Genomic DNA, 72089 nt, shown 5'->3' with positions numbered 1-72089 from the left:
TTTCTTTCTTATTGCTTCTTAAGAAACAAAATTTGAAAAAGGGAAGATAAGGACAGAGAATTGACTATTGAAGATCCTTGGTAAAGCAGCATTAAACAATGTCAGTGACATGTCAGGAAAAAATATGAGCTGTGGTCGAATTGGAAATTCTGAACTCTTACAGCAATCACTATTGCAAACCCAAGTATTACTGAAACACACCCCTGTTGGTTTTACTTCCAGAACTCAACTCCTTTCAAATTGTCTTACCAGATGTTTCTGAAACTGCCCAGATGGCTAATGGGCATGTTCCCAGAAGCGATTTCCCAAGCGGTTGTCCACCCAGGCTTCCTCACTGTTCTCTGCTGACTAAGTTAAAAATACTAGTTTTTATAAAAATGAACTGAAATGCAATCTTCATAGCATTTTTAAAATTGATTTTAATTAAACATTAGATGTATAAGAGTTTAATTTTATACAATTTGGTTTAGTTTTTATTTTTCTTTCTCTCTTTTGTCTTCCTGTTTCTCATCATTTTTTTTGCAAGATGACCTCATTACTGGTGTTCAGTACGTCCTTTAGACTGTGTGTTATTTTATCATTTCTCTTTATGATAGTAGCATAAATGTAGTGGATTTAAATCATCATTAAGCTTCAATTCTGTGATGTGAACACAGATACAAATACATGTAACAGTTTTGCGTTTATTCCAACCTTCACATACCTTCCTGCAAAATGTCGTATTGTTACTTTTGATTTGTCACTCTGCTTAAAGCTTTGGACACATCAATAAGCCACATTTCTCTATGTTGTCCTAAATTCTTAGATGAATTCTTTAATATTTTGATAAATCAACAGAAGGCATTTCAAAAATTCCCCATAATGTATACTGTCGTCATAGTGATGCATGGTGGTGTTCACTGATCAAATCTGTACAAAAAGTTTTAGAAATAGTTAATTCCATTTTTAGTTCAAGAGTCCTGTTGGAGGTCAGATTAACGTGCTCTCCAAAGCTTCACAAAACCTCTTTTCATCCTTTTGGGAACATTGGACTCATTTTCTGCAACTTCACTTATCTTTGTAAAAATTTAAATAATGTTTTGTGATTTGTAATCACTTCTGAAAATCTTCTCACTGATCTGAATTATGATTCAGGGACAAACCACTTCATGTTTTCTAAGCCACGTTCCTCTTTAGAATGTGTTCTCTAGCTTTCCTGAATTTCTGCCATGTCGAAGAAAGAAAAAGGTAATAACTGAAGCATCATCGTCCTTATCCATTTACCCACACTCTGGCGGAGGGAATTATCTCAGTCCAATCTGTTCACCCACACCCTTCCTCCCTGTGCATTCAACAGAAGCATCGCATTGGCTGTGTAAGGTTTAGAAGCACTTTTTCAAAGTATTACATAATCAGAAGTAAACAAATACTTTTGTGTAGCCTCTTCAGTTATCATAGCAAAACATAGCCTGGCCCTACCCTGATAACTACAGCCCTCCCGGAGTGAACCAGAAGACAGAAGACCTCTGTCTGCTCCTGGTTTCTTTCTGTGACTTTCAAATAAATGAATCTTTAAACCATATCTATATCATTAAGACATACATTTATATATAAGTTATATATGCTGTAGGATTATATGTATAAGATATAATCTACATAGACACAGGTAGATATATCCCGGGATGTAGAGTCTAAGGATTTGGTCCAGACAAGACTATCTTGTACATAAAGCACCTGTGCATTCACCCAGGGTTGAAAAATTTCTCTGCACATTCAGACAAGAGGTAGACTTCTGTGTCCCCACCAACTGTCCTACATCTCCGTTCTGTCTAGTCTGGTCATCCTTAGCATGGCTTTACTTTTATGCCAACTGACTGAATCAAACTTCTGGACTGTGTCACCATTGACATTTGGGACCAAGTAATTCCTGTTTGTTCTATGGATTGTAGAAAGTCTCCTAACCTTCTGGACCTCCAACCAATTAACTCCAGTAGTAGCTGCCAATTGTGACATCAGAAACATCTTCAGTGGCCAGTGCAGTGGCTCAACAGGCTAATCCTCCCATTGCAGTGCCAACATCCCATATGAGCACTGGTTCTAGTTCCAGCTGCTCCACTTCCTATCCAGCTTCCTGCTTATGGGCTAGGAAAGCAGCAAAAGATGGCTCAGATCCTTGGGCCCCTGCAGCCACATGGGAGACCCAGAGGAAGCTCCTGGCTCCTGGCTTTGGATCAGCTCAGTTCTGTCTCTGTCTCTCCTTATTTCTGTAAATCTTCTTTTCAAATAAAAATAAGCCTTTTTTAAAAATCTGCTGACATTGCTTCATGTCCCTTGAGAAGCTAAATCTCCCTCTTTTGAGAACCCTTTATCTAGTCTCGTTTCATCAAATTCCATATTGCATTGGTTATTCTTTTTACTTGTTGCTAATCGGCTATGTCCACCCAAAGACTTCTTTTTTTTGTTTTTGTTTTTATTTATTTATTTTATTATTAGCATTTTATGATACGGTTCCATAGGCCTTGTGATTTCTCCTACCCCCACTCCAAGTCCCCTCCCCACCATACTATAGTATAGTCCTTCATAAGCAGTCATATGTCCATTTTGATGGCATAGACAATGGCAGAGAGTCCACCATCCCATTGTCAAGATATAGCTAACTGAATATTAAAATTGATTAAAAAAAAAAAACCCTAAGCCAGATCCTTTACCCCAGGTTCCACCAATTTTCCTTCTTATATAACGTGGTAACCTCTCTAATGATTTCCTTCCATTTGCAAATAAATATTAGTCAAACCGCAAAACTATAGCTCTCTTACCCTGCATTTTATCGCCTCATTTTTTTCTGTACCTTCTTTCTTTTCTCAATAAAAATCACTTTTGTTTGGCCTCTGCATGGCAACTTTGGTGAAATGGTCTACCAGTAATCACTTAAAGAATGCTTTTACACAGGGAGGGAACTTGGAGCTTAAACATTTCCAGGAACTTAGGAAGGGGACTTTACTCCTCTACTGTGGCTGACACTTGTCACCACTAATGCAGCTTCTCATGCTTAGACCGTCTGAGAAATACCTGATACCAGACAGGTATTTCTACTTCAATTTTCATATTTGATTAGTGAGAGTCCATCTCAAAACCTGCCTACTAAGTTTTCTATGCCTGCTGCTGCTTTCTTAATTTAGCCGTCTATAACCTCTTACTAAAACTATTCCAAACTTCCTTTTCTAGTGGGGTTATAACTATTCTCCAAGACCTTCTCTTGACAGTGTTATTCTTTAAAAGTAAACATTCGAACCTGTCCTCACCATCAAATAATTAATTAGTAAGGTAGTTCCTCCATCTCTTGCTTCATGTTTCAAGCATCATATGCTGTTTTGGGTCTTTTCATGGATCTCATCTGTGTTGTGTGATAGTGTCAGGAATCTGGCCTGCTGCTTCTGGAAGCAGTAGATGCCATGATAACCCAGACACCTGCTCTCTTTCCAAAAGTTCTAGCCAGCAAAGAAGGTATCTAACACCTCTAAAATACAGCAGTTTATGAAGACGCTAATGGGAGATTTATTTTGATTTTTATGTGGACAGATTTTGGTGTCTTTTTTCGGACAGGGCTGCATTTAGAGTGGGCTAATTGTTTAAGTAATAGCACCAGGGCGACTAAGACAGATGAGAAAGAGGAACGATTTGCTATCAACCACCACCCTCTCAAAAGACTTAGAGGCTGCTGGACTTGCATACTCTTAACGTGTATATAAAATGAAACACTGCACAAGAGCGTGTCCTCCAGGTAGTGTTGTCCCTGTGTGTGGGAGGTCGCTCCTGGATCTCTGCCTGCTCGGCCTATGTGAGAGATCATAAGCATGTGGTACACCATAACCTCAGGGAACCCCCTGACAATGGTTTCCGCTAACCAAGACCTCAACCTGACCTGACAAATGGTCATACAGGCAAGAACGGTGGGCTGCACCCCAGTCTCTCTTCTCTGTCCTTGGACAAGCTGTGCTGGGACTTCCTTGATAAGCAACTCTGAGAAGTCAGGTACAACCCACAGCCTACCCACTAGCCACATGTGATGAACATGACCTGTGATTTGATTGGAGGGTTCAGGAGATAGACATGCCTTTTAGCCAAGTACAGAGTCATTGTTGAGTGGGAGGACTATCGGGAGACACCCTTCTGCTCCCCCTTTCTTAGTCTGTCTAAGTTTGTGTTTGCTTTACAATAAATGGACATGCTCCAGTGGTCTGTCTCCAGTGGTGGTTGCTGCTGAGGAACACCACTGTGGCCTCACCCCCTCGGTCGTTGCAGGACCTGCTGGTAAGGAAACCCCTGGGACCTGTGCTCCTGAAGGAAGGTGGATGCAGTTACGATGTGGTCCACCAAGATTTGTGTGCTGGTCACGGTACAGAGGTCCCCACAGGAGCCTTGTTGAGGTTCATTACATACCTTAAGAGAATAAGATGGCCTTCTGTTAAGAGCTTAACAGGCTATGTTAGCAAATTACAATAACAAAATATTTAATTGTTGCAGATTAGGTAAGGCTAGTAGGTTTTAAAATACTGCCTGTTGGAGCTGGGGCTTTAATGAACTGGGTCCATAGCATTAAGACCATACTCATCTACCACTAGGGATGTTTAAGAACTTGCAGCACCAGACATTGAAATGAAAGCCACAGGAAATAATCACTCTTTCATCAGTTAGTTATAATAAGATCATTGAAATCTGTTTTAATTTGTTTTACATTGTATCAGCTATTAGGCTGTATTGACTATTTAAGTGGAAGGCTGTGGAGTCCCATTTTTAAAGCAATTTGAACAAGTGCCAAAGACAATGTGATTTCCGACTTATTGTGACAGAGCATTCATACCTACTGTACAATGTTTTAAAGCAATGGATATTATAGTTACAGGAAATTTAGACAAGGTATAGGATATAACAATTTTTGAAATTTATTTTATACTTGTTTTTCTAAGACTCTGGGAGATATTCTAATTTACTGGGGTCCCCAGACATCATTGTAATTTGGTCCCACATTGTGGATTAAGTCTACAAAAATGTATTCAATTGGTACATTTAGCAAATATTATAGAGGCACAAATGCCATTAAGTATCCTTTTTGTGATATGATTTAGGGGAATAAATGTTGGAAGTTTTAAAGATTTTCTTTTATTTGAAGGAGAGACAGAGAAGGAACTATCTTCTATCTGCTGGTTCATTCCCGAGTGACTGAAGCGGCTGGAGCTGAGCCAATCTGAAAGCAGTAACCAGAAGCTTCTGGGATTTCCACATGGGTGCAGGATGCCAAGGACTTGAGCCATTCTCCACTGCCCTCCAGGTCATAAGCAGGGAACTGGACAGGAAGTGGAACATCTGGGACACAAACCAGCGCTCATGTGGAATGCTGCAGGATTATCCCATTGAGCCACTATTCCAACCCCCTAAATTTTGGATTTTAGTTGGGTCAAATTATCAACCTTTAAAAATAATTTTAGACACTGATGTACAAGGGCAGACATAGATACATGTCCATGTATAAAACTTTGAGTTTTCCTATCTTTCTGGCAACTCAGATAGCAGACCTTGTAGCAGGGAACAGATACAGTAAAGAAGGGAGGGGGGAAGGAGACTTAGGGTATCTGCTCTGTAGGCAGCCCTTTCTCATCCCAGGGCGTTTCAGTGAGGAGAAGGTAGTATTTAAGAGCCATAGTAGGTTCTCTTTGTGGCAATACAATCAGTCAGTCCTGTTTTCTGAATTATCAGTTCCTTTGCATGTTGATATGGGGCAGTCCTCATTAAGCACTAAGCACACATGGTAGGTAGGGTCTGTGTGTTACACAAGCAGCTGGGTGTACTGGGGGAACGTGTGCAGAACTACCATCTTCTGTACTTGGCCTTCTCCCCTCCACCACCCCACGTATGCTGCTCTTGGACTTGATATTGGGGTGCTTGTCTCCACAAGTATAGCCCATGGTGCCTGAGAGTGTGGGGAGCCTGGAGTTTGCTGGGGAAGGCCCCCAAAGCATGCAGTAGCACACAGGTAGGCAGTAACCTTCCCCTAAACAATAGGGAATCTAGGTGCCATTTCTCTAGTATGAGGCGCTCAACCAACACCTGCCACCTGAAACATATCCAGACCCAGGTTCTACCCCGAATGTTAATAAATTCTAGCTGCAGACCCTGGGCTCCTTGCTTCCACTCCTTCAGTTCCAGTTTCCCACTGTGACACTGGGAAGAGTACCAATATCCCAAGGTTATATAGAGCATTGCCCCAGAACAAGGAGTGTAAAGCACTTACCAAAGCACTTGCCACTTCTAAGTGCCTATGCTAACCCTAAAGAACCAGAAATTTAAAATATTTTTTGGAAAAAAATCATACAAATTTCATGGGTTTTTTTTCATAATTGTAGTTTTGTATGTATTTCTATTTACTTCTATGTTTAACTGACACAGCAAAAACTACGTATGTATGGCCATGTGGTGCTTCAATTCCATACATATTGTCTTAATCAGGATAAACATACTTATCTCTTCAAATATGCATCATTTCTTGATGATAAAACATTAAAAACTCTTCTTTTTCTGAATATTTACACAAAATAATTGCATTTACACAAAATAATTGCATTTCATTTCATGGAATGCTAGCATGATTCTATGAAGCACAGTTTTCAATAGTTGAATTTTAAGAGTCACTGACCCTGGTAGGTGCAAGAAAACCCTCTTTGGCCGTTCGAGTCCATCTTGAACTGAAGTGAATTGTGGTTAATATTTTGGAGCGCTCATTGTCCTGCACTTTCAAACACTGTGTTGGTCAGGTGTGTTGTACAGCAAGACAGAAGAAAGCAACCTCCCTAAAAGCCTTGACTTGGCATTCCATCAGCAGAGAGCTGGTTGCTGTGCCCATGCATGCAGACAAGTCCTCCCTGGCATTCCCAAGCTCCGCTTTGCTCCTCGCCTCTTTGTCAGAGTGAAAGCAAAATTGCCCAGTCCTCTGTCCATGGTCTACGAGAAAATCTGAAATGCTTTTTCCATTTATAGGAAAGTTATATTTTGTTTCTTCTCAAAGAGTAGCACCTTCCCAAAGAAACCTTTTTGAAATTAATTTTTTTTAAATCTTTTTCAAACTTTATTGAGTAGAAGAGTGACAAGTGAAACTGCATCTAAGAACTGCAAGGTAAGGTTTTGATACATGTCATAGATACATATGACAAATTGATTGCCACAAACGGATTAAGATATTCATCACCTTAGGTAGTAATCTTTTTTTTTTTTTTTTATCTTCAGTCATTTCTGTGAAAGTCAAAATCACATACAGAAAGAGAGAGACCTTTCATCTGCTGGTCAGATGCCATGGTGCTAGTTCCAGAAACTGTCTTTTGAAAGTTTATGGTGAGAATATTAAAATAAACTCTCCTAAAAATTCTACTTTTAAAATGATGATAAAATTTTTGATTTTGTTCTTTTAAAGCATTTAACAAACCGCCGTCTGTCTTATTGATATGTAGTTACAGCTTTGACTTACTAGCATTTAATTTTAAAATGATTTTATGCATTTTTATAAGAGCGGACACCAAATGTTTCACAAGCTACTGTTCTTTCTACCTTATAGGTTAAATTGCAATTTTTTTCGAAGTGAAAATTCTTTTATGCCTGCTATTGTAAACAGAGAAGTGCTTGGGCAGTTGCTCTAGTTATTGAAATTACAGAAATGGGTAACATTGGGTTGTTACGTCTTCCATAAGTGTTGATCAAGTTAAAAAGAAACTGTTTTAACAGCTTTTAATAAAATGCTATTTTCTTATTGGTTATGATCCATCATTTTAAGCTTTTATGGAGTACGTGTTTTTTTTTTAAAGCCACTTTTTTTCCTTTTTTTTCCCAAAGTTTTTACTTTTTAGTTGAGATACAGTTCTAACAATAGAATGAGACTCTCCATCCTTGTCCTTCCCCTCCCCATCTTTATTTTCTCAGTTTTTAAAATGTATTTATTTTTATTAGAAAGGCATATTTACAGATATAAGGAGAGAAAGATCTTCCATCTGATGATTCGTTTGCCAAGTGGCCCCAACAGCCAGAGCTAAGCCGATCCAAAGCCAGGAGCCAGGAGCCTCCTCCAGGTCTCTACATGGGTGCAGGGGCCCAAGGCATCGTGCAGTTCTCTACTGTTTTCCCAGGCGACAAGCAGGGAGCTGCACAACATTATTTCATTTTATACAGCACTTTATACAGCATTATTTTATACAGCATTTCGCCAATTTTTTTAAGTTATAGCTGCATTTTTTTAAAAGGGGGAAAATATATACATGTATTCTATCCAATAAATGTAGTGGAGCTCTATGAAGAGATTAATTGTGCTGGCCTGTGTAGCTTCTCTGGGTGTTTAAATCTATCATCTCTATAGCAAATTCTGGAACCAATAGAAAATTAATATCAGGTGTTGTTTTGATCCCCAGGGATGTTAGTTGAGAGTAAATCATATATGTGTTCAATTTGATGACATAGAGTGTGAATTCTCTGCACAATGTCGTTTTTGACAGGCCTGTGTTAGAATGATGGTTCGGCATGACAATAGTGGCTCAACATTCAAGTTGGTTGGAAAGCATTTGCGTCCCTAATCAAATCTCCCAGTGTTTGGCAGTGTTAGTTTATTACTAAAAAATCCATGCTAACCTACAAGGCAAATAATAGCCTACCGTATGTAACAGGCCCCGCACATCCCTATAATTCTCCAAATTAATGGTTTCATGTATTGAGAGAACCCCTGCCATGGTCAAGAGACGCAAATTAGTTGTTTCTGCCTGCCTTTCTGAAACTGAGATGATGGCACAGAGATGCATGATGCTAAACTACTAGGAGTACTTATCCCACTGACAACCCTCCAATTTTAAAAGTAATTAGGTACTTTTGATTTGGTTTGCCATGTGGCCGTAGAAGTTCACAGCTCCTTAAATAGCTGGGTGATGCCATTCTTGGGGAGACCTTAAAGAGTTCCTCTCCCTTCTCCCTAAACCCCAGAACCAAACCACAAAGGAAACGGTACAAGAAGGAAGATCTTAGGGATTTTCAGAGTGGCTTCCTTGGGACTGAGGTTAGGAAATGTCCTCATTCATTTTGCTGAGCGGCTATGTTTTTTCATATAATTCACAATTTCCATCTGCTTGGTAATCTCTGTTTTCACCAGAAAATACAGCAGGTCCCAAAATGAGCCCTCACCCCAAGTGGCCAGTTGTTCTCTCATTGTCATTCATTTACTAAACAACTCCCACTTTGGATCAGTTTGCTCAGCTGAGTCAGCATGCTTTTCGCACCATGTTTGAAGGGCCTAAACCCCAACTACACACACACACACTTCTCTCTTGGAGATCTGGTGGTTCCTTATGGCTTTGTGTAAGGCAGCATCTTTGATTACTATAACAAATATTGACAGGAACGTGTGGGGGGTCGGTACACTTTGTGTTGCCCTTACAAAATTCCCGAGGTTGGGCGCATGCAGAAGGGGGATCCAGGGGAGGTGTCTAAACACTCATTCATCCAGTCCTGTGAGACCTGACCAACTTCCTCCCGACAGCTTTACTCCTCCACAGGGGTGAGTTTATCATGATCTGTGCACTACCCATTGTGCCTCACTTCTCAAACTTCCTACTATTTTAACCTCACCATTCTAGGACCAAGCTGCCAGCTCACAAATCCTCAGAACACAAGCCCCATCTGCATCACAGCCTGAGCATATTGACTGTTTGCCCCATTAGATCCATTTGGGCCTTCTGTCAAGCTAGCTTATAATAAATGAGCAACTGCCTGAGGAAACAGCACATATTTTACTGAATCTGTGTAGTGACTCAGGTGCTATCATTCAAATGCTCTAAACGTGAGTTAATGAAAATCATGTTTTTTCACAAATGTTTCCAAACATACTACCTTTTCATTAAAAAAAAAAAGAAAAAATAAGTTATTAGGCAGAATTAAATACTGGATACTTCTGTATTGCAGGAGTGGACTGTGCACAGTATTTTAGTTAGCTGTTACTGTATGACTTGCCACCCCAAAATGCAGTGGCTCAAAACATTTCATTCCTGTCTGGTTACTTTGTGTTTATCTAGGAAGGTTATACTTGCAGTTCTTCCTGTAGTTGCAGGGAGAGAGAGAGTGAGCTGGAGTCATCTGAAAATGCAGGTGAACTGGAATTCAAAGTGCTGTGTTCTCTCAAGTCTGGAGTTTTCTCAGGGTTGGCGAGGACAGTGTGTGACTGGGAAAATATATGGAATCTGGAGATAGAGTTTAATCCATCTTTGGGGTATGTCTTCTTGCCCTTCTGTGATTTTAACCCCTACCCCTTACTCCTAGCTCTCTCCATTTGCCAAAACCTGCTTTACAAGGACTGGAATGCCTGTTAAACAAGCTGGAATACAGGCACTGTGTAAAAGTAACGTGCCAGGTCTTTCCTGGTTGTTTGCAGTGGTTATGTTTGCACAAATTTTGACTAACACCACAAACACAAGTCTTTGGCATAATATTCTCCAGTGTTCAGAAGCTCACATTTCTATCTCCTAAAGAATTAACAAAATGTCCTTGTGGGTTCCAGATGGGCCTCCCCTTTAAGAGGAGCCTAAAAATAAAAATCATGTCCTAAGTTTTCCTTTGCTATATTGTTGGAAAGTAGATTGTAGCTGTGTAGAATTTTTTTCCTTTTCGATTTGTCCCCAGTTGTCTCAGGTTTTGCTTGCAAAAGGGGCCATATGTGTATCAAAACGCTTGTTTTCTCCAGATCTTAAATGCAGGTTATTTGTATTCTTTGAGAATCATCTAATTTTAAAGTATTACTGAAAAGCACCGTGTAGCTTTCTCTGTAATGTTTTCTTCATGACACAAGACAGTTGCTACCCGAAGGAACTTCTCAAAAATAGATTTATATCTACTGCAGTAGGATACAGTGTAGGCTTAATGCTATGACTTGTTTGGATCATCTGGAAGGGAGAATTTGTGTATGAATTAAGCTACAGGTTTTATCTCTGTGCTGATCCTATCACCTTTGCTGCCATTTGTTTGGATGTAATTTCCAGCATGTTTAATTATAACACCTGGACATTTATAGCTCCTCACCAGAAAGAAAAGTAATACTCCATCTGCGAGTATAGGCTTTGTCAGCTGAGGGAGGGAATGTGATAACAAATGTCTACCAAACAGTGAAAAATTACAAGGACACAAATTAGGCTCTAATGACCACTTTTGCTTTCCAGTTCCTCTGTGAGATTTTCCCCCCAATTCAAGCACATGAGTTAAAAATCATTTTTTAAAAAGCCCGTGTTACTCTGAAAACTTCTTGACTATTTCATTCTGCAGCCAGCCTTTTGTTGGTGCCTCTGTCAACGTGAGCATGAGTTAGCAGGCGAAAGAGCACCGTCGTCAGCCTTCTATGTGCGTGGGTTTTGCATCTGAGGATTCAACCAACTTGCCAACCTTAAATATTTGGAAAAATATCAGCTGGCCTCTGTTGAACATGTGCCACATCTTTTCTTCTTTTCATTATTCCCTAAACAACATAGCATAACAAAGATTTATATAGCCTCTATATTATGATCAGCTATTGAAAGTAGTCTAGCAATGGTTTAAGGTATCTGGGAAGAAGTACGTGGGTTTTCTGCAAATACTATGCCATTTTGTAAAAGTGAAGAAGCACTCGGGGATTTGGACATTCTTGGGCCCTGGAATCAATCCTGCACAGATTCTAAGCAACAACTTGTTTGATAGCAAGACATGAGCAGCTCACCCTATGGTTTGGAACATAGACTTTGAACACAATTGGATGCTAGTCTTGTCTCCTTCACCTGAGCTTCTGACCTTGATCTAGTTCCTTAATTATTGTAGACATCAAATTCCTCATCTGCAAAATGTGAAAAATAAGAGCTCTTGTACAAATTTTATGAGACATGCATGTGTGCCAGTATATTACCCTGTACCAATACCCCATCCCTCTGATCCCTGGTCTTCCTCCCGGGAGGCCACTGGATGATGGACTGTAAAGGACTATGTCTTACTTTTTTGTCCAAAGTGACCCTAGCAGGATATAAGAGGCAGGACTAGGAGTGAAGTTGTGAATTTATTCCGAACCTGTACCACTGTCTTCGTCACCTCTATTCCTCCTTCTGAAGCTTTCTACAAGATTGTCTCTCTAAGTTTGTGTGTTCTGGTAAACTGTTCCCTGTCCCATCCCTTTTAGGTCTGACAGGTACCAGGCCTACCACTTCTAGAGGGGATTCATCATTGTCCCTATACTCTGGTATACTTTTCCAAAGAGCCTCTTTCTCTTTAGCCTTCTGTAGAAAAACGCTGACATTACTGTGTTTCCTGTTCTCCTGTGGATGCTGATTGGTGTCATGTACTCAATATAGTGCCTTACAGTGATATTTATCATTTGAAGAGATTTAAATCATGTCATCAATATGACGATATATACACAGTGAGTGAAGCTGTGATTAAAAACACAACTTTAATGAAATAATTGCCACCATGTGTTTTTTTTTTTTTAAAGATTTTTATTATTATTGGAAAGCCGGATATACAGAAAGGAGGAGAGACAGAGGGGAAGATCTTCCATCCGATGTTTTCACTCCCCAAGTGAGCCGCAACGGGCCGGTGCGTGCCAATCCGATGCCGGGAACCAGGAACCTCTTCCAGGTCTCCCACGACGCGGGTGCAGGGTCCCAATGCATTGGGCCGTCCTCAACTGCTTTCCCAGGCCACAAGCAGGGAGCTGGATGGGAAGTGGAGCTGCCGGGATTAGAACCGGCGCCCATATGGGATCCCGGGGCATTCAAGGAGAGGACTTTAGCCGCTAGGCCATGCCGCCCGGCCTGCCATCATGTGTTTAAACTTGGTTTAATGGAGATAACTTCCTTTATTTTCAGAGGACAGCTCCAGCCCTCCCACCATTTCTTCACCCCCATCACTTTGGGGCACACACACACACTCACAATTTAGTACTCAGAGTGTCCTGAGGAATCCCCAGGTAGCACCACTAAGCCGTTGTCTGCTGTTGGAATCTGGCAAGCTCCTGTCTCTTTTCTGCCCCCACCTTCTCCCTTTCTTACTGACTGCTGTTGGGAACTGCTTGGCGAGGAGCCTTCATCGACCCTGCATGATGGGGCTGGAGAGAAACGAAGCTACTACATCCCTCAAGGTTTTTCCTGGAGCTTCTTGGAGTCATCATCCCAGGCCTTCTCTCCTGCAGTTTCCTTGAGTCAGGTGGGTTGCTTCCTAGGATGCAGCAAACACTTCTGTGTCTTCCTGCTGCTGCCTGCCCCAGGTAGCCTTTTAACTGATTTTTAGTTCCTTTTAAAAAACATTTAGCTTTTAAATTTTTACTTAATTTTGTTTGTAGATGCAATTAGTTTGTAGATGTAATTCTTTCCTTAACTTTCTTTTTCTTCCTTCCTTGCTTTCTCCCTCTCTCCCTCCCTTCTTCTTTTTCAAATGTAGCTCCCACATGTAAGAGAGAGGACCCCTCACTAGCCTCCCTCCATCTTGACACACATCTGCTGTGAAACACAGCCACAAAGCTGCAGTCCTCTCTTGATTTCTCCATTCAAGCAGTTGGTGGGCTTCTGGACTTCCAGACCGGAGGCAAACCTGGTCCCCTGATCCTCTGCTGGCAGGAGAGCTTTCTCAGGCCAGGGCCGGTACCAGCCTTCTGAGTGCACAGCAATGTCAGGGGCCACATTTCCAAGCTCTGCTAGAGGTTAGAGACAGCTTGCCCAGCTAGACTCAAAAGCAGCACATCCTACCTGTCTTCCAAAGTTTTGGGGGTGAGGCCAGGTGAATCCTTGCATCCAACCCTTGGTGCTCCCAGCTTCTCTGTTCCCTTTCACACTTTGGCTGGCGGGAGGACACAAGAGTCAGGAGCAGGCTGTCAAAAAGCTCTTCCCTGGTGACTGCACTAGGTGGATCACATCAGTTTCATCATAGAATCACATATTTTAAAATACAGACCAAAGTTAGTGTTCCTTATTTTTCTCTTTTAAAATGAAACAATAATGACTGGCGCTCAGCTAGCAGGTAGTTTCTGATTGAGAGTTTGATGGAGATATTTACATGATTTTTCTTCTGCCTATCTCTAGATATTTGTCTGATGCAAAATGGGTAGCTGGAATAAGGGTGGATGTCAGGATGGAAAATGCTGTATATATGTAGAGAGATGGGTGCTGATCAATGGCACTGGATGCTGTAGGAGAGCAAGACACAGGGAGAAGTTCTGCACTTTGGAATTGATAATGCAGAGGATGAGGTGAGACTCTTACAAGTAGAAAGAATCAGTGACACGAAAATGAAGACCAAGTGGGAATCAGAGGAAGGACATGGTCCATTTAGTCTGGGGAGTCTGGGACTATAGCACACCTCTGCTGGGTGAGTCTTTAGGTCGCTGAAGATAAAAAGACATTTGACAGATTTTTGGTGTAAAACTTGACTCTTGTCATAGGGTCAGTGTTTAGCTGAAGTGATAAAAGAGCCTCCCCTCAAGCTCCTTGAAGCCAGGGAGCACCACCTCTGCATTTTTTTTTTCTCTCGTAGCCCCATCATAATAGGGAACGGCTTGCTTTTCCACATATCTGGGTGTAACAAGCATCCATTTCACGTTTTGGGCCAGGAAGTGCTGATCTTAGAGTGCAGTCCTAATGAGAGTGGAGCCTGCATGCAGTTCTGGTCTGCAAGCAGGATTGTTGCAGGGAAAGACATAGGGAGAAAAGCTCCTCCAAGAGTTTGCTGTTCTTTGAAGGGGATGCTCAAGTATTGCAGAAACGTGAATGCTGCATCCGTTAGGGACTGGAAGTGCAGAGACCTGACTCATCCCTTGCTTGCAAGAGGGAGACTGCTTGAAAATCCCAATTACGTAAATCTTCACATATGCACAAGCTAGAGCAATGCATCCCTGAATGTAGCCGTCTCTCTGAGAAGAGCTCCAAAGCAGCTGAAATAGCTACATTTCATCTTTTTTTTCTTTTTACTTCACAAAATATACCTGTTCTCAGTGCAAAACGTCAAGACACTGGAACAGAAATGTCTTATTGAGTATTCTAAAAGAGGTGCCGTCTTAATTTTAAAGATGATGGTATAATTGCTTGTATAAAATTTCTTTTCCTATTCAACATGAAGGCCTGTCTTTAATACGTTTGATGAACTTTATTCTCTTTTATGTATTAAAAATTTTTAAGCCCTTGGAATTCAATGTATCATTGAACAACGTATCTCAGTTTTTATACCACTTTGGCTGATCTGTCATTAGAGCACAGTTTAATTTTTCAAAAGGCAAAGAATTATATGCTCAAACTTCTCATTTTCTCGGAGTGTAATATTGCTGTTACATGATTTAGCAGCGGGTCACCCAGATTCTTTCATTCTTTTCTCTTGCTTCCTCTTTTAGCTTGAGTTCATTCCTTCACCAAGGAAGAACTTTAGTCAGGATGGGAGTATTTCATTCAAAGTAACCTATGCTGCCACTTTTGGCCCCTGGTAAAGTACTGAAAGAGGTTTGCATTAAACCTCCAAAGGCATTCATCTATAGCTATATTGTCCCTTGCCTACGGTGGGAATTTGGAATTGTCCTTGAAATTTCCTCCCTGTAAGCATGGGCGTTCCGCTCAGTGACAGAGGCAATGCCAGGGTTCTGGAGGGCAAAGGCAGTGGAATTCCTGGGTTTCTCCTTTTGACAGCAGAACTCAGGAGGACGACAGGGGAGGGGGCACAGCTCTTCATCCACTCTGCCAGGTCAGAAACGGGGGTCACGTGGCAAAGTCGAGCCTGAATTGTGTGAAGTCTGGTACAACCTCACAATGAGAGACCTCGATAGCAGACTCAGGCCTTCACCTGGAAACAGCTAATGATTTTGAAATGTCATGGATGGAAACACTTCTGATTCCTGGGTGGGCAAGACAAGTCTGATTTTATGCTTCCCAGCATACAGAGCCCAAAGTAGGCGGGGCTATCTAGCTCCTTTGAAAACATGTAGGCAGCATTAAATGTGATGGAACCTATTTTAGGCAGGTTAGGAAACCATGTATCAGTTTCTCTGATGAAGTGAAGAAATATCTATGTGTGAAAACACTGTAAGTAAAATTTCTAGTTGACCTAACTATAATAGAGCAGACAGCACCCTTGCTGTTTGGGAAATTTTACAGCTGTCTGAAAAGCAGTATGTTACTCATAGTCATTACTCAACCCCATAGTCTTTTGTAATGAGATTGTGTTTGCAAGTGGATACCTATTGGGCAATGCCACTCAAGCCCTTATTACAAGGTATAAACAAAAGCGGGAGAAACTAGAGCTGCCAAGTACCCATGATAGGTTCCACAGAATGCCAGGACTTTTTTCATTTTTCTTCCTTTTAACACAAAGACACACACAGAGAGAGAGTGCAAAGAGATTTCTTCAAAAATAATAGATCCATCAAATGTAGATAGGGTCTCCTGAGAGTACAGAGAGATCCCATTCTTTTTTTTTTTATTTTTATTGGAATGTCAGATTTACAGAAAGGAGAGAACACAAAGAAAGATCTTCCATCTGCTAGTTCACTCCCCAAGTGGCCGCAATGGCTGGAGATGAGCTGATCTGAAGCCAGGATCCAGGAACTTCTTTTGGCTCTTCCTTGCAGATGCAGGGTCCCAAGATTTGGGGCTGTCCTCAACTAGTTTCCCAGGCCATGAGCAGGGAGCTGGAAGGGAAGTGGAGCAGCCGAGATACAAATCTGGACCCATACAGGATTCAAGCACATGAAAGCCAAGAAATTTTAGCCACTAGGCTTCTACTCTGGGCCCGAAATCCTATTCTTTATAGAGGTGGAACAAGAGCCATCATCACGTAACTCCCATGAAACTGCCCGTGTTCTCCTTATGTAGAAATAAAATGGGACACGTAGTTGGGGGGCATCCTGGAAAAGGGTTTTGTTTTTTTTTTTTTGGTGCTGAAAATGAATATGAGAATCATTCTGCAGTGCAGGTTTGCTCAACAGGAGTCCAATTTTCTTGAAAATACTACTTTGCCTGTAGTTTGTCAAAAATGGCATAATTTGGAGACTCCATCATGAAACCTTTCCCACTGCTGAAGAAAGGGAAAGAGTCATTGTTGGCTGGCCCTTGAAATGGTTATGTGCTGCTACGTGTAATTTCCTTCCCAGGAGACTTCAGGTTTACAGATAGGTCAGGATATCTTTTTCCCTTTCCAGGATCATTTCCTTAATGCATAATATTTTTAGAATCAGAAAAAAAGAAATTACAGAGTCTTCTCTTTCCTGTGATTATAGTGGATGACATTTTTTTTCTTTCCTATCATATCTTATTGTTAAATTAAAAAAATTTTTGAGAGGAATGGAGGTAGAGAGGGAAGAATGGAATGGAGGGAATCGTGGAGGGGAGAGGGTTGCAGAGAGAGAGATACAGGCAAGTTGACTGTGTTGCTTAAGGGATAGGCCATTCTGAAGGTGGGTACCTGAAACTCAGCCCTGGTCTCCCATGTGGATGACAGGAACCCAGCTTCTTGAGCCATCACACTATATCCCATGGTTCACAACAGCAGGAAATGGCATCAAGAGTCAGTTTAGGGGCTTGATTTTTGACACTCTAGGTGGTTGGTATGACAACTAGTAGGTAAACCGTTAGACCTTAATTCACTCCCTCTACCCTCTATGATGTTTTAAAGGTATGGGACTTAAAAAGAGAAAATGAAGGGATAGAAAGAGTTCAAAATGTATCATTCATTGTTATTTCAAATACAAGCCCTGTCCTTGGGGTCATTGTTTTAATTCACTGATTCCTAGAAATCTATGAAAAAGACACACATGCCTTCTTGTGCAGTGTCACACGGAGTTTCTTATTACAGTTATCAAGTCTTGTTAGAACCATACACAGCCTTTCTGGAATTTTGCAGCATATTACAGGTGCATGACATGCTGCTCTGATAGTGTTGGACATGCAGTGAGTCTCACGCACAAACTCAACGCATCGCACTACTCCCCGTTCAATCCATAACACATTAGATCTTTTCTAGAGTCGTTTGGTATTGCAGCTGGGAAATTTTTGAAATAAAATGCGAGAAGGAACTGAACTGGAGAGGAGGAAAGAGATATGTTCGGATCCTCATGGCTGATTAGCATAATGACAAGAACCACTGGAACCCCAACCTGATTTTCTGACAGTTCATTTAGCACTAGTTCCCACTGTGTAGCCACAAGTTGCTTCTGCTGGCGTGTTTTTAATTGCTCTCTCTGCCTGGGACTCGGCTGGGCTGTCTCCTGTGACCTTGGTAGGTCGATTGCCCAGCCAAGGCCCCTCCTTAATCCCCAGGGTGACAGGAAATGATTCTGGAAAACACCTTTCTAGTCTCCCCACCAACTGAAAGCTGTGGGGTTTCTTATAACTCATTTCAATCTACCTAATTCTCAGAGCATTGCATTGATTGACACTGGGAGGGTAAGAAAGGACTCCTTAACCTCTCCACCTTACGCTACTAGCAACCTTGTGCTTATCTGTTCCTCAGGGCTCTTTGCTACCCAGGAGAAGGGGTAGAAGAATGTGCTTATCAGGAAATTTCACTGGTGAGTGTGAGCCATATCCCTTGCGATTGGAAAACTAGAGGCTCTGTCCCAACTCTGGGACCTCAGACACTAAGGGCCCTCTTATATTCTGACTTCTTAGTTTTACTCTTCTAATTGCTGTGTTCCCCAAGGGTCACCCAAGTGACAGATTTATCTTTCTGGAAGCTGTCTCAGTAAAATTGGTGTGTGCTACACACTGCTTTGCCCACTGAATGGCTCACGCTCTGGGTAGGGTCATTGTGCACTGAGGTGCAGCTCTGCACTCCATGGCTGGCAGGTGACCTGCTCGGGACAAGTTTTTTATGCTAGTTTGGATGTGACTGTAATTGACGCCACAGTTCCTGCTTGGGTGCCAGGTTCTTTGTGGAATGTGCATTCCTGAAAACTTGAGCTTTCCTGGGGAGATGAGGACACTTTAGACTCCCAAGGGTAAGATATTTGCATGTTAGAGCCCTTACCCCAGGATTATCTCAGTCCTCAGAGAGGAACTGCCTGATTCCTGTGCAGTTTTTGGTCCGTTTTTACCTTTAGTTTCTCTATTGAAGTTTCATGAACTGGCATATTATTTTGAAAATATTAACATGACAGCACGGAAGTATTATTTTCTTGTTGCTTTTGTGTGCTTATTTTCATACTAGCTGCTGTGAGTATATTTTGTCTGTTGCCCATAACAACAAAGTGATGGAGAGAGGGAAGTTCATAAACGGTCATTCAGAGCCATTGAAGATCATTTGTTTGGAGCCTATTAAGTGCCTGGTGTATGGAAGTAGGCACTTTACAGATATTTAATATCCATCCTAGTCATCCTGGCCGAAAAAGAAGAATCTAAGTGGAGACAGCTTTCCAGTGTGAAAATTACAACTCTTTCTAATATTTCATGCTGCTTTCCTTTTAGAAATGCTCATTTTAAAGCAGATATGTGTACCATTAAAAGGACAATTTTTATTATTCCAAGCACACAGAATTGATAGAGACCCTTAGACATTGGTTTCTTTCTCTGCCTTTTTCATCACTCCTGTCTTATTTCTGGAGCTGGTAAGATAGGATTTAGAATATCTATAGGTACAGAATGCAATATTTTTTTTTTGGAAAACCATTAAGAAGATTGAAAGCTTCTTATAGGAACACTCACTCCACGTCCCTAATTTCTGCCTAGTAACAAGATCTCGGGCTACACGTGTGCTCTCACATGGAGGGAGTGCAGGCTCTCTCAGCCCCAAGTTGGGACTTCCTGGTGTCTGGTACCATTGGCTAGATCCTTTGTCACGTCCAGTCCAATGTTAAAAGACAAGGCCACCTCCGAAGAAGTGGATTATTTGATTAAGCAGATATATATGTAGAATTTGCTGCACACATTCATGAAAAAGACTTGATGTTACAGTCTGAAGTGTATCTATTTCAAACTGGAAGGAGCTAACATGGGTTGCAGCAGGATTTGCATTTGCAGAAATATTTGAGGAGTTTGTATAAAGAGGTGAATTTGAGGGGATGATGTTCCTCCCACTTGTTCACTAAGAGCCAACAAATTTACGGCAAATTAGCATGTCCTGGGTAGAGCAAAGATAAAATTGGGGAGCTGCAGGTGAACTTTTGAGTCCAAGTCAGAGGGGACAGTGCTTAAGATGAGTTGTCAAAAGCATGATGTGAACCACGGTGTGTTTATAGGAAAGTGACAATTGTATCTGGCTTCTGTAAACCAAGAGTGAAGATAATGGCAACAAAAGTGATAAGTGGATTGCAAGGCATCTTATTAATTGTTGATTTCTACCATAAGCCAGTAGGATCAATGCTGAAGATGAAATATAATACATGGCAACCATGAGGTGAAAATGCCAATAATGTTCTAACTTTGCTAGAACAGATGACTGTTTCCTCTTAGATTTATAAACCAGGCTTGGTGAACAGTCTCAACTGGGTGGATGTGTGTCTGTGGTGGGTGATGATTACACTATTTGTAATCTTTTCCCTCTCAAAATATTCTTTCTAGTCTCACTTTTTTGACCTCTTTTAACACCTTGGGAAGAGCCACAGGATTCCAGTCGCACTCACTCTTTGAAAATGCCAATTTAGATCACACAGCGGCCTTGAGCTCCTTCCATATGACCCCCTTCTGTGGCCTGTGATCTTGTGTTGAAGCCTGCGATGCTATCAGGCTTCAAGCAGCCCTTTCTTCTCCCAGGTCTCTGCTTCTTTGATATCTGGGAGCCAGGGAAGAGGGGTAGGCACATAGGAGCAAAGGTTTTTTTTACACCATTTTGCATTACTCTGGTCCTTTTCTGACTGGCTAGATACCTCGCACTATATTGCTGGCACATATTCAATTGCCAGGATTATTAACAACTCCTTGGGGTAGGTAGATGGCTCAGTAGTTAGGATGTGATGTCTGTGTCCCAGATCAGAGTGCTTGATTCCCATTCTGATTATGACATCCTGTAATGTGCACGCTAGGATGTGATTGGATGTCATGGACTGGGCTTCAGACTCCTAGCTTTAGCTTAGCCCAGTCCAAGCTTTGGCACACATGTTGGAGATCTCTGTGTTACTGCAATTCATCAAATAAATAATAATTATATTTTCATATGCAGGCATATACATGCACATTATATTATAAAAGCAGTATAACTTGTTACATGCTAAAATAAATTTTACATGTTATTAAATTGAGTAAGAATTTATATAAAAGGATAAATAGTCATAAAATACATAATACTGCTTTTATTGATGTGGCTAATTGATTCTAACAATGTTTTAGTTGTTGTTTTTTCCAAATTCGTACTATGACTAGTTTACACCTACAATTGAAGAATGAATGTAGTCCTGATACAGATGTTGGCTGCCACTTAAATACGTATTAACAAGCAAAACAGAAGTTAAACAATGAAGATCTATCTGGAACTTTATCAATGGCTTGAGTGAATTCTTTGCTGAACCAGATAGTAGCTGTGAACACTGACATACAGCTTCCTCAATTTTTAGTGCAAATCAAAATGTGACAACTATATTCCAAAGTGTAATCTGCATTTTAAACACTTGTTCCACTGTTCTCCTGAATCTAGATCAAAGATTTTTCAAAAATTTCTAGATACTTTAGCTTCATGAGCTCAGCTGAAAACACTTTGCTTTGAGGTTGAGACACAAAATTAGCTGTGGGCAACATATATGTGAGCTAGCAGGGCTGTGTTCCACTGGATTAGACTCAGGTAACCTTAGAGAATAAGTAACCGTGAAATGTAGTAAAATCATTAGCAAATGATGAAATTTTAGTGTTTATTATCTTTGCTGCCAATAAAATTTATTTAATTGTAAGTTTGTGTAATTTAAAATAATTCTGTGTTTAACAACTGGCTTGGAAAATTCTGGGATGTGGAACATGCAGCTTCATGTCATGTCATGGGCAGATGCCCAGACACCGTTGATTCACAGAAAGCAAGTGTATGATTTTCGTGAAGGTGCAGCAGAAGCCCCTCCCCTGCCCCATTTCTTGATATGGGAGAGGCTAGCTGGTACGACTTCAGCACACTCTGTGGTCCAGCTCAGAGCCTCCTGTACAACTACTATTCATAACGGAGTTCTGGGGAATATCACTTGTACATGTTGCACCAAATTGTGGGAAGAGAGCAGCTGTTCCATCCCTGTCTGCTCTCATAGTCCAGTGCTTTTCTGAATTCATTCCCACAACCAAATGTGAACAGAAAAAGAAATTATAATGACATTTAAGTGGGGGAGTGAGTGATATTCATTATTTCTGTAGATGCTCCCCAATTTTTTTTTTTTGAACCGCCCGGGTTTTATGGTAAGTGATGAGGGATACCCTTGCAACTCCCAATGGAGAAAGAAGGGAAAAATCCATTTGGAATGTAAGCCAAAAATTTTCTTCATTTACCTATCACCAGGTTTTGAATCATTTTGGGTTTGTTTTTGTCTATCTTCTGACAAGTTCTATAGGGATAATGCATCTGAGAAATGCCTGATCATTACTGGTGGCCAGCCTTGGTTCTTTACAGTAAGTTCTACTTAATTTCATGTCATCAATCAAATTGTTATGCACTCATTATGAGGTCTAAAACTTGGCCATGTATTTACATATGGCTAACTTTTTAAAGTTTTAAAATATTTAAGATTTATTCGTTTCATTTGAGAGGCTGAATTACAGAGAGGGAGAGATAGAGTGGGAGAGAGTTATCTTTCATTCACTAGTTTACTCCCCAAATGACCACAACAGCCGGGGCTGGGCCAGGGCAAAGCCAGGAGCCAAGAATTTCATACGGATCTCCCACATGGGCGGCAGAGACCAAGACACTTGTGCCATCTTCTGCTTTCCAAGGCACATTACCAGGAAGCTAAATCAGAAATGGAGCATCAGGTGCCCATATGGGATGCTGACATACATTGCAGAGGATTAGCCTAATGGAAAGTGGAGAACCCAGGACTTGAACAGACATCTTGATTCTGACATCACAGGTGACTTAACTTATTATGCCACAAATCTGGACCCTAAAAGTTTTGTTTTTCTTTCTTTCCCAAGATAAGTTGGGTATAACTGTATAGTCTTACTCATTGGGTTTCTTCTCTGTGCCTCTGGCCTATGTGTATTTCTATGCCAGTAGCATTCTATTTAGATTATAATAGTTCTAGAGTATTTCTTGAAAGCTGGTATTGTAATAATTCTGCCTTTCTTACTGTTCAATAGGGCCTTGACTGTACTGCATTGTTTTTGTGATTAGCATGAAAGTTAACATTTTTTCCTTCTATTTCTGTGAATAATATCCTTGGTATTTTGATGGGGTTTGCATTTAATTCATAAATTACTTTGAATAACATGGAAATTTTAACATTTATTTTTTTGGTCCATGAACTTAATGGGCCTTCCTATTTTTTTGTTTGTCCTATTTAGTTTTCTTTATAGCTGTTCTGCAATTTTAGTGTGAACACATTTTGCATATCTGGCTAAATTATTCAGAGGTATTTAATTTTTGATAGTTACTGTGAATGGCATTGCTCTTACAATTTCCTTCTCAGTAAGTTTGTAATTGGTATGATCAAATGTGTTGATTTTTGTGTGTTGATTTTGTGTCTTATACCTGTATTGAATTCAGCAAGCTGGTGTTGTTAAGACTAGGTATCCATATGCAAAATATTGTATAGGTAATGACAGGTGTAGAATCAGAACCAGGAAATTTGTTTTTTGCTACAGTTAGAATGAAGCAGCCCAGTCTGTAGTAAATGCAATCGTATTTTTTATAACATTGTCCTCCTGTCCCAAAGGAAACTGCTTGAGTAGACAAAGACAATTCTAAGGGAATACAAGAATCTTACTACAGTACTTGTTCTGTTGAAGATTAGGTGCTGGATTTGAGGGATGTTAAATACCACAGTGTTCTGTTTTGTGACTTTTGAATTTCTTACTCTATATGCATTATGTACCAAAAATAATATTGCCAATTTTTCTGTGGAAAATTCCAAAAACTGGGTGAACAAAATATAAATCATCCAAGATCCAGCTCCCCAGGGCTCTCAATTGTTCCCATTCTGTATCATACTTCTTTAATGCTGAAGTGACTCTCTTAAATGTTTTTAAACACACAGACCATGGAGTATTTGGCTAAACTTTGATGGCTCTGCTTGAGACACCTGCTATTGCCTCTCTTACTTCTGGCTCCACTCTCAATTCCAGCTTCCTGCCAATGTGTACTTCAAGAGGCAACAATGCTGCCACCCACATGGAAACCTGGACTGTGGCTCCTGGCTCCTGCCTTTGTCTTAGTCCAACCCTGGCTATTATGGGCATATGGGAAGAGTGAATATCAGCTGCAAGATCTGCCAATTGGCCTGTTTTTCTGTCTGCCTGAAATCATTTTAAAAACCTTACGTGCTCAGAGTTATTTATAGAAAAAGTATGTGAAAAATTGAAATACAAATAATCTTGCCAACTTTAGTCTCAGGGTGAAGGAAATTGGCAATTTTATCATTTCCTGAATTTTTCCCACTAAAGAAAATGAATACAAGTAGACAGAACTGTTTGGACTGATTCTATGTCTTGAAATGTCACCCTGTACTCCTTAAGTTGGTATAATTATGATTAATTTGAAAGCTTTAAAAAGTTAAGAAATATGGCAAATATATTTGAAAATTTGAAAAGAAACTAAGAAAATTATATTCTAAAAATTAGTTCAGAAGAGATTTTGAGTTTATCACATATAAATATATATTTGTGATACACAGCAAAAATGTTGATATTTTGTCTTTGTATTTAACTGAAGCATAATCAAAATGTTTACAATACAATTTGTTCAAAATATGCTTCTTAAAATTATTTTACCTAGGGGCTAGTGTCATGGGCTAAACCTCTGTCTGTGGGGCCAGCATCCTGCGTGGGCGCTGGTTCAAGTCTTGGCTGCGCCACATTTCTGATCTAGCTCCCAGCTTATGGCATGGGAGACAGCAGAGGATGACTTAAGTCCTGGAGCCACTGTACCCACTTTGGAAGACCAAAGGAAGCTCCTGGGTCCTGGCTTTGGCTCAGCTCAGCTGTGCCATTGCAGCCATCTGGGAGGATGAAAATGAAAATGGAATATTTTTCTGTCGCTCCTTCTCTTTGAAACTCTGTCTCTCAAATTAAAAACAAATTTTTAAATTTATTTTACTTAGCATACCTGATCACTGCATTTTAAATTCTGTTAATGAAGCGCGTATGTCCTTATTTCAAGTGTCATTTCCTATATTCAGTTCTAGGTAAGAACCACCAGGAAGCATTAATAAATATGTGCTTCTCCTCAGTGGAGGAATAGGGGCCCATAAGAAACTAGAAGTGGATGGAAAGAAACTTAATGAATTTGTCTTCAAAAAGTAACTCAGAGAGTAAGATTGTGGCTTCAGATTCTGAGTATCTAAAAAGAATCATTGAATGTGTAAATTGGGCAAGTATTATTCTAGGTGATATGTCATTGCTTTATAGATGAAAGTACCACTGGAGGGGAAAAAGTAGTGAGAGAAGTATGATCAAGTATATTAATAATTATGCAAAAGATCAGCAAAATGTCCCCATCCAATCTGGACTTACCATTTGCAATGCTTTCACATAGGTGTTGAATGAGAACACTCTAGTTAATTGCTTCGTGAATTCCCTTTTAATTGCCTGATGGCTTTGGTGTTTGCAGCACTTACTAAGATTAAGTGAGGTCACATAATCAGGGACTATTTTGAGTTTCCTGAAGCAACTCTAATAAAGCCTGTGGGTGACTGGTTAACTGGACAGTTCCAGAGAGGCAGGAAGAACCATTTCCAGGAAATATTGGCTGTTATTATCTGCAGTTCCTGCGCTGTGATCCTCATCTACTGCTTATCAAAGTCACATTATTAATGTTGAAAGTAAAAATTTACTTTTCTAAGATTTTACTCTCTTTGAAAGGCAGGGTTACAGAGAGAAGGAGAAACAGAGCAAGCAAATCTGTCTGCTGGTTCACTCCCCATAGAGCACCGATAGCAGAGCTGAGCCCATCCGAAGCCAGGAACCAGGACCTTCTTCCAGGTCTCCCCAGTGAGGGCAAGAGCCCAAGGACTTGAGCCATCCTCTGCTGCTTTCCCAAGTCGTTAGCAGGGAGCTGGACTGGAAGCAAACAGCTGAGACATGAACTGGCAACCATATGAGATGCCCGCATTTCACATAGGATTAGTCTGCTGCTTCACCATGCTAACCCTTAAAGTGTACTTTTCTAAACTCTTAGAAGATGTCCAGGCAGGTGCATGAAGTAGGAGACAGATAAACAGATGTCTACCTGGAACTGCATGGAGCGGGTGGGAGAGTACAAGAAATAACATGGCGTTAGCTAAGTGGACAGTGATATGAACTGCTAATCATATGCCACAGAAGGAAGTAGATATGGTGATACTGGGGAACAACCTAAGCTGTGATGTAGTATTCTGGAACTCTGCAAAGAAAAATCGCTGTATTGACTTGCAATTCAGGTTATTTGTTTATTTAACATTGTTGGGTAAAATGATCCCTTCCTTGAGTATTGGCAATCACTAAAAAATAAAAAGTCACGTTTTAAAAATAAAGTAAGATAACACTTAACACCCATTAGGATAGTTTTTATTAAAAACGAAATAAAACAAAACAAGAGAATAACAAGTGAGGCAAGGATGTGGAGAAATTGGAGCCCTGAACACAGAAAGAGATATAAAATAAAAATTCCACTATGGAGAAGCATGCGATTCAAACAAAAAGCAAGCACGGAGTTGCACTGTGTTCTAACCATTTCAGCCTGTGTATGTATGCAAATGAACCGAAGGCAAGGAGTCTGATACATACCAATGGTGGTAGCAGTTCTATTCAGAACAGCTAAAAGGTAGAAGCAACCCAAGTACTCAGTGATGGATGAGTGAATAAACAAAACATGACCTTAACAAGCACTGGAATAGTATTCAGCCTTAAGGAATAAAATTCTGAAGCTTGGTGCAGCGTGAGGATGTTCTGTGAGGCAAAAAGCTGGCCACAAAAGAATAATATTGTCCTCACACATATGTATTTAAAGTGGTCCTCTACACAGACAGAAATAAAGGATAGTAGCTGTATAGGCTGTGGAGGGAAACGGGGTTGCTTTAGTTTGGGATAATGAAGGAATTCTGTGGATAGTCATGGTGATGCCACAGGAGTGTGAATGTGCTTAATGCCTCTGAACTATATACTAAAAATGGTCAGAGTGGTAAATTTTACTTTGTGTATACTTTGCCACAAGAAAAGTACCTGAACTTGTAAATGAAGAACAGAAAACCTATGATTTTTCTATCTAGCCATTCCTTCCATATAATCTGTCTTTACACCTATGCCAGTCATGGGGTCCCTGCGTGCCTAGAAGGTACGGGTAGAGTCAGTGTGGATTTCCTGCATGGAAACTGTGACAATTCCGGGTATAGCCTGTTCCACTGTTTACCAGTTGTTCAATCTGAGGTTACTTTACCTTTCAGTATCTTTTTCCACAGCTGTAGCATAAGAGATAATGAGAATAATTCTCTAATCTCATGGCACTATTGTGAGAATTGAATGAGGAGATGAAAGTACTTAGAACAGCATCTGTGTATAGTGATATTCTGTAAGTTAATTGTCATCAACAGCATCATCATTCTGGTATTCCAAGAAACTAACTCTATTAGTATTTGAAAATTTAAATTAAAGATAGGTTGAATGAGTAAGGGTCATTGGTGGTTGCAAATAAATGTAATTACATCTGAATTAAGGTATGCAATTTTTGCAATGACTAAGGCACAAACAAAATTTTGAGATATATGCAATAACAATCAAATGGCTCAGCACAAAAAAACAGACACTGTGTAACATAAGTTCAAAATCTGTCCTAAACACTGTCCTTGTGATGTTCCCTATTGACTCTGGTATGAAAGACACAAATGGTTGACCCAAATTGAGGAATGATGTCAACTGCTGCCCATCCATAGACTTGCATTTACTTATAACTTATGATCACTTAGGAAAAGATTACTGGAGTGAATAAAATACTTCTTTCAAAGTCTCTATTGAGACAATAAGAGATGGCAAGAGATAGAAATGAAAAGCAAGAAATCTTATCAAGGCCCAAGTCACAGATAGTTTAAATCTCTAATGAGTACACATGATATTTACAGTGACAATAACAGTTATTTTTTTCATTTTTTAGTGCACCAGGGGAATATACTGCATTTTTCACAAGACATAACTCCGTGAATCTCTACCCTTCTACATAAGGTAAGTTATAGAAAGTTTGCATTCAGGCAGCTCGATTCTCCAAAATCTGTGGTACCTTTTCTACTATTTGTTCTCTGTGATCCCAAAATCCCAGGACATTCCTCAGGAAAAGAACTTAGAGATGTCCCCTGCAATGCATACATCATTAGTTACAGACTAACTCTGTGAGATGCAGTGGCAGGTTGAGTTTAAAGTTCAGCTCTTTCACATGTGTCCTGTTAGCTTTTGGAAGTTGTTTTTCTTTGTCTAAGTTTCCCCATACCTAAACTGAGCAAATAATGAGTTCCTAGTTTATAGCACTGGTTTGAACAAATGGCAGGTATGTGATAAATGCTCATCAAGGTTCCAAATGTGCTGGTTTGCCCTGGGCTGGTCATTTTCTGGCTGCATCCACTGTCTGTCTTTATTTACCTTGCTTTGGCATTTAACTGCTTCATTCCTGGCCTGCCTGAAGTATACTATATGGTCTCTCTTGGCTTAAAGAGAATATATTCCAACACTGAGGCTTGACCTCTCATTGCCAATGTCACTGCCGCCAGCATCACCAAACACTAAACAACCAACACAAATACCCTGTCTAGAAGGAACAGTGGAATGGCCCCATTTCAGGCTGTGCTCTGACACTCAGGAATTTCTTTCCTTTCTTAAACCTGTCCTCAAGGACACTTTGAAACTGAGTTTAGGATTTGTGTTTGTCAACAGAGTATCATTTACTATTGAGCTCACTTTTTTAATGGCAGCAATCTGGGTCTAGGTTGTAAATTAACCCTCTTGCAAACTTCTCAAAACCTTCAATTTGCAGCCACACAGCTGGATTTATGGCTATTTGTATTTGAAGAGAATGTTTAAAGATTTGTTTGTTTGAAAGGCAGGGTTACAGAGAGAGAGAGAGAGAGAGAGAGAGAGAAACTTCTGTTTGTTTGCTGTTTCATTCCTGAAATGGCTATAGCAATTGGGGCTGGATCATGCCCCAAGCAGGAGTCAAGAGCTTCATTTAGAGTAAATGTACACAAAACTATTCACTATGGTTTTGTCATGTGGAAAAGAAATGACAATAGAAATGAAGGATAGGATTTTTTATTCTAAACTTTTCTACTTCTGTTTTGAAACATCAGTCTTAGTGTCAGAAGCTAAAACACTGAATATCATAAAAGAAAGAATTGTAGAAGATAAAATAAAATCTGCTCCCAAGATGATACATGAATCACAAATAAGCCACACAAACATCTTCCGTATCATCAACCAATGAGGCAAAATAAATAAACCAGGATACAACAGCACAGTAGAGCTTTGGAAAAGGCTGAAACATGACAGGGCTAAGCGGTGACTAATGGAACAATCGGATTTCTTACCTGTTGCAGGTGGGGGTGTGAAGTGACGTGGTAGTCTGGTGGTTTCTTACAAAGTGGTGACACCATAACTTATCCTACAGCCAGGCAATCCCTATGTATTTATCCTATGAAGAGGAAAACTAGGCTCACACAAAAACCTGCACACAAATGTTTGTAGTGACTCCGTCCAATAACCCAACAGACTTCATTGGGTGAACAGATAAACTGTGGTATATCCACAGAATGTAATTGTTCCCAGCATTGACAATGAATAATGTGTTAGAACCTGCAGTGGTGCAGATCAATCAAAGGTGCTTTGTGGAGTCAAAGAAATCAATATGGGAAGTCTATACATTGTAGGATTTTATTTATATGACATCCCTGATAAGGAAAAGTGATGAGAGAGAATACTTGTTGGGGTGAAGGGTGGGAAGAACAGGACAGTAGGGGTGTTAGAGGGGTAATGAAATGATTCTGCATTCCCAATGAGGTAGAAGTTACATTTGCAAAGCTGTGCACAAAACAACTTCAGGTTCACTCCTTATTACATTTAAAATAAAACCTCAAATCACAAACAAAATGTTCATGCCATCCTTCAAAATAATTCATGCCACTCACCGTCTTCCCCACACAGTCCTGTCCAGTCCACACTGCATTTCCATTTCCTTCCTCTAAAAAGTTGTTATTGCACACCCTATTAATCATTTGGTTCTTATCAACAGTAGGCCTCACTTTCTAGATCAGTACTGGTCCTTAGGATAAAGCGTTTGCTGCCTGCGTCATTTGTCACCAGACACTTGCCGGTGAAGGCTCTGCACTGTTTTGCCCTCTCTCGGGTGGGCATGTCTTGTTTCCCTAGGGAGAATGGAACTGGCTACTGGAATTGCCAGTCATGCTGATGTGATCATTATACATGATAAACAAGGAGGGAAGTTTCACACTGTATCCTATAATTATGTGCAGTTTTTATATCATTTAAAAGTATAAAAAATATCAAAGTAGAAGACTTGAATTAATATTTCTTGTATTTTACAATACTATTCCTTCTCTGTGTATTAAGCACCATGTCTGCTATGTAGACATTCTAATTTATTTTGTATCAAAACAAGTTAACAAGCTGGTACTAATATATCCATTTTTTAAATGAGGAAATTAGAAGTTATGACAAGTGTCACAACTATACCACTATGCTGCTGCCTGGATAATGCACACCACCACAGGTAGGGAGCAACTGACACTTTAGACTCACTCCCAGGCCTCAAGACGTCTTGGTATTTAAGAAATTTATATTCATAGACTAGTGCAATGATTCAACTGGCTAATCCTCCACCTCTAGGCACCAGCAACCGATATGGGTGCCTGTTTGTGTCCTAGCTGCTCCACTTCCCATCCAACTCCCTGCTTGTGGCCTGGGAAAGCAATAGAGGATTGCCCAAAGTCTTGGCCCCTGCACCCATGTGGGAGACTGGAAGAAGATCCTGGCTTCAGATTGACTCAGCTCCAGCCATTGCAGCCATTTGGGGAGTGAACCAGCAGATGGAAGATCTTTCTCTGTTTCTCCTTCTCTCTGTAAATCTGCATTTCCAATGAAAACAAATTAAAAACAAATTATTTCCATTGCATTTGAAACACATACATATGCGGGAGTGGGAGGGGCAGTGAGAAGAGAATCTTCTATTTGTTGGTTTATTCCCAGAGTCCTCAAGAGCTGAGCCATGCCAAGCTAATAATGCCAGGAGCTAGGAACTTTATCCTGATCTCCACAAGGGTGGCGGGGGCTCAAGTGCTTAAGCCATTACCAGCTTTCTAGGTTGTACAAGCTAAACTGAGAGCAAAGAAGCTGGTACATAAGCCAGGTACCCAGATATGAATTGTGGGTATCGCAAGTAGCATCTTCATTGTCCCAAATGTCCCTGTCTTGACATTGAAACATAAACTTTAATTCTGTTTTGTTTAGTAGGGTTAAAGTGCTTGAAACATCCTACTTCTATTCTGTACAGTCTGGTTAAAATGTTTGAATATTCTAATTTTATTCTATACACTAGGGTTGAAGTGCTTGAACATTCTAATTCAGTTATCTGTTGCACCTCTGATTCTGATGAGGCTAGATGGAAGGGGTGACGAACCAATGTGAATGACTGGGAAAATGCTATATGGCCTGCTGGGGTTAGCATTTGTCTTGTTTCTTAGTGACTGTCTTGGAAATTGGGAATCTCTTAGAAGGAAAAAAATCGTTCTAAGACCTGAGCTCAATTGTCCTTTGACGATGTATTTTAGTTTATAGTGATTTTAACTTACTTCATAGATATCATTTAAGGATATGGTAGTCCCCTCCTCTCTCTTTCCATCCTTCCCTCCCACCTTTCTTTCTTCCTTTCTTCTTCCCTTGCCCCCCTCTCCTCCCTCTCTATCTCTTCCTTTTCAGATAACCTATTGTTCACTTGCAGTCAAGGACTTCATTCTGTACAAAATGGAAAGTTTAACAGGTAAAAGGTAAAAACACTTTGTGGAAAAATGATCATTTCTCCCATATGTAGTTGACTTGAAAGTAATCAGAGATCATTAAAACCATGGTTGTATAATATACTTAATCATCATTTTAACAAAGATATAAAACAAAGTTTTTGACAAGCTACATTCACAGAAATACTGACACACACAGGCATTTCTTTTTGTTTTCATTTCTTTTTGCAATTCCAAAATTTTTTAGCAGTCAATTTAGTTCATAGATAAAATTCTAAGACTGTACTGATAATTCCTTCATCAATTCTTCCCTTCCTCTCCCTTTTTTCCTTTTTGTATTTTAAATTTGCATTACAGTAAAAAGCTTAATTATTCACCAAATAAGATATTTAACAAGTAAAAAGATTCTAGTTTAGGGAAACATAGACAACGACTATAAAAAATAATCGAACAGAAAGTGAACTTTTGACCCATATACAGCAGCTTTTAAAGTAATTATAGATCACTAAAATGATTGGTTTGACAAGGTATAACAAAATAATTTTTTAAAAAAACTATTTTCAACAATATGAATTTGTGGTTTTTATATTTTACTTTCTATTGCTGAACTTTTAGCCCCCACTTATAAGGCAGAGCATGCATTATCAGTATTTCTCTATCTGACTTATTTCACTCAACATGATATGCTCTGGTTGCATTTCTTTTTATGCAAGTGGTAGAATTTCATTCTTTTTATAACTGGAAAATATTTTATTGTGCATATATATGTGAATATACATATCACACATACATATACACATATATATGTGTATACATATCACAGACACATACAAGTATATATGTGCCACGTTTATCAATTCATCTGATGAGAGACACCTTCACTAGTTCCAAATGTTGGCTATCATGAACAGCGCTGCAATAAACATGATACTGCAGTTATTCCCTTGGATACATCATGTTAGTATCTTTTGGATATATGCCCAGTGATGAAATTACTGAATCATATGGCAATTTCTATTTTTTTTAAGAAATCTGCACCATGTTTCCCACAGTGGTTACACTGATTTATATTCTCACCAATAGTATACAAGTGTTCCCCATTCTCTATATCCTCACCAGCATTTGTTACTGTTTTCGGAATTTTAGCTCTTCTGACAGATATGCTTGTGGTTTTTGTTTGAATTTGCCTGATGGCTAGTGATGTTTAATATTTTTTCATGTATTTTGTGACCATTTGTATTCTTTAGAGAACTGCCTGTCAAAGTCTTTGGCCCATTTCTTAACTGGATTAGTGGCTTTTTCTTTTGAGTTCTTTAGGTTGCTTATATATTCTGGTATTTAATCTTTCGTCACATGGGTAGCTTGCAAATCTTTTTTCCCATTCTGTTGGATTTCTGTCCACTCTATTAATCATTTCCTTTGCTGTACAGAAGCTTCTGAATTTGACATAGTACCATTGTCTAGTTTTGGCTTTGTTGCTTGTGCTTCAGAAGTCTTAGCCAAGAATTCATCCCTTACACCAATATCCTAAAGAGTTTCTCCTCATTTTCTTCTAGAAACTTCAGACTCTCAGGTCTTAAATTTAGGTCTTTGATCCATCTATGTTAGGGGTTTTTTTAATATGGTGGGAAATATGGCTCTAATTTGATATTCTACATGCAGGCTTCCAGTTTTTTAAGCACCATTTGTGAAAGAGATTATCCTTATTTCACTGTATGGCCTGAGACCACATGTTGTCAAAAGCCACTTGGATGTATGTTCAAGGGTTTATTTCTTGGCTGTCTGATCTGTTCCAGTGATCCACATGTTGGTTTTTATGCCAGTACCATGCTGTTGTCATCACTACAGCTTTATATTGTCTTTGAAGTCACATATTGGGATGCCTCTCACTTGATTTTTCTTCCCCAGGATCACCTTGTCTCTTTCGGGTCTTTTGTAATTCTATCTGTATTTTAGGAATTCTTTCTAATTCTGCAAAGAATGTCATTGGTATTTTCATAAAGGTTACATTAAATCTGTAGATATCTTTATTGTAACATACACATTTTAACGATATTGAATCTTCCAATCCACCAGCAAAGAACATCTTTCCATTTGTTGTATGTCCTTGAAGATTTCTTTCATCACTGCTTGATAATTTTTATAACATAGATCTTTTGCTTCTTTGGTTAACTTTGTTCCTAAATATTTGATTTTTTTGTGGCTTTTGCAAATGAGAGTTTTTTTGAAATACTGCTTACCTATATCCCACTGTCTTGGAGTGTTGTGTTTCAATTTTCATTTATTTCAAGAAATATTTGCTTTCCTTTTTACTTTTTTCAATGACTCATTGAACATTCAAAAGCAATTAATATATTAATTGCCAACTATTAATGTTCTATTGTTGTCATTGAATCCTACTGCTATTCCTTTATGATCTGAAAAGATCCATAGAATAATTTCCATCTTTTTAAATTTACTGAGACAAACTTGATGTACTGGCCTAATATATGGTCTTTGCTAGAAACTGTGTATATGCTGATGATAAATGTCCTGTGAATGTCAGCTAGGTCCTTTACTCCAGAGTATGTTCAGCTCAGATGTATCTTTATTGAATTTTTGCTGCAGGATCCTGTCCTTTGATGAGCTCTGATGTTGAAGTCTCCATTTGGTCGACTTTGCTGTTGAAGCTCTCAATCATATTTTTATTTCACTGATTAAAGATTTCATCTCAAAAATTTTGTGTTTGGTCCTTTTGATTGAGTTCTAGATCCTTACTAACATTTTCTTTTATTTGACTTATTTATTCCATCAGTTCTTTAATCAATCTATATTCTCTTGTATGACTATAGCCTTTTCAGGCACTTTGTACAAATAAGGATAGACCGTGGGTGGAGTTCAGGGAGTCAGCATGGAGGCCAGTGACACCTTTTGCCTTTGCAATGTGTCTGGGAGTCTGTAGAGCTGTGGGCTCACTCTGCTCTCAGGTTGGTGTGGCAGGTACAGCAATCACTCTTGCATTCAGCACCAAGGCTTGAATTTCTTTTGTCTGAGCACAGAGCTTTGGTCTCGGAGGCAATGCTGGATATTGTCTACGTTAAGGAGAAAGCAAAATGAACCCAGCTAGAAAGCTGCGCTTCTATTAATAAGCCTTCGCTAAAGGATGAAGCCAGGGTTTTCTCTGAAATCCTTGCTCTTCATTATTCGCTGTTGCTGCTCACACATTTTAAATCCAAAATAATGATGCATTGTGACTCGGGGTAGCACAGACATTGCAGGGGCTTTTTCCTGCACTCCTACCCATTGGCACAGTTACACTGCCTTTGCAAAGGGCCAAGGCATTGTGCCCTTTGTATTTCCTTCACTCATCACTGGTTTTCTGTTTCTAAGGTTTTCCTAGTTTTCTAATACAGATCTTTATCTTACATGTTCTGTGATGCTTTGCTTATGCCGAGCCCAAAGCCCGCTTCTTTCTTGGCCTGCATTTTCAGCTTAGAGCCTCTGCATTCTTTTTCTGTCCTCACATCACTGGCACCAACTCTTAATCTTGCATCGTTGGCACATGATAATTTGCTGCTTACATTTTTGGATTTACTAACAAAGGCGTTAAAGATATGTGCCATGTGTTACAACTTATTCTGGAACTTTCCATTTTTATTCTTCTCACTCTTCTTGACCTTTTCTCTAATTGCAATGTTCATTCTTGGACTTTCTCAAACTTTAATCTGGCTGTAAGTATGTGGCTTATCTATAAGGCAGACAAATTTCTCTCCATGTACATGTATGAGTATGGGGAGAAACATCAACCTCAAAATAGCTCTCTGTTTAACACTGCCTCTGATACAGAAAAGGTTGTCTGGATTTCTCATTTGTGGTGCTGGAGTTATGTGGGAAATATGTTTTTTAAAAATACTTATTTGACAACTCCATCTGCTGGATAGCTCCCCAAATGATTGCACCAATCAGGGTAGGGTGGATTAGGCTAATTCTTTTTTTTTTCATTTTTAAATTGATAAAATCATATGTATTTATTGTATCTCATATGGGATTTTGATGTCTGCTTTGTGAAATGAGTACTGTACATCCAAGCTATTAGAATTTTTCAAGAGATAATATGCTGCTAACTACATTCACTATGTTGTATAGTGGATCTTTTGAACTGTTTGCTATGAAACTGAAAAAATTTTATCTTTTGACCAACATCCTCCTCTGGCCCACAAGTGCTCAAGCCTCTCTTAACTGCAGATCTGTTCTATTCTCTGCTAAGATGAATCTGACTTGTTTAGATTCCATTGTAGACATGAGTTCATGTAGGACTTTTTCTTCTTTCCTGGTTTGCTTTACCTGACATACTATATAGTGACCTCTGGATTCACCCATCTTATTGCATATGACAAAGTTTCCTTCTTCTGTTTTTTTTTTTTTAATGAATAGTATTCCATTGTGTAAATAGGCTGCATTTTCCTTATCTCCTTTTGCAGTGATTGGATTTGGGTCATTTCCATGCAAAAACTTGTTAGAGCTCCCAAATCCTACCATAATACTAGAATTCCAATCAATAAACAGAAGTTATGGATTGAAAAAAGGGAGTTTTCTTTTGTCAGAGAGCAAAGCACTTTATCAGGAGAATCCACTGGTCCTCCCATGAAATAACATTCCCTTTTTATTGCTAGTAGAGCAGATGGGTGTAAAAATGATAATAGCAACAGATAAATGGCACAATCCTGGCTTTCTGAGCCATTCTTTCTTCATCGAGTAGCTGGACACAGCATCTACCTTGATCAAACTCAGATCCTGCTAACCATGAATCTGGATGGAAAAATCAGGTAGAATATGTTGAAACTGTTGGTAATCTGTGTTATACAGTGTTTTGTTTTCTGCATTTTAACCCCAGCAGTGCTTTGTACATGTTTGCACTATGCCTCATTCATTTTGCTTTTTTAAAATAAGTTTCTAAGCCTGTCACCTAATTCTGACCATGAATATGCTATGTTTTCCCCTTCTATCATAAAAATCACTAAATTATGTATATTAGTGTATACACTGTATGTGCATACACACACAATCACATAATTATGTCTCAGCCTATGGTGGCCTATGTAATGGTGGTCCCTTAACATTACAATGGAGTTGAAAAATTCCTGTGGCCTAGTGACATTGGAGCCATTTAAATGTCATGATGTGGGCCCAGTGCAATAGCCTAGTGGCTAAATCTTCACCATTCATGCGGGTACCAGTTCATATCCTGGCTGCTCCATTTCTCATCTATCTCCCTGCTTGTGGCCTGGGAAAGCAGTAGAGAATGGCCCAAAGCCTTAGGACCCTGCATGTACATGGGAGACCAGGAAGAAGCTGCTGGCTCCTGGCTTCGGATCAGCTTAGCTCCAGCTGTTGTAGCCACTTGTGGAATGATCCAGCAGATGGAAGAATCTTTCTGTAAATCTGTCCTTCCAATAAAAATAAATAAATGGCATAATACAATGTATGATAGCAACACTGATGTGATAAAACCTATAATGTGACCAACAATATAGTACAAAAGTATATCACATACCGTTGGGCACAGTACGTAACAATCTGCTTTGAATAAATTTTAGTGTGCAGTTCTTAATATTTACCAAAAATGCTTGTTGTAAACATTGTGCTATGCTATGCTGAGAACAGCCTCAAGGGGCCAGTCAAGGGAATGATCCCCAATATCAAAGTTGATGTAAATGCATCCATGAAGCTCGCACAATGATGAAATTGACTAATGACACCTTTCTTAGACTCTACACCATGAAGCCATGCATGACTATATATGCAATTATCTCAGGCTGAATTCCCGTATGTGAAACTAATGAGGTGTTTTCTTGAAGCGTCAGTTTCAATATCTCTGATCATGGATGAATATTCCAGTAAAGTTTTTCTCTCATTTGAAAAAAAATTTTTTTTGAACACACTGTTGATTAAGCACTCCCTTGAAGGATGCACAATGTTAAACATTTGCTAATACAATTAAAATAATTTTCTGAGTCATTTAGGCATTCACTTATTGAAGAGAGAGTAGCCTTTTCATTAAACGATGAATAAATAAATCCAAAGGGCTGGAGATTTTCTTTTTTCTTCCATATGAAACCACTGCTGTTTCTTGGCTTCCATTTAGAAAATATCATTTTGTTTGTGTTGATAATTGAGTTTAGAGATAAAGAAATAGACTTTAAAATGTGACTTTTGGATTGAAGCCTACTGGTGAATGCTGGTAGACTGTACTGCTTTCGTCCTTCATTTTTCATTATTTTGTGAGTAGGAGAAAAATCTCACTCTAACAGCTGTTTTGCTTTCTATATTTAGAAAAAAAAGATTTTGGTCAATAGATTTGAACCAATGAGAAACTTTGTTGGTAATCAGCTATTTCATAAATAGGTTATGGAAACATATTTTCTAACATAATGCTATGTCCTTGATAATTTCAGTGTGTCTTTGCTTCAAAACCCTGGGATTTTTGGCTTCATAAGTGCATCTGAGCCCCAATAATGAGACAGTGCTCTTGGGGATTTCGCTAGGGTCCTACATTTAAGTAATGAGAGCCATAACCGGGGGGGAGGGGTGGGAATTATGCTCTACCTTTTCATCTTGTAATAAAGGGACACGTTGGATTTTGGCTGAGACTTTGGAATTGAAAAATTGCTGACCTCTATTGTTTCTAAAAGAGAAATGAGTTGATAATCCACTACCTTCAATAACAGTGCAGCATCAGCAACTGTTGTGCACACAGATCAATGTGCTTGTTGGATCACACAGACATTTGAAAGAGACATGAGTATTTTATACGCAGTTACCTATTGTCAGAGGCCTAGCTCAGCTCAAGGAAAGCAAGAGGAATGAAAACTTCTGGACGAATGCCTTTGGCCTTAGTTTAAGCCACTGCATGAGAAAGACACTGATGTAAGCTGCCTCTTAAGAAGGCAGAAAGATATAGTGACATAACATTACTCAGTTGTATAATTTTGATTTAATTAGAAATGATTAATTGTCTTCCTCTCATGTTTTCTAAAAATTACATATAGTTTGTATTTAGGGTAACTTAAGCACAAATGTTCCCACTCTATTAAAAGCATTGTGAAAAATTCCAAAGGTATATGGAAGTTCTTCCTACCCTTAAAATTCAGCAGAAATTCAGAGATATCTGTAAAAGATATTCAGAATAGGAAAGAAGATAGTATCTAGCTTCCTACATCACCTCTCCACTTGAATCTCTAAAGAGCTTCTGAATTTATTGCTTTGCATTTAGCTATTTAAGAAGAAGAGAGATAGGGAGAGACACATGTAGAGTGTTCCCATTTTCTGGTTCAATCCCCCAAATGCCTACAGTGGTCAGGGACTGAAACTCGGAACTGGGTTCTCAGTCCAAGTCTCCCACATGCCTGGCAAGCACCCAATCATTGGATTCATCGCAGCTGTTGCCAAAAACCTGTATTAGCAGGAAAGTAGAGTCACATGTGGGACGGAGCATGGAACCCAGACGTTGCTATGGTATATGGGCATCAAATGCCAACCTAACTACCCATCCCTACTTCCCAATTTTTGCGTGTCTGTGACAGGAGTCTTCATTTTTCACCTACCCTATGGTGTCCTTCTCAAATCTTCTCAATTCCAGGAAATAGAATCAGTCTCCAGATGTTTGCGCCAACAATATGCAGAGTATTGTTCTCAATTCTCTGATAACACATGCCCCTATCAAGTCCTATATCAAGTGTCTGAAATTCGTTCTCACCTCTCTGTTGTCATTTTGCCTCATCCACTAGTTCATTGCTTCGGCTACTGCAGAGCTTCCCCTCGGCTTTTTACTTCCATTCTCTGCCATATAACCTATGATTCACCCTGCAGCCAGAATGGTCTGTTACAAATACAAATCATGCAAGATAATTTATTACTCAAAAGTGAAAATACTGTGTTGTAGTTTATTGCCCAAATTGTGCCTTAATTTTTTTTTATCCTCCATTGAATTTAGAAGTAATATGTAAATCACGTTCATCCTCAGGGCTTTATACACTATTCCACCCACCTTTCCACCTTACCTGCAAGCTGTCTTTTCTGTGTGAGACTCTTGCCATCTTGGCTTCTATTCATTCTTTTTTTTTTTTTTTTATTTGTAAGAGATGTGATTTACAGAGAAGAAAGAGAGAAAGATTTTCCATGTACTGGTTCACGCCCCCAAATTGCCACAATGACCAGAGCTGAGCCAATCCGAAGCTAGGATCCAGGAGCTTCTTATGGGTCTTCCACGTGCAAGCAGATTCCCAAGGCTTCGTGCCATCCTCTGCTGCTTTTCCAGGCTGTAAGCAGAGAGCTGGGTGGAAAGTGGAGCACCCCAGTCATACACCAGTGCTCACAGGAGATCTCAGCACTTGGAAGGCGAGGATTTAGCCATCGTGCTGCGCCCTCCACTCTTTCCTAAAATGCCAAACTGTTTGCAGTGAGAACCTTTATTTTATTGTGCATCAGGCATGCTCCAGTTCTGTTTTCTTCCAGCCCCAGCATAGCTAGCTCAGATGTAAGAGTATGTATGAACTACCTGTTGATGCTGTAACATGTAACCACACACTATACGGGCTTAAAAGAACACGGTTCTGTTATCTTACAGTTCTGAAGGTCACAGTTCAACATGGATTTGTGAGCTAAAATCCAAGTGTCAGCAGAAACGTGTTGCCTTCTGAATCAGGAAGTGAATCCAGATCTCCCACATATATCAGAAGCCCAATGATTCTCATCACCTGTTGCCTAACGGAGTCTGCATTATCAGGAAGCTGAGTACATGCCAGGGTTAGAGATCAAACCCAGAGACTCCGATGTGAAATGAATGTGTCTCAGCCATCCTAGCTGCTTGCCCTGACATGTGCCTGTGCTTATGCGATTGTGCTGTCCTATGAGAGTAACCAGCCAAGTATAAACAAAGACACAAGTAATCAAACCACAGGAATAAGTCACATCTTCTTGGGCCTGATATCTGCGGCACAAAAGACAGCAATAGTCCTTTTTTTTTTTTCCTCAACTAATAGCCAGAATATATAGCCCAACTGGAAAAATAGTGAGAAGTATGGACATATTGTTGGGAAGTATTTGCTAAATTTCCGCAATATCAAGTGCAGCTTTTCCCCCTGTCATTCAAACTCATTATTTTGGGGAGGTTTCCCAGCTTGCCACACTTAGTGGAGAGAAAACTCTGCAGATATATAAAGTGTGTTCTTTACTAGAGAAGTATTTCTACCAAAATGCTATAGCCTTTCTCTACTCATGCCCGTATTCATCCTTAGTCAGTGAAAAATAACTCATCCAGGTTACCTGCCCAGTCCGTCCTGCTCATTCTGTCAGAAATGCAATTACAAAAGCTGAAAGTACCATTGAAATATCCCTTCATCCCACCTTCATTTTAACTAAAAAGATGCTTCCTGGGGTGTACATTTGGCCTGACAGTTAACATGCCCTTGTCCCATGTCAGAGAACCTGGGTTTGACTAGGTGTGCATTCCTGCTAATGCAACCCCTAGAAGGAAGCTGTGATGAGACTCAAGTTTTCCTGATTTGCTTGGAAGAGCTGGATAGAGCTCCCAGCTCCCAGCCTTGGCCCTAGCTCAGCTCTGCCTCAACATTTGGAGTGTGAAATCAGTGACTAGGAACGATATCTGTCTGCTGTTTTGTCTCTGTTTCCTGTAAAATTTTTTTTAAAATTAAACTCTCCTTTTTACCTGTGTTCTCTTTACCATTTCTTTTGAAAATCCATGAAAAAATTTCAAGGTAGTTATAATGTGCACATTTTTAAAATGTCTCATGTTTCAACACATTTCTAGAAAGAGGAATTTACTCTTTTCTCACTCTCAATTCCCATTAATGTACACTTTGTTCATTGTATTTGTAATCGCGAGGACAATGCTGAGAATGTGAGTACATTTCATATACTTAAGAGAGTGGAGAAAAAGAGAACCCAAGGCACAAAAATGTGAGGACCTGCTGCTTGTTATTTTTACCTGTCACGTGTCCTTGTACCCACACAAGTATGATCTCTACTCACTAGCAGTATTTTCTTGTCAATGATAAAATTCAAACTATTGGATATATTCTGCATCACTCTTCTTGTAGCGCATATACTTTCCAAATATTCAACTGCTTATAAGAAACACAGTTTGGCTTTGCATGTCTTCTTGCTCACAAACTTGCTAGTTCTTGAACTTATAATATGCCTCCTCTCCCTGACATAGAAATTTAGAAAATGTGTGTGCATCTTGAAGACTTAGCATAAACCTTATTTTTAAAAAAAAGAGCCCATATCTCTTCTTTCCCCATGCTTTTATTTCCCTGCTTCTTTCCTGCTTCATTGTGCTGTGGACATGATGGTTTGTTTGCCCATCTGTCTTCATTTTGGGCTGAGAGGCTATGCTTGAAGAGGTTTCTATCCCATTCATAACAGTCCTTAATTAGAGAGAGGCAGGCTTCACAAGCAGTGGAAAATAGGCAATTGGTAAACTCCATTTTCTGTATTGCCTGAAACCAGGACCTTTGGAAAAAACAATTTTTTAAAGACAGACTCTTGAAGAAAAACACGTGGATAATAAGTAGATGAATATGGAAGAGATTGCTACTTACAGGAGGTGGGAAAGAAAATGATTTTCTATGAAAATCCAAAGTAGCCAAAAATAGAAAATAAATCAGCACCTGCCTGGTGTAGCTAATCAGGAGACTAGTTTATAGTTCTTGTTTTGTCATATACTGGCTATATCATTTTGAAAAATTACCAGTTAGGGAGGTGAATGAAGACCTTGGTCAGATGGGAATCCGGTTAACTTGAACAGTTCCTAAACTTGTGGCAAAACGCACTGTGCTCTGACTGCTGTCATCCCAGACAGCTGGGAACTGCTGAGATATAGGACTGCGTTTCAGTGCCCTGAGGAGCCACGGTTGGGAAGGGGTGGGCACATTGGATGCTGCCAGATTGAGCAACACATCTTTTCTTGCCATTGGATCTTAGGGAGGACAGATGTGCTTTGAAGGAACTTTGGGCTAGTCACGTGAAGCAGGGAGTTTATGAACTCAATGGTCATCACTTCCTTAGAAGCATCTTCTGTGGAATAACAGCCAAAAATGAATTAACTCAGCATGGGTGAAGGGAGGCTTTGATTTAACAACTAAGGCCGCAGTGACAGCTGTAAAAATGTATCTGCCCAAAGACTTGTGGGCTTCACCATGCTGTGCGAAAGGAGATAATAAATCCTGAAAGAGAATAGGGATTGGAGATGAGAATGCCCTAAGCAGAGAATAACAGGTGGAGGCAAACAGGCAGGATGGTTTTTGAAGTGATCAAGGTTGTTTAAGAGATGCCAAATTCTGTCTTTCTAATCATGAAGAGTAAGACAATCAAGATTCTCGGGCTATGGGAGTTCTGGAAGCTTCTGGTCCTAAATGCCACAGGGTAAGTGATTTGCCCTTTTGAACTCCTGTTACCAGAGTTTAGCAAAGTTGGAATTTGCTTTTTGGCTCCAAAAATGAATTTGTTTTCAGGGAAGAGTTTCTGAGGCACAATCTTTTTCTTAATTTTTAAAAGTGAAGTCTTGGCAATAAGAGGTTAGCTCATGAAGGTGCCTGGAGAGGGGCTGACGTCATTAATGACCTGGCACTGTGGACAGATGCTGGGGAAGGCCTCCATGACCTTCATCCTGTCAGCAATCAACACAGAAGCCTGTTACTTGATTAGTCAGTGCACTCCAGGGACACACTCCCATTTGAAAGTCTTTTGCATAAGGCAAGAAAGTGAAGTTTTGGTGTACCATTACCAGTGAATAATATGGGTAGGGTTAGGTCACAGAAAATATACTTCTGGACATCTTGAGCCACAGGAAGTACTTAAACAAGTAGTCGTCATGTAACAAGAAAAGTACCTTTGGCCTCTGTTCATTTCCTGGCACAAAGCTGCTAACACCCTTAGCATCGCTAAAGCCTCATTTTGTATGACAACTGCTGTGACATCTGGATAGGAGCTCCCAGATAACCTCAGGATGGGGACTGGTTGCCATGGGAACGAACCTACTAATTAAGGAGTTCGAACTTCTTTAAGAAAAGTTTATTTATTTTTAATGCAAGGTCAGATGAGATTTATGGAGAGACAAAAAGATCCTCCATCGCTGGTTCACTCCCCAAATTTCCACAAAGGCCAGGACTGGAGTTGAGCCAATACCAGGAGCCAGGAGCTTCTTCCAGGTCTCCCATGTTCAAGCAGAGTGCCAGGGTTTTGGGCCATTCTCTACTGCTTTCCCGGGTCATACCAGGAGCTGGATGGGGAGTGGAACAGCCGGGACTTGGACCAGCACCTATATGGGATCCCAGTGCTTGGAAGGTGAGGATTTAGCCATTGAGCCATCACACAGGGCCCAAGAGTTAGAATTTACATACACTGGGTGAGAGGAACTGGAAGCTGATTTAATCAACAATGATCAATGACTTGATCAATAATGATTATGGGATGAAGCCTCCATAAAAATCTGTGAAGTAACACTTCTAGGTTGGTGTATCTGTGGAGGCGCTGGGAAGTGGTGCATAGAGTAGTCTTCTGGGATCGAGTCCTTTAACCTATGAGATCTCTTGTCAGCACCAGGAAGATAGTTTCAGAGTTAAACTGAACTTAAGATACTCACTCTTTGTAAGAGAACTGGGTAGTGTAGGAAAAGTATGTCATGCCTTGCAAAACCATATGTACAGCAGAAGAAATCTTGCTTTGTTTTGAGATAAAGACTATAGAGGAAGACATCTTGTTTCCCCTTTTTGGATTAAAAGGAAGAAGAGGCAGCAGACAACCAACTGTGGTTGGTGTGTAAGTAGTTTAAGGAAATAAGTAGGGAGAAGACAGGCAGGAGGGTCCATGGTTGCTGGCAGTCAGTTGGGGAACTCTGGAGGTCAGTCTAGTAGGTAAGAATTCAGACAATCCCTGCTGATTTTTTGCACCACGTTCTATCATCCAGGTTCTTTTTAACACCCAGCCTTTTGCTCTGTTGCATCCATTGACAACTGTAATTCCTTTGAGAGGCTACATTGTCGTAATTGTTGCTTAATTTCAGGGATGACTATACACTTCACCATTTAGGAAAACTTCATCTGAAAATTTTTCCTAAAGTTGGGTTTGTTAATGTATGTCCAGGTAACACCGGTATTTTTTTTCTTCTTGATCATCTACTTAATCTGGTAAGCATGTTGTCATTGAGATTTCTCTGGTGATATTTCAGAGCTTATGAATTTTATTTGTAATGATTTTATTAGGATACAATAAATATAACAAGGAAAGCATGTAACTGTACAAATGTTTTATCTGCTCACACTCACAGCCAACTCCTGAACCAAGAACAAAACATTACTAGAATCTCAAGACTCTTCACTATCCCCCTCACTCCTTTTTTAAGCTTTGAAATGAGTATATTGTTATTTGCATATGAGTCACTATAGCAATATTTATAACAACATGCCAAATGATGTGACATGCACACAGTTTTTAATCTTCTCTAGATAGTAACGACCAAGAATAAGAAAAAATGTAATATTTTTCTGGTGGCGGGATGGAGTCTGACTTATTTCACTAGCATAATGTGATTGCATCCATTTTGTTGCACACATCAGGCTTTTGTTGTTTTTACGGCTAATATTCCATTGTGTATATGTGCCACATTTGCTTTACCCAGTCATCAGTTGATGGGCATCTAGGGATTCCTTACACTCACTCCTGTTAAGTCAATCAGAACAGTAAATTGGTTTCAAAATCATTATTAAGTGTATCTTGTATAGTTACTTCTTTCCTAGGAATATAATTTACTATGCTGCTAAAATATGTGATAACTCAAGGTTGTAAGATGAAGGGTCTTATGAATATTGTCTTTGGTAGCTGTTTATTTCTATTTGTTTAGTAGGCATGGAGATATCATGTCAATGAGACCTAAAATATTTTGACCTTGTTCTACGAGCCCCAATTCTCAGTGTGACGCAGAGGGACAGACCACCTCCACAGGCAGTCAGGGGTGGCATCACGGGCACTAGAACAAGGTGGATAACCTCGGCACCCCTGCCTTTATCTTGCATATGTCTCCTTTGCTCCCTTAGCCCGGCCCTCTACATAGACACTATTAACTTTAGAGGAGTTTTGCTTGCAGCTGAGTGATCCTAATAGGCCTTTACCTGGCGATGCCTTGCCAGGGAGGTAGGGAGGTGTGCACAGAGGTAATAATTGTTGTGTAATGATTTAAATGAGCAGCTGGGCCAGGTCTCTGCCTCCAATGTCAACACACCAAGGATGAAGAGTTTCACAAGGATGGATGTTTGTTGTTGTTGTTTTGTTTCTTTTTTCCATAATAGCAGTGAACCTACCTACTGTTGGGTGAAGGGTATTGGCTCTGTTAGTTTTACTACAACACATCACTGTATAACCATCTTTGGAAAGATAAACATAAACCTATGTTAGCAAACTATGAAAGGACATGAGATCTGTGAAGAAACCCAATAATACGAATGTTCAAACATATCATGGAAAAATGCAATTACAATAAAATGTGAAGTTTCTGTGAATTCTTTGCAGCCCCTTCTGATGATTATTGTAAACCTTCCTAGTCTTAATCTTGATATTATCAATATCGCAGCTTGTGTGCACTGAGTTCAAATGTCATAAGATTTTTGGATCTACTTAAGGTCATGTACAGCTCGCACCCAGTTACTGTATGGTTAGATTTCATATTCTTTGAGCTTGAGCAAACCTGAATTTCTTACTTGGAATTTGATTGTGTTTCTTTTTGACCTATTGTTGTCTTCTAAAGCTGTTTGGCTCTAGAACTCCAAACGTCAGGAAATAACTTTTTTGTTGGAGTGGAGTACCTGAGAAAAATGTGCATTAAAAAATAGTATTGATTGATTTTGTTTTTTGTACATGACAGTTTTTCTCTCCCACCTTTCATAAGATTATAAATCCAAAGTGTACTCAATAACTCCACTGAATGCTGAGTTTGTAGTCTTGCTTTTATCTTCTACCAGGCTTTTGGCAGATAGCATAAAAGATTTGTTTAAAATGGTTTCACAAACTCCTTGGTTTCACTGATGGGTGCCTCTAAATCACTTATGGCTATTCCAGTTATAATAAATCTAAAAAGATCTCCTTTAAAAGATGTATTTCCTTTTGTTTGGTAGCAGAGCTGCGTATATTGCTATGAAATAGTTCCAGGTTGATATCATCTTTGTTAAAACATTTAAACAACACAAAGGGATAAAAGTGATAAGTAAGTCTCCTTTCTTAAGTAGGTTCTACCTGCCATAAAAAAAGCAGAAATCACTTAAGTAAAAATAATGCTGTGTATCTTTCCAGAAATTGCACGCACATGCACGCACACACACACACACATGCATACACACTACACGCACACACTCTTTCACTGTGGGAATTCTAAAGATATTTTTTGCTTTGTGTACTTTCATGCAATGATGTTTGAATTTTTAATTGGCATAACTTATGTGTAATAAAACACAGTGACCTTTGAATGTACAATTCAGCAGTTTCTTTGAGAAATGTGTACCTGTAAGGCATTGTTCCAATCAAGAGAAGAAACATTTATATAACTCCAGCAAGTTTATTAATATTTTTTTCCACATCAGTTCCTCTCCACTCTGATTAACTTTCTAATGTTTGTCTCCACTGATGAATTTGTTGCATTTGCATCTAGATTTTACCTTAAAAAAATTAGGTTCTTCAAGCTTCTAAATTTTAGTACATATGGGATAGAGTTCTATTAAACTTTTTAGACATTTAATTAGTGGATGTGGAATAGTCTCTGCATATCCAAACGATTTGTTGGCACATGTCACTTAACGTCTTATTACACGTGCTCCCTGACAGCAGTTTTTTCTCTTGATCCTTTATTCTGTAGTTGCATTGACACTACAGAATCATTATCATTATACTTTTACATGCATCTTCACATTTGCTGAGAATTTCCATGACTGTTTTACTTCAAAGTTATTGGGTATTCTTTAGCTTTTGTACTCTGAATCAATTATTTTATAAATGACAGTTTACAAAATATATTATTTGAAAAAAAGGTAACATTTTTACAGTACTATTCGTCATTCTTGAATGTCATCTTTTTATGATCCTTGAAAACATTTTGTTTTATAAAGGATATATTTATCTATTATAGGATGTATTTCTTGTTATTTAGTGCGTTGTGTTCTCTGATGGAAGAATGGGCTCTTAATGATTCCCTTGCTGTAATCATTGGAATATGTAAACAGCTCATTTGCATGGTAAAGGAGTTAGTAAGCTTGCAGTCTGAATGGAGGTTTCCAGTCAGCTCAGCTCAAATTGCGGAGACAATCCTGCATGATGCTTGCAAAGCAGCATTTCTGTGCATCCTCCTTATTTAATGTCACCATCAGTTGTGGTTTAACTATCCTGATAGATATGTAGCATCTCTTTCTGGTTTTGTTATACATGTACCTAATAGTTACAGATGTTGAATGTTTCTTTCTGTGTTTATCTTTCATTCCTATATCCTGTTTGGTGAAATGTCTCTTTATGTCCTTTTCCCTTTTTCTTATTGGATGCCTTGATTTTATATTGCTCAATTAATTTACTTTTTCAGACAGAGAGAGGGGAAAGAGAGCGTCAGGGCTCTTTTCTATTGATTGACTTCCCGGAGGACTGTGAGAGCTGCAGCCTCGCCAGGCTGCCCTGGGAGCTGGGAATTCAATCAACCACTTCAGCCATCACTACTGCCTTTTTCTCTTAACTTTTATATTATTTTTGTTTCTTTTTAAATTATTTGAGTTAACATTTTGTAAAGATCTATTCATTTTTATTGGAAAGTCAGATTTACACAGAAAAGGAGAGGCAGAGAGAAAGATCTGCATCTGCTGGTTCACTCCCCAAGTGGCCACAATGGCCAAAGCTGAGCCAATCTGAAACCAGGAGCTAGAAGCTTCTTCTGGGTCTCCCATGTGGATGCAGGTTCCCAAGGCTTTGGGCTATCCTCCACTGCTTTACCAGGCCACAAGCAGAGAGCTGGATGGGAAGTGGAGCAGCCAGGACATAAATTGGCACTCTTGTGGGATCCCAGCAATTGTAGGGTGAGGTGACAACTCATTGTGGTTCTGATCTTACTTTCATTTAGGAAGTCGTGAAGTTGGATGTTTTTCAAAGCTTGTTGATTCTTTGTAAATCTTCTGTAGGAAACTTGTGCATTCAATACCCTGGACCATATTTTAAGATTTGCTTGCTGTTGTTGTATTTGAGTTCTCCATATAATCTAAAGGACTACATATATAGTGTCATCAGAACTTCATGTAGTCCTCATCAGCTATAGGAATTTCTAATACATTTCATCATTCCATAGCTTGCTTTTCAGTGTTTCTGTGTTGTGTGAACCATAGCAGCTTTTACATTTTGTGTCACCTCATTCGTCTATTTTTGTTTTTGTTACTTGTGCTTTTTGGTGTCACATCTGGGAAATTATAATATCGTGGAGCTTTCCCTTGGTTTTCACCCAGAAGTGTAGAGTTGTCGGTCTTACGGTTATCCAGTTTTTCTGACACTGTTCAGGAGACCTTCTTTACCCCACTTGACATTGCTGCTGAATATCATCTGCCTATATTTGTGAGCTTCGTTTCTGGACCCTGTATGCTATTTTTCTAAACATATAGCATCCTCTGTATCCTATACATTTGTCATAAGTCAGTATAAGTCAGTATCGTATTGTTAGGATTATCAGTTTCATAATGTATTTTGAAATCAGGAGGGGGTCACAGATTTCCAAATCTGTTTTTTCTCAAGATTTGTGTTTATATATTTTTAAATGTCAATGTTAATTAATATTTAATAGTTTAGGTATGATTCTAGAAAGACAATGACGTCTCTCTTCTCCTTCCCTGTCTCTCCCCTCGTCCTCCCTTCTTCATGTTTTCTGTCTTTTTAAAGGTTTGCAAGATGAAAACATATTTTAGATTTTCGCTTAGTAAAGGCTTAATATTTAACTAAGTTGGAAGTTTGGCAAGTAAAAAGCAAAAAAACTTTAGTTTAGTGGAAGTACAGAGAATGGCTATAAACAATAATTGAACAGAGAATTGGCCATCTCAGCCACATACAGTAACCTACCATCAAGTTTGTTTAAGAGCTCTATCTTTCAGGAAGAAAAACAGCCACCACTACCTCAATCAAAACACACTTTCTGCACTAACATTAGGACTTGTAGACAGGAGTTTTTCCTTCAAGTTTGCAACCAGAATCAGTAAATTGTTCTTCCTATCACATTGTGTTGAGGACTCAGTACTGGAATCATAGATTAAGCCAAAAATGGTTTAAACTTCTACTTTTCATAGATAATGGATGTGATGCCCTTTCACTTGTAAAATATGTCACCAACACTATGGTGTGCTATGGGCATGTGGTGGCCACAGTGGAGGTCCAAGTGGCCCCAATCCCAGCCCTCTGAGAACTTGATTCAGGGGTTTCTCATTCATGTAGACACGGCCTGGCATGTGTGTTGATGAAAACTCCATGTTTCACTTTTCCACAACAGAACGCAATTACCTGATGTTTTAAAGGTATATTCTTCGATGAATTTTCCTTAAGGTGAAGGGACACATTGCTGATTTACTTTATAGGAAAGTTAAGCATATTCTCACTCTGAAATGGAAACCAAATTCATGCCATGTTCTATTATTACTTTTAACAGGAAGTTTCACCTTAACTTAAATATGTTTTTGGTTTTAGCAAGTGATTTATTTCCTCTAACAAAACCATAAAAGACCCTCTCATACTCTTTGGAGTCCTAGAAGCCAAATATTTTCTGGCAAGGGGAGAAGAAGGTGCAGAATTAAAATCATGCTCTGTGCATGGAGAAAGGGGCCAAACTGTACCAAAACAGCTTTTAGAGAAAAATTGGCACAAAAATGTGTACTTTCTGGGAAGTTCTCTGCCCTGGGGTTGAAAATAAATCCACCAAGAAATTTGATTTTATTTAGAGGATATTCATCACCTTGATACATTTTCCTTCAGAGGAGCTAAAATTGTTAAGCAGCTATTTAAGGGCTTGTGTAACATAGAACACATTATGTAAATGTTCAGCAATCAGCTTGAAATGTCCATAGCTGTACGTGCTTTCTCTGTTTTATTTTACATAAGAAGTTTCAAAGTTTGCAGTCAAGATGGAGGGAATGGCTTCAACGGCATTGGGGACACAGGAACTTAGATGTTGCTGGAAAGCTTTGTCAAAAGAAACAGCAACATAATGAAATGTAACTTTTGACTCCTTTTATTGTTCAGTGGTAATGTCTGGTTGTTGAAATTAATTTTCTTGTGTGTTTTAATTGTTTCCACTGGTTTTGTGTGGTTTGGCACCAAGATAACTTGAAATGATAGATTTCTGTTACCTTCATCAATTTCCAAGGAATAGAAGTAAGGTTATCAGTTTTATCATGAGGTACTCAGAGGCCTATAAATAATCTTCCGTCTCCAATTTGGTTCACAATCTGCAAAACCTCCTGGCAGTCAAGTAGTGACAAACTTATTTAGAAAAGAAAGAAAGCCCTCAAAACTTACAAGCTGGCTGTATGGAATAACGTTCCTGTGAGTGGTTCTGAATATCAAAGGTTGTGCCTTAGCATGCAACTTTCAAGAAATGGAATGTTGCATCTGTTCACTGTGTTGTTTCATTTTCCTATCTATATGTGTGAAATGTTAGCCACAATCCTGTCAATGTGTTAGAATTTCTTAATTAGAAAATATTCTGAAAACATTTATACACACACACACAGAGTATTCTGTCTCCTAAAATGCTCACATTCAAGTGCAGTAGCCTGTGAAACAATGACATACCATCCTATATTAGCATAACAAGAAAGGATCTATGAATTTAAACTCATACCAGTGTGCCAAGATGTTTTTCAGTGTTAATATGAAAAAAGATAACATTGGCAAAAAGTAGAGTTTCAGACTTTGAAAAATGCTTCCGGTCCTGAAGCTGCTGTGTCTTTGATTTTATTTTCTGGGTCATTGTTCCCAGGCTAGATGCTGAATCCCAGTGAGACTGTGAAGATGCCTGAGTTCTTACAGATCAGAGCGAGAGAGAGCCAATGTGGGAAGGAGGCAGTGACGGACTGCAGACCGTTCCATAAATGAGCCAGGCGCCTTCTTACCCCGGCTCCTCTCATGTAGCGCCTTCTTTTGGTCTTTTGAGATCTGCTTTTCTAAAAGAGACGAGCACTGGTAACCTTCATTTATGTATTTTTCCCTTTCTTTAATAACTATCACTAATGCTTCTTGCGCAATTATTTTGTGCCGTGAGGAAATGTACTAGATGCATTAGAGAAATCATTTCATTTAAAAATGCAGCAGCATTTTCTGAGAAAGGTGCTACATTTTTCTTTTTCCTCTAGTTCCTCAGTGGAGAAGCTGAGGCGTAGGGAGTTTCAGTGATTTTTACAGGATGATGTCATTCAGCCAAAACGAGACTGTCGGACACAAGCGGTTTGAGTGCAGTATTCTGAGTCTTTCCTCCTTCGCTTCTTCTTTTGCATTTATCATTGGGTCTGTTCAGATAAAGCTGTCTGGGAGCAGTCAGAGGGCATCTTAGACACAATACGCTGAGAAGTTTTTTCAAGCAGCAAAAACATTCCCTGTAAGGTTAAAATGACTGCCAGAACCTTCAAGCTCTGTTGAAGAGTTCTTTTTGGAAGAGAGTGTTTAACATAGTGATGATAAAGATGCTTGCATCCCACATTGGGGTCTTGGGTTCAGTTCCTGGTTCTGACTGCTGAATCTAGTTTTCTAACATTTAAACCATTGGAAACAGTAGTAACAGGGCAAGTCTTGGGGGTTCCTGATGTCCACGGGGAGAGCCAGTTTGTGTTCCCATGTCTGAATTTTGGCTTAGACCCTACTCTCAGTCCAGGTGTGCTTGTGACAGGTTTTGGGAAGTAAGTCAACAGAAGAGACACACTCTCTCTCCCCTTCTTAAATATTTTGTTTTATTAGCTAACAAGAAGTGATTTTAAAATACAGCAGATGTCAGTAGAAACTGCCAAAAAGTTTAAGAGCTCTATCTTTCAGGAAGAAAAACAGCCACCACTACCTCAATCAAAACACACTTCCTGCACTAACATTAGGACTTGTAGACAGGAGTTTTTCCTTCAAGTTTGCAACCAGAATCAGTAAATTGTTCTTCCTATCACATTGTGTTGAGGACTCAGTACTGGAATCATAGATTAAGCCAAAAATGGTTTAAACTTCTACTTTTCATAGATAATGGATGTGATGCCCTTTCACTTATAAAATATGTCACCAACACTATGGTGTGCTATGGGCATGTGGTGGCCACAGTGGAGGTCCAAGTGGCCCCAATCCCAGCCCTCTGAGAGCTTGATTCAGGGGTTTCTCATTCATGTAGACACGGCCTGGCATGTGAGAGCCCCATACCCAGGTGGGGAGGGGAGGAGCAGGGGACTGCACCCCAGCACCTCCCACAGGACCAGCTTGCTGCGGCACAGGGGAAGCCTGCCCCAGGTTGCTTGGTGCCTTCCTGGGCCTCAGTCCAGCCCCTTCCAGGTCTTGAGGTATGCCTTTCAGGAGTCTCTCCCCATCCCTCCCCAAACCTGTGAGTTAGCCTCATGCCTCAGTTTCCCTCTCCAGCTATATCTGAATTAATTCTCTAACTTTGGAACAGTTAGCTAGTGTGTGTGTGTGTGTGTGTGTGTGTGTGTGTGTGTGTGTGTTTTGAGGACATGATTTTATAGAAATACCTGAGTCTCTCTTTTCAACAAGCTGCTTAAAAGTCCCGCTCTCATCTCTTTCTTGCTTCTGTTGTCTTAAGCCTCTTTCAAAGACATCTGAGTAGCACGACAACCATTGCTGAGAATTGAAGACACAAGTCACAGCTCAGTTATCCCAAACGAACTCCAAGCTTAAAACAAGGTGAGGTTTCCAGTAAAGGCAAAATTAAAAAGCTGAAGCAATTCTTCCCACAAACTAAAACTGGGGGAGAAATGGATAATATAAATTAAAGACAACTTATGGAAGGCCCTGAAACATGCCCAAAGATAGGCAAAAATTGAGGGGAAAAAAAGTGCATTCTTTAAAGACTTTTTTATGTTGTGTTATCTACAAGTCTGTCCCTATCTTGCCTAGGGATGCTCCCACGTTCCTGCTCATGTGCACCCTGATGTCTCAAGTATTGGGTCCCTGTCACTCACATTGGACCTTAGAATGAGTTTCTAGCACAAGAAACCTCAGCCTTATGGGCGTGAGAAGGGAGACATCCAGGTTCAGAGTTCAAGAATCACTAGTGACGTAGAGGGGAATCTTGGAAATGGGAAAGCCATGTTTTCCAGAGCAGCTATTTTCATTTTCCCCTCAAATAGGATGTTGTTTCTTAATGCTCTAAAATAATACCTAATCTCACATCCTGAGCTGCATTTTCTCTTGTTGAAATTAGAATTTGCTTGAAAAACATTGGGTGTGTTGAGATATCAGCACAGAATAGACATGCTAGGCCTTTATATGTAACTGGAGTGGCTGAAGAGGAAGGATGTCTGGCATGATAGTTAAGATGCTGTTTGTTGTACCTGAATCCCTCATCAGAGTCTCACGGTTCAAGTCCCAGTTCTTCGGATCTCGGTTTCTGCTAATGTGCACCCTGGGGAGCAGTGGTGATGACTCAAGTGTTTGGTCCATGCCACTCACATGGGAGACGCAGACTGAGTTTCTAGTTTCTCACTTTGGCTTGGCCAGTTTGGGCTGTTGTGGGTTTTATGAGTGAAACAGCAGTATCACCATATCTCTTTCTCTATCTTGCTCTCTCAAGTAAATTAAATGAATTAATAACTTTAATGATGGACTAAAGTCTTCTATTGAGACGTAAAAGCTAGACTATGGAAGGAAAAAAAATACACTTTCTATGACAGTAACTTGCCTTTGGCCATTGTTACTGTTCTTTTGGTTTCCAGAGAAATATTCACTGTTACCTTTTGGATAATCAAGAATGACATTCAATAATTTGGATAACGCATGAATAAATTAAGATAGCACACATATTCAGGATAAGCCACTGGCTTGGAAGACTAAAATGTTTGTTAGGTTTGCATCAGTGTGGGGCTTTCTCTAGATTTAGATGGCCCTGGAGGAAAAGGCAAGCAGGACCTAGCCTGGCCTGATGTGGTTACCGTCTACATTCATTACCCCCTCAGTTTGACTTGCTCCACACATGTAAATCTGCACTAGAGACCAATTCAGTCTCCCTGGGGAATGGTATTGGTCAGGTTCGACAGCAACTCAAGATCAACAGGATAGGGCCAGAAAGTTAGACTTAGAGTTTTAGAGGCTTGGAAATCCCAAGCTCTGCTGTTGGCCAACCTGGGAGAGCTAATGGTGAGGTTGATAAACAGGAACGCCGGTGCTGTGAGCTGCAGTGGGAGTCCAAAGGCAAGAGAAGGTTAAATCCCAGCTCAAAATTAGACAGTCTTCTGTACTCAGTCCTTTAATTCTGCCCAGGTTTTCGCTGGATTGAATGAAGCCCACCTCCTCTTGGTCTATTGACTAAAATGTTAATCTCACCCACAAACACCCTCAGGAACACATCAGACTAATATTTAGCCAAGTATCTGGGCATGCCATGGCCCGGTCAAGTTGATGCATTAATGCTCACAGTGATGCCAAGTGTGCTTCCTATATTTGATCTACCTTATTGCCAAAGAGCTGACCTTTATTAAAACAGTGTATTTCATAACTTGTATGTTTCTGAAAGGACATAAAAGTAGCTGGACTCAATTCTTGATATCTAAAGGTTCAACAACAATATTTCAAAGCATTCCAGGCAAAACCAGAAACTGTTTCATATTCTTTATCTATATATATATAACCAAATACACACATACACACACACGTCTTAGAGATAGTTGTTGTTAAGCACATTAAAACTTTAGATGGAGGACCCAGTGCACTAGTCTAGTGGCTAAAGTCCTCACCTTGAACACGCACCAAGATCCTATATGGGTGCCGGTTCTAATCCCAGCAGCTCACTTCCCATCCAGCTCCCTGCTTCTGGCCTGGGAAAGTAGTGAAGGATGGCCCAAAGCCTTGGGACCCTGCACCCACATGGGAGACCCGGAAGAAGTTCCTGGCTCCTGACTTCGGATCATCTCAGCTCCAGCCGTAGTGGCCACTTGGAGAGTGAATCAGCAGATGGAAAATCTTCCTCTCTATCTCTCCTCCTCTCTGTATATGTGACTTTCAATTAAAAAAAATAAATAAATCTTTTTTTAAAAATCTAGATGGAAAATGTCAAAGCTAACTGCAACATAAGATAACTTGACTATGGGTGGATTGTGTGATAAGGAAAAAGAGTATGAAAGTATAGGGAGAGTGCCTGAGGAGATAGTTTAGTGGTATCATAATTTGTTTTTATCATTTATCTTTGTATTTTCTTACTTAGGGAAGCTTGTGTTTTCAACAAGATATAATTCAGGTACCACAAAGCTTGCTATTTTAAAGTGCATAATTCAGTAACTTTTCAGTGTATTCACAAAGTTGTGCAACCTAATTCCAAAATATTTTTATTTACTCTGAGGGCAACTTTGGGCAGCTGGTAATGTCTTCTTGCATTGTGCCATCATATGCAAATCTTTCAACTGCTATGACATTGCTTTATTGGTGAAATATGTTGGCATATAAACATGGACATAAAAGTAACCTTTTAAAAAATTTACTAATATAGAACTTCTTTGCTTTCATATGTGTGTCAGTAGTATCTAGCATTGTTTGATGATGGAACCCTTTAATTTTTCAGTCATTGAACTCAAAAATTAACAATTATTTTATACCCCAGGCTTAATCTCTTCTCAGCACTGTGTAGCTTTTCAGTTTTTCAGGAAAAAGTAAGTTCTATTTCCTGAGCCTTTTTATTGAATGCTTGTTTTGTTTTTGTTAAGCCAATTTCCATTGAAAGTTATCATCATTTTGACTTGCTGAATGTCTATAATTTGTGGCCCAGTAGCTTTTCAATTCCACTGGAGCTATCACTGAGGTTGGAAGTCCTTTCCATTAGACCATGTTCAATGGAATAGCATTTTTGTATTAGCAGCCATGGAAGACATATTAACAAGTTGCTTTCATCATGAAGAGGAGCTGGTTTTCTTTTTGTTTTGTCTGTTTACACAGGGGGACAGCAAAAGAACTCAGAAAAGTATAGTTATTTGTCACTATCCTTATCAGAATTGCCCATAGACTTAGGCCCATCTGACATCTGGGCTTCAGAATCTGTCACACCAGACTGTCTGGCATATCGACAAAACATCAATACTACACAGAGCAAGAAGACATAGTGAATACACAAACAAGAAAGTCACTGTGTCACAATTAGTTTACTCGTAACTGACCCAACCTCCACTTCAGGATTTTTACAATGTCAGAGTGTCAAGGAGAGAGTTGTGTCTGATTGTATAAAATTTCTTTCTTTGGAATAGACATTTATTTTTTTAAACAGATTTATTTGAGCCTGGCATGGTAACCTAGTGGCTAAAGCCCTAGCCTGGCATGCACCGGGATCCCATATGGCTCTGGTTATAATCCCAGCAGCCCTGCTTTCCATCCAGCTCCCTGCCTGTGGCCTGGGAAAGCAGTTGAGGATGGCCCAAAGCCTTGGGACCCTGCACCCGCATGGGAAACCTGAAAGAAACTCCTGGCTCTTGGCTTCAGATCTGCTCAACTCCTGCCATTGCAGTCACATGGGGAATGAATCATTGGATGGAAGATACTCCTCTCTGTCTCTCCTCCTATCTGTATATCTGGCTTTCCAATAAAAATATTAGAAAGGAAGATTTGCAGAGAGAAAGAGAGACAAAGAGCAAGATCTTCCATCTGCTGGCTCACTCCCCAAGTGGCTACAAAGGCCAGAGCTGAGCTGATCCAAAGCCAGGAGCCAAGAAATTCTCCTGGATCTCACATGTGGGTTAAAGGTCCCAAAGCTTTTGATCATCTTCTGCTGCTTTCCCAAGCCATAAGCAGTGAGCTGAGTGAGAAGTAGAGCAGCCAGGTCTCAAACCAGCACCCACACGGGATCTCAGCACTTGCAGGAGGAGGATTAGTCAATTGAGCCATTGTGCCAGGTCCAACATTTACCTTTGGTTTTCTGTTTCTTTAGTAGAAACTATTGGTACTGAATGTAAGGAGATGGCGGAGAGGGAGTTGGGAAGAAAAGTGGATGGCCTCACTCTCCTCTCCTTCTGCGTATGGAACCATCACTGATTCTCCGTGACTGCCAGTTTTGGGGGGCAGTATTTGACAATGGATGCCACAAAAGTCGCATCTTACCAGTGTCTAATTTATCCTAGGTTATCTTCAACATCCAATGTTAATGCATTGGCCCAGTGTTAATAAGAGCTGCATTGTGAGTTCTGTTGTTGCTGGTGCTTTAAGTAGCCCCTCTGAGTGGCTGAGTTGCCTTGTTCCTTCTGTGCTCAATACTGTGGGACCTGGATGGAGTCTTTGGCTCTTAGGCAAAGGTCAGCTGGACAAAACCCCTATCAGGACCCAGCACTAATCTTTAATTACTTATCAGTTCTGACTGTCAATTTATTGTCTTCATTTCTTGCAGTGGATTGGATGTTCCATGCAGGAAAGATTTTTTTTCTAATTTAATTTCCTAATATGTTGCATAACATCCTAGCTAAGAGCAAATGTTCCCTAAACATTTGCATAATGAGTAAATGCAGAACTCCCTAAAACATCTTGTGTCCGCCTGTTTCATGCTCATTTGTGGAGACAACTACTCTGACAAAATGTTCATTATTTTAATAACGGCAAACCCCAGCAGGCATCGAATAAGAGCCCAACTCGTAAAAACATATTGAAGTTCTAGCCACTCTATTGATGGCAGAAAAAATGTAATTTTTACTAGTGCAAAATAAACAACTCAAGTAGCATTCAGTATTTTTTTTCCTTGTATTTGGGCCTGTAGGCTACAAATAAATGGAAAGTAATTTTATACCAGCTACACAGTCACCTTTGGGGAATTCCAGAACCTGTGATATCTTGAGTCGCTGAGAATATCTCAGCTTCTGTGCCTCTGTTAGACATATGCCTGTAGATTGCACTCTGCCGGTGGGGATTATTTTGTTATTCGTAGATGATACATCCTGTGAAGGGCACAGAAGTCAATGTTGTCCTTCTCTGTCTTGCAGACTCTGGGGATATTTGCAGGAAATTAGAGGCTTTCTTCTGCAAAAATTCATTGGTTCTAGTTATTTGTTTTCTAATTCAAAGCATTCTTTTCCCTTTGCCATGGATGTTGTGGAAATTCCCAAGACATTAACAAAAAAGTCAAAGTTACCACCTGTTGTGTTTTTTATCCTCAGAATTACCTAGTCACGCTATGGGGAAGACAGGGAGGAACCAGGTGAACTATCCCTTGTCCTCAGTTACCCTTTCCTTCTAGACTGATGTGCTGCAACTGACCATTGTGTAGGGTGTCTTAGCCAATTATTCCTTCGGATTCTGAAGCCATTATTGCTTTCCTGTAAGTCTCTGTAACCATTTCTTCACCTGTATTTTTTGCTCAGTTGTATTGATATCTCATAGGCTCACTGTTTCTATTCTGCTTCTTATTTTCTGATTTATTTTTTGATTTATTTATTTTCTGATTTATTCTATTCTGATTTTTGTTTTCTTACTTCTGGAGTTTTCCACTTTATGATTTGTACTTTGCATTAACTCTCAGTCAAGTTAACCTATTTTCTCAAGATCTACTTGCTGTATGGGGCTTGGCAGCGTGGCCTGGTGGCTAAGGTCCTCGCCTTGATCCCATGTGGCTGCTGGTTCTAATCCCGGCAGCTCCACTTCCTCTCTATCTCTCCTCCTCTCAGTATATCTGACTTTGTAATGAAAATAAAATAAATCTTTAAAAAAAAAAAAAAAAAAAAAAAAAAAAAAAAAAAGATCTACTTGCTGTAGACACTTGTTTTCGACCACGTTAGTTCTAGATTATGAGGATGAGTATGGTTTCCTTTGTTAACATAAAAAGAACCCACTTCACTATGGCTATTTCTGTCCCCTGCATTTGCCTGGCATTTGTCTACCATCTTCTTAATCCTGTGTGAACTTGCCCTTCTCAGAGAAGTGTGCAGGATAATAAATGCATAACTTATCTTTTCTCTTATATAAAAAATGAAGAGATTTACCTGTTAATTAAAAAGGAAATGAAGTGAACAGTCCTCAAGCAATCCTATAACATCGGTGTTATAAATCATATCACTGGGTAGTTGAGCTAACCAGCTCCTAGGATGTGAAATTACATAACGACCTGCATAACTAAAAGCAGGAGGAACCAAGATTCCAAACTAGGCGATGTTAACAGATAACTAAACAATAGCAAACCCGAAAGTGTCTGGTCATGGACAATGTAGCAATGGAAATAAATCAAAGAGATTTGGTTGCATCTCTCAGTTGTGTGACCTGGGAAAATCCTGTCAGAGGAGGTAATATTGGAGCTAGAAAGTGAATAGTTTTTGATATTTTATTCAGCATTAGTAAGAATCAGAAATAAATATTTTCAGTGGTTCAGAAAGTTTGGAAACCTTGAACTCATCCTAAAGCAAAAACAAGACAAAAAAAATCTAACTGAAGCATCCTCTTTTCTTCTACCAGGCACATGTAGAAAAACAACTTTCATGTCTCTTTTCTCTCTGAAGTTTCTCCTTCTCTGAATAAAGACCCAAAGGAATATATATTCTCACTTATTCTAACACAGCAACCACAGAGTGGACATTTTTCTTTTTTTATTTTCTTTTTACCAAGTTACAGACATGCCAAATTTGTAAAGTCAAATAGTTCACCAGGGCTTTCATGGAAAGAGGGCTGTCTCTGTTGCACCTGTTCCCACCTGTGATTTCCACTTCTCAGAGATGCTGCAACCTACCGAGAGGGAGACATGCATTCTGTTTCTCAGCATTTATGAATTAAAAATAATGGATTAGGGAACGGCGTGGTAGCCTAGTGGCTAAAGTACTCACCTTGCATGCACCAGATCCCACATGGATGCCATATGTCCTGGCTGCTCCACTTTCCATCCAGCTTCCTGCCTGGGAAAGCAGTCGAGGACGGCCCAAAACCTTGGGACCCTGCACCCACGTGGGAGACCTGGTAGGAGCTCCAGGCTACTGACTTCGGATCAGCTCAGCTGTACCCGTTATGGCCACTTAGGGAGTGAACCAGCAGACGGAAATCTTTCTCTCTGTCTCTCGTCTCTCCGTAAATCTAATTTTCCAATAAAAATAAATAAAATCTTGAAAAAATGGGTTACTGCACTGTTTCTTGGTTTTTAAGTTTTATACACACTCATACATAGACAAGGGTATATGTCTATATAAACACAGATAGATTGATTTGTTGCACAGAAAATAAAGTTTTTAGCCCTCTTATACTTTCTACTTATTTGCACTTTGCCAGGCAAACTCTGTTTTCCAGGTGCGATTAAGGGCTATGAGATGAGGAGATAGCTAAGATATTAAATCTGAGAGGACCCACTATAATTACAAACAACCTTGTGGGAAAGAGGGAGGCCAGAGAGTAAGTGTCAGGGTCAAACATTTCAAGATGTTATACTGTAGGGTTTGAAGACGAAGAAGACCATGTAACCAGGAGTAAGCACATGTGCTAGAAGCTGGAAGGCGCGGAAAGTGGGTTTTCCTCCAGACTCTCCAGTGGGAATACAACCTTGCTGACACCTTGATTTTAGGATTTCTGACTTTCAGAACTGTACCATTAACTTCTTGTTTTATTTTTAAGAAGCGTTTCAGTTACTTATTTGAAAGGCAGAGAAGGCATGACAGAGACATAGAGAAAGAACTTGTATCTGCTGGTTCACTTTCCAAAAGGTTGTAATAGCTGGGGCAGGGCCAGGGCCAGGGCCAGGGCCAGGAGCCTAATCCAGATCCCACCCATGGCTAGCAGGGACACCATCATGTGGACCACCTTCCATGGCCTTCCCAGGTACATTAGAGGAGAGCAGCATTAGAAGTAGAGCAGCCAGCACTCGAACAGGCACTCAGGTATAGAATTAGCAGTTCACAGGTATTTCAACTATTGAGAAATGCCATGCCATGTTCTTTTAGCCTCCATTGTTTCAAATGAAAAACCTGCTGGATTTAACTGATGTTTTCACATAGATAATATGGAATTCTCCCTGGCTGCTTTGAAGATTTTTACTTTGTGTTTAGTTTTTTTTTTTCTTTTCTTTTTTATTGTTATCGTATTACTATCATTTTATGATACAGTTTCATAGGCCCTGGGATTTCCCCTATCGCCTCCCCTAATCCCTCCCACCCCTCCCCCAAACAGTTCTCCCGTGTCATTACAACAGTCATAAGTCCATCATTGCGGGCATGGACAATGGCAGAGAGTCCAGCATCCCAATGTAAAGACACATCCAACAGTTTTAATGAGACTCCATCCTCGATCCAAAAGCAGAGATGCACACTACACCGTATCCTCACATCTGGATGTCAGTTCCACTACACAGTCATTGTTAATCCCCCCAAGTGAAAAGCCACAAAACAAAACCAACAACAGGAAGAAAAGCAGAAATTTACAACGCCATGAAAAAACGACATGCCACTGGACATGACAGTCTTCATTACATAGTTACTACACATCCCCTGAAATGAAAAGCCACAAAACAAAATCAAGAACAGGAAGAAAAAATAGAAACTTACAGCACCATGAAGTTAAATAACATGGTACTGAATGACTAATGTGTCACTGAAGAAATGAAAAAGAAAATCATGAACCTTCTTGAAGAAAATGTTACTGTGATCTGAGTGACTAAAGAATTTTTTTTTAAAGATTTATTTTATTTTTATTACAAAGTCAGATATACAGAGAGGAGGAAGTGGAGCTGCCGGGATTAGAACCAGCGACCATATGGGATCCTGGCGCATTCAAGGCAAGGACCTTAGCCACTAGGCCACGCCACCAGGCCCATGACTAAAGAATTTAATGAGAAAAAAAAAAAAAAAAAACATGTTTTGAAGAAATGAAGCTAAAAACATCAAAATCCATAAGATATAGTTTCCGCTGATCTTTGTTGGTGAGATGTATCTCCTATAGGCAACAAATAGATGGATTTTGTGTTTTTAATCCAGTCTACTAATCTATGATGTTTAATTGATGAGTTTAGCCATTTACAGTCAGGATTAATATGAATGGGTGGTAATTTGGTCCTATCATCTAGCAATGAGTTGTTCATTGATTTAGTCTTCTGTTGTTATTTTACTAGGATGTTCTTCACATTTTCCTTTGGTTTTGGTGGATGCTATTCCTCTTCTCTGTCAAGACAACATCTTTTTTTTTAAGATTTATTTATTTTTATTACAAAGTCAGATATACAGAGAGGAGGAGAGACAGAGAGGAAGATCATCCGTCCGATGATTCACTCCCCATGTGACTGCAACGGCTGGTTCTGCGCCGATTCGAAGCCGGGAACCTGGAACCTCTTCCGGGTCTCCCATGCAGGTGCAGAGTCCCAAAGCATTGGGCCGTCTTTGACTGCTTTCCCAGGCCACAAGCAGGGAGCTGAATGGGAAATGGAGCTGCTGGGATTAGAACTGGTGCCCATATGGGATCCCAGGGTGTTCAAGGCGAGGACTCCAGCTGCTAGGCCACTGCACCGGCCCTCAAGAGAACATCTTTAAGTATCCTTTTAGGGCAGGTTTGGAAGAGGCATATTCTTTCAACTTTTCTTTACTGTGGAAAGGACATTTTAAAGGACAAAGGAAAGCTTTGCTGGGTACATTATCCTGGGCCGACAATTTTTGCTTTTAGTATCTGGAATATATTGCTCCATTCTCTTCTGGCACATAGAGTTTCCTGTGAGAGGTCTCCTGTGAGTTTAATTTGCATTCCTTTATATGTCAGTTTATTTTTTTCATGAGCACATTTAAGGATCTTTTCTTTATGTTCGATTGAAGAGAGCTTAATTATCATGTGTCGTGGTGAAGATTGCTTTTGGTCAGCCCTGTTGGGAGTTTTGTGCCCCTCATGAATGTTGTTTCCCAATTCTTTCTCCAGTTTAGGGAAGTTTTCCTTTTTTATTTCATTAAATACATTTGCAAATGCAGCTTCTGTCTCTGCACCTTCTGAAACTCCCATAACTCTTACATTTGACCTTTTAATAGTGTCTTTCAATTCCTGAATATTTTCTTTTTTTTTAGCTTGATCCAACTCTGCTTCCAGCTTTTTGTTTGTTTCCCCCAGGTGACAGGAAATATCTTCTAATTTTGAGATTCTTTCTTCTGCTTCCTTCATTCTATTTTGGAGACTCTCCACTGTACTTTTAATTTGCTCCACTGTATTCTTAATTTCTTATATATCAGCCTTCATTGATTCATTTATTGTATGACATAGTCCTTAAGCTCCTTGAACTCCTGTATTACATGCTTCTCAGTGTTGACAAGAAACTTTATAACAAGTGTTTTGAATTCTGTATCCCCCTTTTTCTCAATGTTTTCTTCAGTTAACTCTGAGGTTGGCAAAGGCTTTTGCTCCTTTGCAGGGGAGTCTTCATTAATATTCACTGTGCCTTTGTCTCTTCTTTTGCTCTCGGTCACTTAATTTAATTCTAGATTCCAACTCCTGACTCCAGTTTCCTGTCAATGCAGACGTTGGGATAGAGCAGGGATTTCTCGAGTGACTGTGTTCGAACCATCCATGTGGGAGAGTGGTGCTTCGTTACTCTCTCCCAGGTGCAGATCCAGCTCAGTCCAGCCATTACAATCATTTGCAGAGTGAGTCAGCATATAGGATTCTCCTCTGTATCTCTATGTCTCCTCAATAAATAAATGAACAAATAAATAATATAAAAACATAAGTTCTGCATCGGGTATTTCTGCCTGTTAATTTTGATCAACTGAACCTCTAACAATACCTTTCTGTATTTTTGTGTCCACATTTCTGTATGTACTTCACGGGTTAAGAGATTTGGGGGAGGAGGTCAGTAGGAGAAAAATCACATTGTGGTACAGGAATGGAATCCTCAACTGTGGTTGCCTATTGAAAACTCTCTACAAATCTGTCCCAGCAAATCAGTCTTTTCCAACAAGCAAGCCAACTCGTGCAATCAACTTTTGGAGGCAGAATTTAACATCAGCTAGAAATTTATCCTGCAATTGTAAAGAAACGTTAACAATGCTGGAGGAGAAAGAGTTTTTGACAGCATTTGCTTTTCTTGAAAGAAGAAAATCACTCATTCAGAGATCCCTTTTGTCACAAAGTTTTTTAAATGTAGAGGGAAAGAAATCGAAGATAAAAAATAGCACTTTTAAAGCCAACTGGTCCAATTAATAAATAGTCTCTGAATGCTCAGCCACGCTTTTAGGGAGCTGAGCTTTGTAGGGTGTGTGTGTGCACGCCCGTATGTGTTGATGGCAGGCTTTGAAGTGCAAGCAAAGCATTTTAAGACAGATAAGAAAAAAAAAATAGATAAATACAGTCTGTTAATTGCAGAGGCAATATCTGGTGAACATCAATTAAAACAGACGGCTTTGAAATCAGGAAAAAATAACTGAAAATAGGTAGTTGTTTTTCTTAATTATAGAGTAGGAACAGGGCTAACTCACTGCTTCCCCCTGCCATCTCCCACCAACCATGGATACAATAATCTCAGCAGTATATTATTTGTCCAAGAACTTTACCCTCAGTTATGCTCATCAGAACAAAAAAAAGAGGGAGAGGGGTGGCAATTGCAGGATGTTTTTCATTCCTTGGCATTGGATGCCTCCGTTTCTTTATGTCTTTTCTTGACAGTCCTTCCTGTCAGTTGCCAATAAATGCTTGGCACTTAGTCACATAGTAGTATGATCAATAAGTCATTGCACAGGAGTTTGCATCCTATTACTGTAGAGGGTTATAACAATGTCACCTCTTGCCTAAAACCCTTGGTCAAGTGCCTGCCAGCTGCAACATAATGGAGGTCAAATAATATAAGGACATGTTGATTACCACGAAAAGAAAAATAAATAATAAAGCATATATAAAATATACATTAAGAACGAGTTCTGTGGCAGAGTATTTCCTCAGTTAATTATTTCAATTTTGAAGGTTTCAGTACAATCCTGTCATATTCTGTGGTGATAACCGAGGGTTATACCACACTCTCTTTTGGCTCTTTCTCCAAAGATCAAACAAAGGCTGTCTGGGAGGGAGATCTTCTGTTTTTCTTTCTTACATTAATTAATTGAATTTTTTAGTAGAAAGAAACAAGCAACTTTTTTTATCACAATTTAATAAATGTTTGCTTTATTTAATAAAATAAAAAAATAAAACAAAAAAACAAAAAAACCAAGCAACTGAAAGTCAAGGTAAATATTCTTGCTATTTTCTAAATTATTCTGATGTAATTTTCACAGCAAAGTTTCTGTAGATCACTTACTCAATTAGTGAAGCAGACAAACCAGATTTTCTTTTTAAAGATTTCACTGTTTCGGGCCCGGCGGCGTGGCCTAGCGGCCAAAGTCCTCACCTTGAAAGCCCCGGGATCCCATTTGGGCGCCGGTTCTAATCCCGGCAGCTCCACTTCCCATCCAGCTCCCTGCTTGCGGCCTGGGAAAGCAGTCGAGGACGGCCCAATGCTTTGGGACCCTGCACCCGCATGGGAGACCCGGAAGAGGTTCCAGGTCCCGGCATCGGATCGGCGCGTACCGGCCAGTTGCGGCTCACTTGGGGAGTGAAACATCGGATGGAAGATCTTCCTCTCTGTCTCTCCTCCTCTCTGTATTTCCGGCTTTCCAATAATAATAATAATAATAATAAAAAGATTTCACTGTTTCTATTTGAAAGGCAGTTCTAGAGAGAGGGGGAGAAACAAAGAGAAAGTTCTCCCAGCCACTGGTTCATTACCCACATGACCTCAGTGGTCAGAGCTAGACCAAGCCAGAGCCAAAAATCTGGAACTCCATCCAGGTCTCCCATGGGTGCAGGAGCCAGAGAACCTGGCCCATCTTCTGCTTTCCCAGGCACACTAACAGGGAGCTGGATTGGAAGTCAACCAGCAGTACTTGTACTGGCACCAAAATCAAAGGCTGGCATTGCAAGTAAAAGTTTAACTTGCTGTGCCACAATGCTAACCCAGTGGGATTTTCTCATATGGGTTTATAATCTATAAGGATGATTTGGTAATGAACAGTTTTTATGATTCCCTGGGACACTTGAGCTATTTTCTGCTAACCATATGAGGGACCGTACTGAAGACATGTTTTAAATCCCTTCTTTGAATCATTTACAGTGCTGGTGATTTCTGGGAATGATAAGTACACTTTGCTCCTAAGGGTGGTTGTTGAATACTGCTCGATGTCGCTTGGCAGCCAATTCTTTCTTCTCCATGGTTCAAAGCAGAACGTCTTTAAAATAGTTATACTGAATGTCTGTCTTTTCTATCAAGTCCGGGATATTTCTGGTGCTTTTTAATTGCATTCCTTCTGGATGTGTGCACCTGTTACACATGTATTAATTAGTTTTGCACATCTTTTTAAAGTTTTTGTCACCTCTAAAATTAAAGGAGCCAAGTTAAAGATTCGGTGAAATTCAACTCTGAATGTGTTTGAGTTTTAAGAAGTTGCTCCAGATAACTGCTTTCATTTACTATAAATGCATGTGAAATCTTGTGGCATGCTTTATATTTCATAACTGACTGGTTTCTATTTTTTATTAATAATTAACTGCCAATTCCTCTGGGTGTCAATATTTATGTGGTTTCTGTGTTTTAAAATACGAAGGTGCACTTGAACATTTCCTAGCAATTGATGATTGCATCTGTGGCATATGCTACTATAAATTGCTTTTTTTCTTTTTAATTACTCTTTTATTTATTAATATAGAGAGTAAAAGTTTCATGAATTTCATAGGTATGATCCCAAGCATATAAAGATACCTTCCTCCTCTTCACTGTCCCTTTTATTTAGAGTCAATGATAATAACTACATGTTTTGTCCTCCCTAATATTCTTTTCTGTGTGTTTCTGTTTCTAGAACTAAAACTGCATTTATTTGCTGGGTAAGAGTTTGCTTCCAGATGTTTGCGCCATTATTAAGTCACTAAATATTTCTTGAATCCAACTATACTGTATTTCCCAATCTATTCACTTTCCTGCAGTCAGAAATGATAATTTCATATAATGCTTTCTTTCCCTCTTAGCATCATTCTCAGCCTTTATTTCACTGAGAAAATAGAAGCAATCAGAAGAGGATTTACACAAGCCACCCACATCGCTCACCTCCTTGCATCTGTCCCCATATAGTTCACCTTCTTTCCATTTACTCTAATGAACCATTCAAGCTCCTACAAGATGCTCTCTATTCTGCCAAGGTTTTTTTTTTTCTTTTCTTGCCTGTTTAGAGAAATTTCTCTAGCAAACCTTTGCTCTTCTTTTCTCATTAATTAGTTTTTCTTCCCAAGTGGATTTCTCTGATTAGCCTATAACATGTAGATGTATATTCCATCCTTTAATTGATTACAGATCTTTCTCTAGCTGCCATCTTGTTTCTAGACCTTTTCAAAAAATATATTTAAATTTATGTGCAGCTAAAGTAGTCTGTTAATCTGATTTCCATAACTACTTGTATCATTTTCACATTCGTGCCAATAGCAAATGAGATTTATAATTACTTTGCATTCTTCCAAGTACTTGGCATTATCAATTTCTTTTTGGGGAGGGGGGTTCTTTCTCCTTTTTTCCCCATCCTCTACCATAGTTTTAATTTTAGCAAATGTGACAGGTTTATAGTGATATCTCATAGTGGTTTTACATTCATTTCGCTAATGGCTAAGACTGTTACTCATCTTTCCATGTGTTTATTTTTTTCTATTACTGCATCATCTTTGGTAAAGTGTACATTCAAATCTTTTTCTCACTTTATTTTATGTGTCTGTTTTCTTAAGATTGCAGAAATTTCAATATGTTTTATACAGAAATCCTCTATTGGTCATGTAATTTCTGGATATCTTCTCCTTATCTTTGTCTTATCTATTCATTCTAACACTTTTTTAAAGAAAAAAGTTTTTAACTTGATAAACCCATTTTTTCTCTTAAAAAGTAAAACATATAAGTTAGATGTTAAACCTAAAAATTGTCTTAACCTGAAGTCAAGAAAATTCCCTCATAACTCTTTTCTAAATATTCGTAGTTGTGCATTTTACTTGTAGAACAGTTGTTGAGCAAAGTATGTCTACCACATCACTTAGACCTTATGTTGAATGTATAACATGATAGAAAACAGATGAAAAATTAGTTAATTTAAGCTTAATAATTGGAAAATTAGGAAAGTATTTCGCAGTAGAAATGACAATGATCATGAACCTGAGGAGTCGATTTTCTTGACAGCTGATGAATGTCAGCATTTTATCATTGTAACTGGAATACTTGAAAGACGCTCCATGTGAAGGAAGAAAATTGACTTCGGTGCATGTTTTTACAGGTTCAAAGTCTAATATTGGGGAGACCCATTGCTCTGGCACCTGATTAGGGCAGTGGATGGCTAAACAAGCACAGAGGCACATGGTGAGCCGGAAAACAGATAGGACGTACACGTCTGTGCAGTCTCTCCCTAGAAAGCCACCATAAATCCAACTTTGGAACTTAAATTTAACTGGCTGTGCTGGAGAGATAAAATCTGTTTAGAGACAGAAGACTGTTTTGGTTTTCCCCAACATGGTATCTATGTGGGAAAAACATCAGGAAAAGTTTTCAGATGTAGGTGAGAAGACTTACAAGGAAAATTTGGATCTCACCCCAAAGTCATGGATTGGTAGAAGTTACTGGGTGAAAACTTGATCCAAGCACACAAGCCAAGTGTGTATGCAGAACCTTCAGGAAGTAATTAGACTGAAGTAGGCTGTTAGTGTAAAGCCCCAGAAGTGGACGATGGTGGTTTTAAAGGAAGGAAGCTACTAATTCGACAATACTTGGAGTTCAGAATTGTTTTAGGTTTGATTAACTAGTCTGAGGGACCACATATCATCTCCTTGTTAACTTTACGATAAATCACAGTAAGTTATATTTGCCTTCTGCACAGGCAAGTAAATAAGGAGGTAATATATTCATCACTTTTCTTTTTTAGGTTCCTGTTGGTGAAACTAACATTTGTAATTACTTCAGTAATATAGCACTGCTGTAAAGGGCATGGGGTGTTCTATTTAATAACCTTTGATAATTCTTATTCAGTTCTCAGTGAGTGAATGGATTTTTCCAGTTAGCAATGCTTATGTTCCCATTATAGATGCAGGAACTGAGTTGTGAACATTAGGTTAGTTCTCTGAACCTTTGGGCCACTGTAACTTCCTTTGACCAAGTGTCCATCTATTCCCTGGCTATCCCAGTCTTCATTTTGGCTGGTAGACCACAATGGCACCTTGGCTCACGGAGATTGGAGCTAATTAAGAGCTAATGTCCTGCTTTAGAACATCTTGATTTTTCCTTTCCCCTAATGTGGTTTCCTTGACTTGTGTGTGACTTTGGGCTTATTTGAAAAAGAACTAGAGGATAACAGAAGTTATCACATGCGGCAGCACTGCAGGACTTTTTCTCTCAGTCAAGTAGATAAGACTATGGTCCTCCACTTTGCAGAGTCCAGTCAGGTTTCGTTGTGATAGACTGCATGAGGGACCTACCTTTTCAGATACTGACTATCCCCCTGGAACATTAAACTTCAGTTACAGGATTAGTTGTGATTAGGGCATATTATTCATCAAGTTAGTTGTGATTAGGGCATCTTCTTGCATAGCATCTGCTTCAGGTGAGCTCCAGGGTCTTTATGCAAGAAAAGAGACTCAGAGTGAACTGGGGATCAAGATTCCCATGTCCAGCTGAATTTTCCCAGATGTCTTCATTTCAAGGATTTGAGTCCCACTCTTTTAATCAATGTCTGCATTTCACAAAGAAGACTGTGTGAGTGTAAATTTAGCTTCCGTTGTAATTGAACAATTTAATTTTGTGTCTGATTTTGGGCAATGTCTAAGGTTTTAAAACTAGATTATCTTAAGACCACCGTAGACAGTTCTCACTTTCTTGAGCTGAACTTTATAATGTCCTGAGCTTTCCCTTTTACTTCGACCGCATGTCATGCTACTACTGGGGATAGTTTCCTGAAATAGGATACAAAGATCATCCACATCCCATTTTTAATTGACAAGGAGTTTAACACCACATGGAATTCAACACAATCAAACAAACCCTAGGATTTTACCTTTGAGGTTCTGTTTCTTGATCTTCTTTATGATGCCAATTGTTATATCAGTTGAGTTCATTTAAAAAAATACTATAAATTTTTACACCATTAATTTGTCTGTGAGAGTCAACTATATAAATACTGGAGGGTTACAAGTCCAAATCAAAGCATGGGGATCACCCACATAAAACAACTTCAGGAAGTAACTACCAACTAGAAGCTAGGGGAACACAAGGTTAGCATAACCTAAGATTTCTTTAAGATTTATTTTATTTTTACTTGAAAAAGTTATAAAGAAAAATCTTCCATCCACTGGTTCACTTCCCAAAATGGCTCCCAATGGCCAGAGTTGAGCCAATCCAAAGCCAAGAGCCAGGAGCTCCTTCCGGGTCTCCCACATGAGTGCAGGACCTGTGTCATTCTCTGCTGTATTCCCACATCATAATCAGAAAACTGAGTCAGAAGTGGAGTAGCCGGGACATGAATTGGTGCCCAGGTGGGATGCTGGTGCTCCAGGCAGATGGTCTGGATTACTAAGCCTTGGTGCCAGCCCCAACCTAGGATTTTTTGATGCAAAATTATGCAAAGTTGGATCTTGGATCTCTCCGTACATCTGGCTGATGTTGTCTCAAAGGTTGATTCTATGAGTGTTCAAAGTAAATGTGGAGCCCTGTGCGGTAGCCTAACGGCTAAAGTCCTTGCCTTGCATGCACCAGGATCCCATATGGTCGCCACTTTGTGTCCTGGCGGCCCCGCTTCCCATCCAGCTCCCT

Source organism: Ochotona princeps, chromosome 19 (genome assembly GCF_030435755.1).
Source record: "Ochotona princeps isolate mOchPri1 chromosome 19, mOchPri1.hap1, whole genome shotgun sequence".
In the NCBI taxonomy this organism is placed as follows: domain Eukaryota; kingdom Metazoa; phylum Chordata; class Mammalia; order Lagomorpha; family Ochotonidae; genus Ochotona; species Ochotona princeps.
This window is presented reverse-complemented; position numbering follows the sequence as displayed.